Here is a 61,405-nt window from a genome sequence, read left to right on the forward strand (position 1 = left end):
TCTCTCGTTCACATTTAAAAAAATAAATTAGTATAAATTAATGAGGGAGGGGTGAGATTATATAACCCGCCCTTTTTTTTCACTAATAGTTAATTTAGGATCTAATTCAGATATCAGCATGATTACCGTATATAACACAAAATTTATCCGCCGAATCCTTCGAATCTAGCCTCCCGGTCTGTCATTATAATTACAATCCCCATCCGACCTAAAATTTAAAGAATTCGTTGATAGTTAGAATAGATTCGTAAATAAGGTTGACTATTCCGTTTTCATGAAAAGTTCTGTTAATACCTTTCTTTATACCCGTTTATCCATGGTTCTTTTTTATGATTCTTGTACATCATATATTTGAACTTATGAGGTTTTTGAGAATCTTTTCTTTTATGTGATTGACGTCCATATTCGAATTTTCATTTTTTAGGATTTCATCATCTTATTGACCAAGTGATAAACCAAAATCAATGATCCATTCTTAATTTCACTATACTAGACACCAAATACATCAACAATTTCATATCCATTAGAAAACCACCCGGTGAATAGTTGCCCTAATGCACAAATGTTGAAGCATATATTGGTTTATTGGTTTAACCAAGATTTCAATAGATTGGTATTGTGATGTTCAAGTAAAGAGATATTTTCAATATTTTGATTATAGTTTATGGTCACTTGATTCTATTGGAAATTTTAATCAAGTCTCAGTTTGGTATCTGGTGTATTGGTTTTTATTAATCTCAATCATCATTTTTGGTTATTGTTAGTTTCAACTAACACTGTGACTTGTAGGTCGCCGAAAAACACTTTTAACCGCAAAAGTCACATTTTTTGCTGGTAAACTCAACTTGAACACCACCATTACCAACTGAATCAACACCAACAAAGCACCACCACTTGAGCACCACCAATCAATTATGACGATGGTTCTAGGGTTCCGATGACCTCAATAATCGGGGATTTTACTATAAAAATGTTCATAAAGGTCCGATCTAAGATTACAAAGATATTTGGGACAAAATGTTGAGTTTTTCTGAAAATAATGTGAGTTTTCCGGCAAAAACGTTTTTCCGGCAAGCTGCTAATAACAACGTTAGAATTCTGTTAGTCGTGAACCGTTGGAACAAATATGACAGAACTTGGGATCGTTATCATCCATTTCATTAGTTGGGCCGGAATCGATCAAAGATGATAGTTGAGATTAATAAAACCAACACACACATTTGTATTTGTATTGTATTTTGTGTGTTTGTCATTTTATGGGTACGTGTATTCATTTTACATATCTCTACTAAAGTTTTGGTACACACAATATGGTTTTTTTTTAAATATGAACTTTATCTTTTATGTAACAATTTTATATTGTAAAGTTCACACATTATACACATGCGATTATGTAAGCGTACGACAAATTAGCTTGATTGATATTGGATGGTTTGTTTTATTCGTTCTTATATGTATCAAACTTTGGTGTCCTTTATTATTCATGTATTTTTGCAACTTTTATTAAGTGACTTCTAAAGTTTATATAAGTTATATAAAAAAATTTACAGATCTAAATCTTTTTTCATATAAAAAAAATGTATTCTTATAATTTGAGCATCGATAATATTTTGTAAACGTCGAGAAGGATGAAAGCTAGGTGACAGGGCTAAGAAAGTTATGAAGAAATGGGAAGAGTCGTTTGTAAATTACGATAAGAAAGATTCTTGTGAGAGAGAAGGTGTAGATGTTTTGGTGCAAAATATGCGGAGTCGGAACAATAAGTTACTAAATTTAAGGAGGAAGCTAGCAAGCATCGGGAAGGGAAGGCTCCTGAAGAAACATCTAATTATGTAAAAGAGACAATGGACCAATTTGAAGACAAAAGTTGTATGTCGGGAAGGGGCGATTTAGGAGCTCTTCAGTTTGTTTGATTTTAAGACGGTTTGTCTGTATTAGTCGCCTCATCTAATTTTCACATAGCCCGACTGAAAGCAAAGACAACACTGTCAATTTTTGACAGCTCGCTATTAACGTGGCAAAATTGGATTTTGAACTTATTACTTCGTTTTAGCCTTAAAAGATATGTTAAACTTTGCTTATTAACGTGGCAAAGGTCGGAGACAAGTAAGTCATTAGTGGAGTGATCATGTGTATATAACTAGTTGCTTGTCCTCGAACTTGGTCTATTGAGTTGTTTTGAGTTAAACTTTGAATTCTATTAAGAGTTATAAAATGTTTTAGGACTAGTCAACGTATTCATTGGCATTTATGTTGACTTATTTTTGAAATTGTTTTCTGGTAACCAATAATCAATCAATCAATCAATCATACCCAGTAAAATCCCACCGACAGCAGAGCTATAGGTAGGGTCTGGGGAGGGTGGGATGTAGGCACACCGTACCTCTATCCAAAGGAATAAAGAGGTGGCTTCCAGAGAGACCCTCGGCTCTAAGAACATGTGTATGAAGCAAAAAAAAGGAAATCAAAGTTTAACAGTTATATAAAAAAATACTACTAATTATAATAATATTAATAATAAGGTCACAGTTTAACCGCAATATAAAAGCTAATAATAATAATAATAAAATATGTAAGGGAAATATCATTATGATATGTGACCTAAATAAGTTAAATCTAAGCCCTAAGGTATTCAATTCTCTCTAAAAATCCTTAACTTTAATTCTACTTCTCCACGAATTCCTATCCTCAACCATGTCCTCGGAGAGGTTTAGGTCTATCAAATCATGCCTAATCCTCTCATCCCAAGTCAATTTCGGTCGTCCTCTACCCCTCCTCCCCTCTATAATAATGTTTTCTACGGATCTAACAGGATTCGTCGTCTGTCTTCTCTTTACATGTCCAAACCATCTCAATCTCCACTCTCTTATCTTGTCTGCTATGTTTGCCACCCCTAATCTCTCGCGAAGCACAACGTTTCTTATTCTGTCTAGCCTTGTGTGCCCACACATCCAACGTAGCATTCTCATTTCTGCTATCTCCATCTTCCGCACTTGTGCCTTCTTGATGGCCCAACAATCTGTTCCATATAGCATTGCAGGTCTAACTGCCACCCTATAGAATTTTCCCTTCAGATTAGTCGGGAAACTCTTGTCGCACAATATACCTGTGGCTGCTTTCCATCTACACCATCCTACCTGAACTCGGTGGGTCACATCACTGTCTAATTCCCCATCGCTCTGTACAAATGATCCTAAATACTTGAACTTCGTTACCTGCGGGACCACCTGCCCTTCAATTGTGATGTGTGCGTCTTCACTGTCGTTTATCTCACCAAAATCACAGTGTAGGTACTCCGTCTTAGATCGGCTAATCTTTAAACCTTTTGTCTCTAAGGTTGTTCGCCACTCCTCAAGCCTCATGTTTAGATCTTGTTTTTTCTCAGCAAGTAACACAATATCGTCTGCGAACATCATGCACCACGGGAGAGTCCCCTGAATCGACTTTGACAACTCATCCAAGACTACAATTTTGAAATTAAAAGATTTGAGATATAGTCGTTGGATGCCATTTAAAGGCTTAGATATTTTGAAATATTCATTGAAATATTCAAATTATGTTTTCTTTTAAAAACAAGAAATGTTTTGTAAACGATAGCAGGTGTTTAACTCTCGTGTTATATAAGATAATATCTTAATCAAATCGAATATTTTTCGATGCATAACATAATGTTTTGTTGAAGAAAAAGAGGAACCAAATGAATATTTCCGAACTTAAGGTCGTGGCGTGCCAAAAACCATAAGATTTACACAATACGTGTAAGTGTGTAACATAGAAAATAAAGTCTTGGATGTGCCCAAAAAGTTTCAAATCAAAATAATAAAAATGAATACAGGTGCAGGTCCCGATAATGCCGGCACCGTTACTAATGTTGTTCTGTCGGCACTAGTTTAATTCGTCACAATGTCCGTACGGTGTCGACACCATGTATAATTTAACTAATATAAGTATGTTTTATTTTGAATACAGCTTTACTTTTTAATTGAGTTAATATTAGAAAGTAGACGATAAAAATATCACACACACTTACTTGGTTTCTTTTAAATAACAAGTTTAAATTATTTGAGAAAATTTATATTAATAAAAAAGTTAAACTTGTATATTGTCAATATACTATAGTGACACACTTACAATTAAAAAAAATTGTAAAGGACACATGGCACTGATAGGAATGGTTACTGTTAATAAATTTTTATATGTTAATTATTTTGTAACAAATGTTACACCATAAAACGAGTATTTTATTTTCTTGAATATAAGTTGAACATAAGTGTATTATTGCTGTTTTCAACTAGAAAAAAATGATATGTTACGTATGAGTATTCACGGTTGGTTTTGATAGTCTTATGTTAAACTTATAAGCCCAATCGTTAGTAACAATTTTTGTCATCAAAACCAAAACTGAACCGTTACCAACAATCTGGTTCCGGTTAAGTTTAATGCGTTTCAATACCTAAACGTCAACACTCACAATTGTTATGTGATTATCAGAGTCTATGTTCAGATACTCGTATCATATAGGCACTCATTTAATTAATTATTAATTAATACTAATATAGAAACCAAGACTCTATTAAAAAAATTCACACACTTGAGTGACCTCCACAACCTTATATATACATGTCACATGCTACACAATTTCCTTGCAATTTCCTTCACTTCCTCAGAATCTTCACATCGGTCCCACAAATCTCACCACCGGTACCACCATCTTCCTCCGTCCACCCATGGCGGGAAAAGTCATCTCCAGTGGTTTTCACTACACCACTTTACCAGAAAGCTATGTCCGCCCGGTCAACGACAGGCCGAACTTATCTCATGTGTCCGAATGCGACAACGTTCCAGTTATTGACATCGGCGGGGAAGACAGACACCGGATAAGCCAACAAATTGGCGACGCGTGTCGCCACTATGGCTTTTTCCAGGTTTTTATTTAAAACGACTAAGCCTTTACACTTTATAGAGTTCGCTCACACGTTGACCACCTTATCATTCCACCAAAAATAAACTTAAGACTTTTTTACTTTATTATTTATTTATTTATTTTTGACATTATTTGTAAGTTTCATTGGTCGTTTAAAAAAAGTCAAAAGTCTTATCTAACTCTTTGATACCCGTAGCTAACATTTGACTATATGTTAATTATTATCATGTGGTAAATCAAGGTATAATACTATATTATTATTTAACTTCTTTTGACTTTTTTACTTTATTTATTTATTAATTTTTACATAAGTTATTCGTTAACCATTAAAAAAAATCAAAGTCTTATCTAACTCCTTGATATCAGTAGTTAATTTTTGACTTTATGTTAATTATTATCTGGTAATAAATCACGGTGTAATACTAAATTATTATCTAACTCTTTCTGACTTTTTTTCATTATTTATTTATTACATCACTTTTATAATTTGTTAACCGTTTGAAAAAAAAAGAGCCAAAGTCTTATCTAACTTCTTGATACCAGTATTAACTTTTAATTGTACGTTAATTATTATCAGGTAATAAACCACAGTGTCCCGGTTGAGTTAGTGAAGAAAATGGAACAAGTAGGAAGAGAATTCTTCCAGCTGCCAGTGGAAGAGAAGATGAAGCTGTATTCCGAGGATCCGACGAAGACGATGAGGCTTTCGACGAGTTTTAATGTCCAGAAAGAACAAGTTCATAACTGGAGAGATTATCTTAGGCTTCACTGTTATCCTTTGGAGAAGTACTCTCCTGAATGGCCTTCCAATCCTTCTAATTTTAAGTAATTACTCTTCTTACCCTCTCTACACATATATATATATATAAATATAAATAATATATACACACAATGTTAGTAACAGTTCAGTTTCAATTTTCAATGGGAATTAATGAAATGAACGTGAATTAATGAAATCTACTATTATGTCGTACTAAGAATGGGAAGTTTAGAGAAAAATGTTAAGATTGAAAATCGAGCTTCAAATGAAAGAATTTGAGTTCGAGAGTTAGAAAGACAAATTTTTGGTGACATTTGTCAACGTATCTTAGAGTCGATGTAACTTAAGAAAGAGAGAGAAAAAGTTACTCCCCGTTTAAAAAATATGACATTTTCTAATCTCTTGGACTTATCTAGTTGGTTTATTTATAAGTATGGTAACTTTTAGGTCAACTACGTGTCAATTCACATCTATATGTATGCATTGCGGTTTTAGAAGTATGTTACTAAAATAATGAGATTGATAATAACACATCATTAACACTCATACATGATTAGTTGAGAAGATAATGTTAGTAAGAAACAAAACTAGTAGTCATAGATTATAATAATAATAATTATTATTATTAATATTTTACTTGTTTATTGAACAATTAAATAAATTGGCATAGGTAAACATTAAAATCTATATGGCAAAGTGCAAGAAAGTGTGCATGTGATGGGTCCATGAAAATTGGACAAAACGAGGAACCAAAGAATATAGACCTTTTACGTAAAAGCTTGTCTATATGATTTGTATATTATTATATAATTAATTTATATTATGTATAACATTAACAACATAATGAATTCCACTTAATACATTTTGACAATATAATTATGCTAAAATTCATTTTTTAAAGATTTTTTTTTTTTTCATTTTCTTAGACTTGAACTAAGTATTTTTGAGTGTTTAACGGATTGTCTCTATCAAATGGCCACCAACTCTGGAACGGCAAAAAGCATGCATGCCGAACTAACTTGTACACTTATAATTTAAAATACGCGAAATAACTTCACAAATCTGGTGTACTATAGTTGTATATTTTAAGGCTTTTCACATTTTTATTAGTATATTGAAAAAAAAGGGTTGTATAATATATGTGTGTGTGATTTTTGTTATATTTTTTAATATTGTAAATTACTTTTTACCTTTTATTTGGTTGAATTAACATAGTAAAATTCTTAATAAAAACAAATATATATTTTCAAATTTGACCAAGTCTTCATCTTGCCTGATCTAAAGTTTGTGGCAAATTTTGACAGTTGGAGATCAAGATAAAGTTATATTTTTTTTCATTGGATATTTTTGGAGCATGTGACGTCAGAAGACGTTTTAGTTATGATGTCATAAAGCTTTAGTTTTTTAAATCTGTTTTAATATTATTATTATATGTTTATTATTAAAACTTTCAAATTCAAAGTACATCTAGTTTATATATTTATCTATTTCCTCCTGCTATATATTTCGTACACTACTTAAAACCTTTAGGGTTTAGAGCATTCAAGAAGTTAGTCCTCACCATTTTTATTGTCAAATAGAAGAGAAGGTTGTGACACCCTTGTGATTAAGAGGTAACATGTGAATCAGTTAACATGTTTATAATACTTACTTATTAATACTTCATGCATCATTATGAGGTGTTATAACTAAACCTGATACACTTCAAATCTGATCAATTCAGATTAAGAGGCTACCAAACAGCTCCAAAGAAGATGAGCGATGTGAAGGAGGTGACGTCCACACGCTAGTTGTGGTGAGCGGTGTCCATACTCGATAGTCTTAGATAAGAACTTCTAAACATATTATGTGAAGGGAGTTGAAAAAGAGAGAGATATGAGTTTTTCAGGTGTTTGAATATGTAAGAGAGAGAAGTCATCTGATAAATAGGTAAGTGTTTGGTAGAGAAACACGCACCTATTCTTAAAGCTCTTGTACAATTTTTTTAGGGGACTAAGCACTCATGGTTATTTATTGTATACCGAAAATGTCACTTTATTTCTATCATAAATAACTCATAAACCACAAAATCATTGGTAACGCATACCTATAAATACCCTAAAAGTTTTTGTTTTTTAATTAAAATTAAATTAAACACAATATGAACATATGATGATTAAGTGGCAAAGGTTTACCACGTATTTGAATACGTGTTTACCCACATATATAGATTGCGATGATGTTACCACATGAGGTTTGATGCTTGTCATGGGGTGCTAAGTCCCATCTAATATGTTATTTAAATTCACTTATATTATGTAAGTCAAAATTTAGTCCTTTTTATCTATAAGGTTGCCCGGGGCAACCTTGGGTTAGCCTCGTCTATTCCCCATACACCTTTTTTAATGACCTATAAAGTCTGATCACTCGGGTACACTTATTAACAAAAGACCATAACTTTGAACTACACAAATCTTGTCTTGTCTTTCTTTTCTTTTACTAGGATTTGAACCATAGACAAAAGCTAGGAGCCTTTATCACCCAACAAAGAAAGGACAATTTATGTGTTTCTAACTAATAATATAAGCGTGGCCAGGGCACCCGGAGCGAGCTAGAGTGGGTTGTTTCTAGCACGTGCATTGTAGTGAGATGAAATGGAAGATGGGGTGGTATGATGAGGTGAAGATAAATAATCTTGTTTAATAATAAAAAACCATCATCCCCTCACGCCCGTTGGGCGGTGTCGTTCACGACTTTGACTGCCACCTTAGCGACATAGCATAAGACCATGTGTAGTGGTGGCTTTGCAACCTGCGTTTTGAGCCATAACGCGGGGAGTACACCAACCCCCCCCCCCCCCCCCCCCCCGCGTTATGTTGAAGACAAGTTTCCAAGCGTTTTATATACAACGCTGAAAACACAAGGAAAACACAAGGGTATAACTCTGGAAACACCGCCTCCCTCCAAGTTATGCCAACTTTACGACTACACTTGTTTTTTATACAAAACCATAACTCTGACTGGGCGCCACGTGACGCATAACCCCTGGATGTGAAGCTTTACGACTACACATGGTCTAAGCCACACCAGATAACTTCATATGATTTAGTAGTAAAATCATTAATTATATAAAGTAAGGCATTTTCATCTCATATTTTATCTACAAACCTAAAATTATATTAAAAATTATTGTACTTTTTTTATTTCTAATTAAATAATACTTTTATACCTTACCTACATCATACATTTTATCTCTCATCCATTTACAAACACTTTTAAAAAGTATTAAAAATTTATATGATGTGAACAATATTTTTTCAAATATACGAAAAATCACTACATTTTATTTCTGTTTCACTCACAATACTCTAAATCACTCCCTACATTATAAAAACCTCACTCAAAAAACAATGGATAGGATAAGAATGCTCTAATAACAACCAAAAGAGTTTTATATAGATTTCATTATTAATTTTTATAAAAGAAAATAGTTCCACCATTAACTATACTTAAAAAATATTTTTGTATACTTTGTCAACTTACTAATTAAATATACTATAAAATAAAGAATTTTATCATCTTTTATTTTGGGCATAGTAGCGTCGATTTATTGTTGAGTATAATCGTGCATAATGTTACGTAATCATACATAATAGTCCCTATATGTCTGTGCGCACACAAGTGTGTATTACTTAGTTGAGATGCTATTTGTTAAGCTGAAACATCGTACTAATCACACGAGCTAAGCTCGTGTATGCTTTTTGCAAAGAAGCTAAAGCCGAGCTATGACTTACCCTTTAGCAAATAAGATCGAGCCAAGTTGAACTCAATCTCGAGCTTCAATGACTCTAACACGCCAAGCTCGAGTCGTGTCAAGCTCAGGCTCGCCTAGCCTCAACTTACCCACACCTCCGGTTATGATTATAAATTTATGATATGTATATTATATGAATGTAAGTATTCACGTCAAATTACACGTGTCACACCCGTATTAATATATATTATCATTACACGAGTAGCTAGGAGCCGACTCCATTCATCCACCACCGTCATTCCATATGAACGAACCACCAAAATCACTCATTTATTAGTCGGTCACCGCCTTTTGTGACACCTTTGATTACAACCGTTGGATTAGACAATTTGTGACCATATTATTCGTCGCAAAAAATACATTACTTTCAATCAATTTGGTCAACTTCGTTTATTTGACACACCCCACACGGTATGCCGACGTAAGACAACAAGACACGTTTTGACATTACCCTCATCATATTATTATATTATAAGTTATAATTTATATCTATATAAAATTATATATTTCTGTTTATTAAAATCTTTATTAAATCCTATTGGCTTCATTGCTTCAAAAGTCATGTTTGCTTCTAGTCACACTCCACAAAACCATACATTATTTATTCATCTCATATATTTAATATTTAGATTGAGAGTTATAGTTATGATTTGAATTTGGTATATGAATATTTTGTCAGTTGGCTAATCGTTGTCTTTGTTATAAATTAATTTATTTTTGTAGGGAATATGTTGGGGATTATTGTACGGTGGTACGTGAATTGGGAATGAGAATACTCGAGTTTATATCCGAAAGTTTAGGGTTAGAGAAGGAACGAATAAATATGATTTTAGGTGAGCAAGGACAACACATGGCCATCAACCATTATCCGGTGTGTCCTGAGCCTGAGTTGACATACGGGTTGCCTGGTCACACTGATCCTAATGCACTCACCATCCTCCTTCAAGACTCGCTTGTCTCGGGCCTACAAGTTCAAAAAGATGGCAAATGGGTAGCGGTTAAACCATGTCCTAATGCATTTGTCATCAACATTGGCGACCAACTAGAGGTGGTTTACATTTTTGTGATTTGTGTCGGGTTGAGTAAATTGAATGCTAACTAGCTTTTTCTTTTTTCCTTTTAGGCTATAAGTAATGGTGAATACAAGAGCGTGTGGCACCGAGCCGTAGTTAATTCAGACCAACCAAGAATGTCAATAGCTTCGTTTTTATGTCCATGTAATGACTCTATTCTCAGCGCTCCTAAAGAATTAATAAAAGATGGATCAAGGCGTGTTTTCAGAGACTATACGTACACGGACTACTACAAGAAGTTTTGGAGTCGAAATCTAGACCAACAACATTGTTTAGAATTCTTCAAGAACTAGCTATATTTTCTTCACACCATCCATCCCAATATGTTGTCAACCTCATGTCCTAATTTGTTAGTTTCTAATAAACTTGTTAGATTTATAAATACGTTGATCAATAATGCTTTCGATTATTTATGAAATGAGTGTTCCAATACTGTTTTTTACCTCCATACTATATGTACATAAATAACTAAAACATCATCAACCCAACATTTTATTTAATCTTGTTTCAGTAAATATATCACTTATGATAATATTGGAGTTGGACCATCGTTTTAAAACAAAAATTGAAAGCAATATGATTTAGTTGACACAAATTGAAAGTTAAGTGTCATAACAAAGAAAAAAAAAGTATGTGAATAACATAATTAGAAAAACTAAAAAAATTAATTACTATTTACAATGTTTTCTTTTATATTCACATGGTAATTAGAGAAAATAAAGGAATGGATTTTTTTTCGATCAGTGACTTTCACAATTAAATTATCTCACTGCGTGAACACGCCGCATCCCGCCACCCCACTCAGGCCAACTATGTTGACATGATCGGGATCCACGCTGGCATCCGAGTTTGGCTTGACGATCCCGGTAAAACCAGTTGGCACACCCCGACCGAAAAGAGTGGATTTAAGTTGAAAAGATTGACAAACGAAAGTTATTTTATCTATTTATTTATATAATTATTTATTATCATATTGTTACTATCACCATCTTTTTTTTCTTTTTGTTTGAACGGAAACCGAAAGTTTGATTTATGTTTTTGTTGGTTTGCAACCATGTCAACCTTCACCCTACATGAGTACATAAAGTTCAAAAAAGCCTAAATTAGATGACTCTGTCGGATGTCGCCTTAAGTATTATATATAAATCATCTAATAAGCTTAAATATATTATAAAAAGTTTGGCTTGTAGTAGAATAATGAATGGTAGATCAGAAAACCTTTTTAAAAAGGTTTATTACTTTTGGATATTCCAGTTTCATAGTGTCAAATATAAAAAGTTTTTTGAGTTAGGTAATATTTATCGTATAATAAAAATACAATGGAATAATAAAAAAACAATAATCACAAGAAATTAAAAAAATATATAATATAAATGCAATGACATTTACAAATTAAATAAAAAAAATGATTATTATATTAGCTACTTGGGTTAGGGTAAACAAATGAGAGGTAAAGGGTTTGAACCTAGTTATAAAGAAAAATTTTAACCACTTCATTAGATTATGTGTTGTGGAGGACTACAAAATAAAGCGATTTACGTAATGTGACGCTCAGTTAGCAATGAGTGAGTTTTTGTTATAGGGGTGTAACGGTGTTGTAACCCAATATATATATATATATATATATATATATATATATATATATATATATATATATATATATATATATATATATATATATATATATATATATATATATATAGGTATTGGATCATTTCAGAAGTTTTTTTTACAGCGAGAAGTGCGAGAAGTGAAGGTGTAACTCCATTAATCCCTAATTTCACTCCTTTCACTCCCTTTCTTATCGTATTTTTGTATATGTGTATGTATGTTTGTATGTGTGTAGGTAGGTTTGAATGTGTGTAGGTACATGTGTATATGTATGTAGGTAGATTTTAATGTGTGTAGCTAAGACAAAAAAAAACCAACCAACATACATGTAGGTAACATCATAAGAAATTGAGTGAAATTAGGGATTAATGGAGTTACACCTTTACTTCTCGCACTTCTCGCTGTAATATCACTTCTCGCAAGATCTATCCCCATATATATATATATATATATATATATATATATATATATATATCACACACACAAAACAATAAAACAATAATGCTTTACAAACTCAAGCAGACGTCAAATAACACCCCCCCTTACTCGCCCCTATTATCGCCTGGGTGGTGGTGAGGGGAGGGGTGTTCACTACAAAAATCATCCTAATTTTTTTGATTTCCCATTACAGGCAGCCTAACTTGTTCAATCTACTGAACTATTAAATTAATTCGTTGTATAGAAAAAGGTTCAATCCAGTTTTTCATATACGCTTCTAATAAAATTTCGAACTCGGGGTTCTAGTAAATCCACCCATGATATAGAATGATCCAGAAAAGAAATTAAAAATATTTTATTAGGGCAACAGGTGTGCTCTACTAAAGTACTTATTTTTTACCAATCTCATAATGACATGTTTTACCTTATACACGCTATCCTAAACAACTTAAAACCATAGACAACACCCCACTCAACTACCCCTCTCTCTTTGAACTACTAGTGAAGGCGGTAGTGTTACCTAATGAGCATGAGTACCCGATTTCACTTTACCAAGAATACACCACCCCCCCCCCCCACCCCAAATCAAGGAACTCTGTTAAAAAATATGATATAGTAGGTGACATCATAGTCAGTTTAGATATTAAAGTCGTAAATCCATCTAGATTATCAATCAGTTAAAACTTTTAAACTGTTTATTATATAAAAAAGATTCCTACGACGACAAATCCGACAAAGATCTTTTAACTTCGGCCTTTTACTTTATGTGAGGGTGGAAAGTTGACATGGTTGCAAACCAACAAAAACATAAATCATTTAACTTTTAGTTTAAAGTTGTTGGTGGCTCGTTGATAAAGATAAAACAGGTGATAAACCAAAAGGTTATGAGGTTTCAAGTTAAAGTCTTTAAGATGACAAAAATTTCACCGTTAAAGCTTAAATTAAATCATTTATTTACTTCAAATACCACATTAAAATATATAACTAATGTTTATAGATAACTAAAAACATCATAGGACATTACCAATGTTTTTGGTCAAGATTTTGATTCGAAACTTCTTGTAGTATTTTGTATATGTACACTCTCTGAAAACACATGTTGATCCGTCTTTTATTAGTTCGTTAGGAGCGTTGAGGTCATTACAACGACATAAAAATGAAGCTATTGACATTCTTGGTTGGTCAGAGTTGGTGAGGGCTCGGTGGAAGACACTTTTGAATTCATCATTACACGCCTCCTATTAAGAAAAAATAAGCTAGTTAGCATTCGGTTTTGCTAGGTGATCATAAGACTCACGGCCCTCATGGTTGTCGACTCATGGTTCACACTGACCACTACGTGGACGACTTTAACCAACGAGCACAACTGATAGCATGTTGTTAGGCATGGATTGGCTGGCAGTACTAGCTAAGCTTTGATACTTTCTCTGATCTCTTGGCTAATATACATTGCTATTTCTATCCCAACATTATAGCCTAACTAGTACTCCTTGTTTGGGCACCTTTAGCTATATCATTAATAATTTTAGTTGTTAGATGGACTTTAAACAAAGGATGACCTACATAATAAATGATATCAGTTATTATTTTTAGAGATGGGTGTGATGGGATCATCTAAAGTGTAGTGTGGATTAATAGGTGCAACATGTATCTTAACTCGTGATCGATTGGTTATGTTCAGCATGTGACATGAAATAGTATTAAATCACATGCAGGTTATGTTCAGCATGTGACATGAAATAGTATTAAATCACATGCATGAACATACCAAAGTATATTTAGATAACTTGATGCATAATGTGCAACTCATGATCATCAAAGTTTACTATCTTGACGCGTGTTATTTATTTATTAAGCATGTGACAAAATTGTATGAGCAAACATGTTTTAACTGTTGTTAATCTTCTTAATTCAGTATGTCATTGTTTTATTTTGAATCATGTAGTGTGAGGTTTATTAAAACGTTATATATTTCGATTATGTGAATATACTAGTTGGCGGTTACTTTTATGGTTTGGTATTGATTTTTTTTAAAGAAGATGCATTTGATTGGGGAGTTAGGCTATGTGTAATGGGATTACTAGTAAAAGCTTTTGGGCTAGCTATTGTGACATGTCATTGCCACGTCACGTAAGATAACTAGTCATCCATTAATTTAAGTGTTATGGGTTAACTAGCAATTACTCTCATTAAAATAATAATAATTAAACTATAGAAAATTAAAATTAAAATAAGAAGTAGTTTAGTAGGGTGATGTGGATTTTATTGATTGGTGCACATAATTAATTCGTAGACCAAAAAGCAGAGAGTGTCCATGGCGCTTTTATTGGGATAGCCCAACTTTGTGTGAAGAACGCTATCATTCCCGTATTGCATGAGTGACACCTCCACAACATACGTCCTTGTACAAGAGTTACTTGTATGTATACAATATAGATACTATATTTGTGTGTTTTCTACTTTGTTTTGAATCATTCTCATGTTTGATTCGTTGTTATATTATTTTATTAACTAATATACTCAAATGTGATAAAATTCTCATATTGTTAAGGCCAAAAATTATTTTCTTTTCATAACCTTTTTAGATAGTACATTATAAATTCATCACAATACATTTTGTTTGTTATTATAAAGTTACTTAACCCAACTTTATATATCATTCTGTGCATAGAGATTCAAGTACTAACTTTAACTACTCAAACATGGCATCTTAACATTTGCATAAAGATTTTTTTACATAAGATTCACAATTCTATTCATAGTAGTCGAATATGTTATATTATTATAACATGTTTTGATACAATTAGAAGAACAAGGCTTGCTCCCACTACATTAATAAAGTGTGCATTTACTTGAAAAATAACTTGGACGCGGTGAACCACATTCAAAACATTTCAACTCTCGAAGACAAGCATCCGATCAAGGAACAAAAACACAATATAGAGGTATCAAGCAGACGATCACATCCACTATCCGATGAAGAACTTGCATATGACTTATCGATATTCATGGGCTAGGAGAAGAACCAACAATAAGAAGGTGTTTAGGCGAGGAAGACTATGTTGAACTAAGAATTAAAAAAAATAATGTATTTTATATCGTAATTTCTTTTCTTATTTTGTGATCGTATATGTTATGGGAATTTTTAAAATTACTAATAAATAAATATATATTGTTATTATTTTTTTTTTATATTTATAAAATTCTGTTCTTTATAAAAATTAAAAATTAAGCAGTTGCAAATCGATTTCTATACGAACTGGTCTTGAACCAAACCTAACTGATTTCATAGGTTCCCGTTTCATGCCCCTTCAAACCGATTAACTGGTTCCATCCCAAACCAGTTTTGACTATGATCATCGAGAACTGGTTTAATTCCACTCGAACCAGTTTAGGGTTATAAACCAAAATGTGCACCTTGTAAAATTTGTAGTGACTAACGAATTTTACTGGATTATTTATTCCGTATAATAATAACTAAATAGATATCAAGTTTTAATTCAAACCCATATCGTCCACTAAAAAGAGGTATCCCTCGAAAAACATGTAACGTTTGAGAAGCGTATTTGGATATAAGATTAGTTTCAAATACTTAGTGTTTAAGATAAGTATGATATTAGGTGATAATATCTAAAAATATCACAATTATCCCCCGTATTACGGGGGTATTTCTTTTTCGGGTCTAATATTCATATTTTTTTGCATTTTAATTTTATGTATTATAAAAAAGTTAATAATATACTTAGGGTTGATGATGAAATAGTTTCACAAATAAATAACATGTTATAACCCGTTTAAAAACTATGAGTTTGGTGAGACCCATTACTCGCTTATTTTTGTTTTTACTATAAAATTGTTTCTTAATATAAATAATATATTTTTCTTAAAAAGTTGGATATTAATATTTAGTATATCCCTACTTTATAATATTTACATATAAAATAATTGGTGAGATTTATTTTTAAAATAATGAGAGGTTATAACTCATTTAAGGTTATCTAGTGTAACGATTCCGGCAACTCCAGGTATACCCTAGCCGGAATATACTATTTACGTGTTATTTAATATTGATTATATGAGTTATAGCACGTTTATACGAATATATATGGTTCACAGTATGAATCATACTCAATTATATAGTGAATCATATTGGAATTACAATTAACCAATGAACGATTATTGAAACCCGAACGAATCGGGAATTACATTATAGACGAAGTATATAATGTTTAGTGATATTTACGAAGTATTAATGCTTCGGGATAAGTAAATTATAGCACAGAAAAAGGATTTCGATTTAATGGTACGTCGGTACGCTAAACGAAGCCTTTAACACCAAACCAAGCAAGAGACGATCAATCAAGCCGAAAAAGATGCGTAATTATTAATAATATGATGTTTTAATGTCATGGGTTACGTTTTTAAAGTTTTTAAATCAGTTTTATATAAATTTTATTTTAACCCGAAAAACAACCATTTTAGGCTCGTTTCAAGCCGAATTACGAGTTTAAACGAGAAACGAACTGAACCAGATTATCCACAACATTATCCGGATTGCATAATCCAAATGTGTGGACAATATTTGAGATGTGGGCCCCCCCCACACCCCCACATATGGCCGGCCACCCCCCCCCATGTTCATATTATCTTTCATTTTCTTTTTTTTAACCCAAAAACACTCTCAAACTCTCTCAACTTTCAAGCATTCATCCAATCCCTTGATCTCCAACCAAAAACTTGAAGGTATAAGCATGTTTTGATACTTGAATCTTGTTTTTAATTGCATAAATTCTTGAGAAAAGGAAGTTTCATGTGAAAAAACGGGTGAAAACCCGAGATGAAACCGATTCTCGTGTGATCAAAGGATGTATACAAGTTATACAAAGGATCTTGATCCAAGTAATTAGTTAAAAGTGTTTAGAATGAATTTTTACGGTTGAAATCTTGTCAAATGAATTTTCCAAGTGAAAGACGGGTGAAAACCCGAGATGAAACCGACTCTTGCATGATCAAGAGATGTATACATGTTATACAAGGGATCATGGTCCAAGAAATGAGTAAAAAGAGTCGAGAATGGATTTTTACGGTCAAAATCGTTGTTTTGATGTTTTAACCGACACTAGGAAAGAAATGGCTTGATTGTGGGTATAACTTGCTTGGTGTGGTGTTGATGTGCTTGTAAGTGTTGTATCTAGCGGCTAGCAAAGGCTAGAAACCGAGATCTTTGCGATCTAAAGCTAGAAAACACAAGATAGTTCGGTTTTCGTGTGTTATGAAAAAATGGACAGATTTACGTGTGCTTAGAGTCGGGTCACGAAATTTCACAGAGATGATCTACACATGAAAATATGAGATCTGTGAATTTTTGGTAATTTTTGGATAAAAGATGAATATTTGGTGAATTTAATGCTCGGTTTTGGCCAAAAATAGTGAAAAATAGCAAAACATGATGAAAAATTCCGGAAAATTTAAGATAAGCTTTTTATAACATATAAAAGTCACCCACAAAATTTGAGCTCAGTTGGAAAAGTCTAAGTAGGCTTTTCGGTGAAACGAGTTCTAGGGCTTTCTAGCTCGGTTTTGGGTGAAAATGGCTTGAAAAATAAGTTTTAAATTCTGGAAAAATTCCAGGGAGTTATGAGGATGATAAAGATCATCCCAGAAAAATTTGGGATTTGTCTAAAGTGTTTTGGTATTTTTGATATATTTAGTGTTTTAACAAGATTTAAAAATAGATAAATAAATGTAAATGTAGGAAAATAAATCTGGGAAAATTCCAGAAAGTTATGAGGATGATAAAGATCATCTCAGAAAAATTTGGGATTTTTCTAAAGTGTTTTGGTATTTTTGATATATTTAGTGTTTTAACAAGATTTAAAAATAGATAAATAAATGTAAATGTAGGAAAATAAATCTGGGAAAATTCCAGAAAGTTATGAGGATGATAAAGATCATCTCAGAAAAATTTGGGATTTTTCTAAAGTGTTTTGGTATTTTTGATATATTTAGTGTTTTAACAAGATTTAAAAATAGATAAATAAATTTAAATGTAGGAAAATAAATCTGGGAAAATTCCAGAAAGTTATGAGGATGATAAAGATCATCCCAGAAAAATTTGGGATTTTTCTAAAGTGTTTTGGTATTTTTGATATATTTAGTGTTTTAACAAGATTTAAAAATAGATAAATAAATGTAAATGTAGGAAAATAAATCTGGGAAAATTCCAGAAAGTTATGAGGATGATAAAGATCATCCCAGAAAAACTTGGGATTTTTCTAAAGTGTTTTGGTATTTTTGATATATTTAGTATTTTAATAAGATTTAAAAATAGATAAATAAATATAAATATAAGAAAATAAATCTGGAAAATTTTTACAAAATTCCTTTCTGTCAAATTAAGTTTTGTGCAAAATTTCAAGACCCGAGACTAATCGGGTAATTATTTGTGCTAAAAAGAACATAAAAACAAGTTTTTAAAGCTTAAAACGTGTAAACCGGCAAAGTTCGCATAAGCGAGCTGACTGGTACATGAAAACTCTAAAAATAGACTATTTCATAAATCTAAGTAAATTAAGTAAAAATAAATCATCCGAAAATAATTCGGATGATTTGGGTAATTTTACCCGATTTTACCGTTTTCGGCACCGAAATACCGGAAATGGGCCCCACGGCCAAACGGGGTGTCAAACCGAGCTATAATTTCATCACCTTAACTAAATTGACTGTCAAACTCTAAGCAATGTCAATCTGAGTCCTTAGAAGTGTCACGGGGTTAACATTGTCCCCGAATCGAGTACAGTACTGGGTTAACAATGTTCTCAGATGTACCGATTGATATGTATTTAAGTTATGGGAATTATATAGTAACGACTAGATATTATATTACAGATCCAGGCACGTAGCTGTTCCTTATATTACTCACCGACTCACAACAAGGTGAGTTTTCACGAGCCCCTTTTAATGAATTGTTTTAATTATATTTTCCCGGGGCGGAAAACATGTCTTATTTAAAGTATTTAAGTACATACCGATCGTATGGAAATACTTGTACATTTATATATATATGGGCTGATGCATAGAATATATAAAATGTTTATAATGTGTTATTGTTCTGGGGTAACATAGTTCCCAGGGGTTATTATTGTTCTGGGGTAACATAGTTCCCAGGGGTTATTGTTGTTCTGGGGTAACATAGTTCCCAGGGGTTATTATTATTCTGGGGTAACATAGTTCCCAGGGGTTATTATTGTTCTGGGGTAACATAGTTCCCAGGGGTATTTATTGTTCTGGGGTAACATAGTTCCCAGGGGTTATTATTATTCTGGGGTAACATAGTTCCCAGGGGTTATTGTTGTTCTGGGGTAACATAGTTCCCAGGGGTTATTGTTGTTCTGGGGTAACATAGTTCCCAGGGGTTGTTATTGTTCTGGGGTAACATAGTTCCCAGGGGTATTTATTGTTCTGGGGTAACATAGTTCCCAGAAAGTTATTGGAAATGTTCTGGGGTAACAAAGTTCCCAGCATGATTATATTGTTAATAAATGATTATTAAAATGATTTGTCAGTGTTTATTTAAATTAGTGAAACTCACCAACTATTCGTAGTTGACCCGTTTTCTTTACATGTTTTCTAGGTATGCCCAAGTTGGATTGATTGATGTTTGCTTAACTATCTGTGCTACCTGTTGGAAGCTTGCTGCTCTTTGTTTTGTAATGAATTTATTAATGTCTTATCGGTAAAATATGTGTGTAACACCTAGACAGTAATGAAACTCGCAACAATGTAATATGTTATAAATTAATGTAGTGATATTTTCTTTATAAGCAATGCTGTTGATATCAGATGTGTCTGTTGCATCCCGTGTACGTTTCCGCTGCGGTTACGGGGTGTTACATCTAGGTATGGTGAGATCCATACCGTGAATTCGGATCAAATGCACTTGAAGTCTTCATTTACAAATAAAACAATATGGTGACTTAAATGTTTCGTTTATTTGCGAGGGTTGTTTTACATTATTTGTTCTAATATTTATTTATTTTTTGTATTTATATTTTTTTATTGTATGAAAGTTAATAATATACTTATGGTTTAATGATAAATTATTTGACAAATAAATGAGATGTTATAACTCGGTTTAAAAACGGTCAAGCAGGCAAAGGAGGAGGCCAAGATGTGGGCGGCCAGGTCAGTGCTGCAAGCAAGGATCAAGATGGCGATGGAGGCCGATGATCCCGCTTTTGATAAGACAACCTCGAACGTGAAGAAGTGGAAGACTACCTTGGCAGCTCTCGGTGGTGAGGAAGATGTGGAGATGTCTGAGGGGAATGAAGCTGGTACGAGCGGAGCTAAGGATGTGGCTGAAGGTTGTGTTTCTTTTTCGTGTCTAATATTTATATTTTTATGCATTTTAATATTATTTATTATAAAAAAATTAATAATATACTTAGGGTTTGATAATGCAATAGTTTCACAAATAACTAACATGTTATAACCCGTTTAAAAACTATGAGTTTGGTGAGACCCATGATCCGCTTATTTTTTTACTATAAAATTGTTTCTTATTATAAATAATATATTTTTCTTAAAAATTAAATATTAATATTTAGTATATCCTTATTTTATAGGATTTGCATATCAAATACTTTGTGAGATTTATTTTTAGAATAATGAGATGTTATAACTCGTTTAAGGTTATCTGTGTATGGTGAGACACATACCGTGAATTCGGATAAAATTTATAAGAAGTCTTCATTTACAAATAAAACAGTATGGTGGCTTGAGTAAACGTAAGAAACAACCATAGAGCTTTTAAATGTTTTGTTTATTTTAAGGGTGTTGTTTTATATTATTTGTTTCTAATATTTATTTATTTTTCGAATTTTTATTTTTTTATTGTATGAAAGTTAATAATATATATGATTTGATGATAAATTGTTTCACAAACAAATGAGATGTTATAACCCGGTTTAAAAGCTATATGAGTTTGATGAGACCCAAGACCCGTTTATTTTTCTTTACTATAAAATTGGTTTTTTAATTATAAATAATATATATCTTTTTTAAATAAATCATATATTAATTTTTAGTATATCCCTACTTTTTAGGATTTTTATATCAAATATTTGGTGATATTAGTTTTTAATTTAATGAGATGTTATAACTCGTTTAAGAAATATATGGGTTTGATTATACCCATACCCATGAATTCGGGTCAAATGCATGAGAAGCCTCCATTTAAAAATCAAGGAAATCTAGTGACTCCTAAAAAATGGGGAGCGATCACATCGCGATATTTTCGTTTATATATATTATAGACTTGATACAAAAAGTTAGTTTTTAACATCCAGTGGGTTACATTTAGCCACATAAGACTATAAACAGATATATCCGATAACGCGTACCTATGATAAGTATTAGGAAACATATATACATCACCTAGATGACCAAAATCCGGATCACTACCATCCTAGTCATGTGTCAATGTGCTAGTGGGATATCAAAACATCAATTGCCAACCATTACTTTGTTGCATATGTCCACTTATATTGTCGTTATTTCAACTTCTTTGACCCACTTATAGATTAATAAGCAGCCGGTCCTGATCCGCAGTCCCTTTAAACCTAAGACCATGAATGAATTGGCAAGTTAATCCACAATTTTCAAGCTTGTTGACATCAATTATGATCAATAACTTATGTGGGACACAATTTACATATAAAATATGTCAAGGATAATTAATTAATTTAGAGTAAACAATAAACTGATCGTAGTGCGGGTGGCGCCCCTATCACCTCACCAACAATTCATCCGTCAAACCATTTTGCCAAAGCTTTGTACAAATAATTGTTAGTGTAAATCTTGTGTAAGTACAGGGGGTTAATGTTGTGTTTACAAACCTAAGAATTTTTTGAATTAGTTTTTTCTCCTAGTTCGAGTCTAATAAAGGATTGTATATGTTAATGATTAGAAGGTTATAAAATAGAGGTTTTATGTAATCAAGTTAATCATAACAGTTAATAATACGGTCAAGATTCAGACTTGAAATCTGATTTACCTTTTACAATCAATTTCACCCATTCACATCTTTATCATGGCAAATTAGATTTTAATAATCTCATTTTTATGAAAAGTTGACTAACAATGATCCTCCTCAAAAATTTCTTCCCACTGGTCCCACCTTTCGTCATACATTTTTTTTTTCATTGGTTCCCCATTAAAAACATCTTAACTCCGTTAAGTTATTTTGAGTTTCAAATTGATGTTTTAAGGCTTTGATCAGAAGGAGAACATAAGTCGATTAATGTAAAACTTATCTCAAACAATGTTCTAAACAAATTGATTTTTGCTTATTAGAAGTTTAAACACCTTAATTGAAGCTTCGTGTAGTCATTTGAAGCACATTTTCGAGTTAAGGATTACATCTACCTGTATCTTCATTCCGATCAAAAACTTTAAAATATCATCTTGAATTTTTGAAATAACTTAACGGGTTAAATTTTTTTAAAGGGGTTCAATGAGAAAAAATAGGGCGGAATGTGAGATTGTTATAGGCTAACTGCAAAAATGTGAGATTGTTAAAATCTAATATGTCTTTTGTTTAAAAATTATTAAATAATAATTGTATTTTCAATTAAACTATTACACGTTTGCAGTGAAAAGTTAATGAGAGCCAACATGTATGCAAGGCATTGACGTGACGGAGCATATTTTTCACTTTTTAATAAACCACTACACATTATATTGCACAAAGTCTTTAAGCTTGTCGGACCACTGTTAGCGGTAGCCACCGGTTTATATTGCTCTAAATTGTGTGCCAACGAATTAGTCAATACCGACGTTCTGTTTTTCTTTGTTTGTTTGTGTAGTGTTTGGATCGGATGCTGATTTGTGTATACCGTAAGTATTTAGATTTTGAAGACATAATACGTCATACCTTTTTTGGGTAACATATGGTTTAGTTTGGTTTTTGAAGCATATTTTTATTTATTCTTTTTTTCTTAAAGTTGTATAATATTAAGAGTATGTGTAGCGGGTGACGTCATAGAGGATGCAAAGCGCCCGGAAGACCCCCCTTGAGGCGCTTTAAGCTTCAAATTATCTTCCATCGTTTTGAACAAAACACCCCAAACTAATCCGCAAACAAGAGTGTTTCTAACGTTTTTATAGAAGTAATCACCTATGTGATAATTAACAAATGGTTAAACTATTGTGTGTTATTTCTATTGGTGTGAGATGACAAATAGTAACTTCACACAGTAGAACTTGAACTTTACTTTTATATCACTCTTTACTTGCATTCACATTTATTCACACAAATTGAGCAATCATGTAAAGAATTTAATATTGATTTCACATACAAACGAGGGTAAAAATGTAAAATATGAACAACCGAGAAGTTCATTAGGTGAAATGAAATAAAGAGGTTAAAGATAAAAAAGATAAATTTTTAGAGTTTAAACTAAATGGTTACTTTTTTGTTAGAAAATAATCGTTAGTGTTAGAGAGACGGTTTGTTAACTAAGCACTTGAGTATTATTAAGAAATTGAGTTGGAGTAGAAAACACGTTAATGTTAGTAACAAAGATGCATGGTCATTGTATTTTGTGCGATTTTCATTATTTATAAAAATACTGAAAAGTGTTGAATAAGTTGTTCAAGTATTGCGTATTTTCTTTTTGAGTTTGAGGATTGATTTCCACAGGGGCGAAGTATAATGAGGCCCTCTGTTTTTTCGCGCGTTAGTGTAAATTTAGCCGTTTTTCGTCCGAAATTTGCGTAGTGTAAATTTGCATGTTTTCTGCCAAAAATTTGAGCCCGGCCTCCCTCGTTTATGAATTTTTTTATACATTTTGAGTTCGGCTCTCCCGGCATTCACGTCCAAGCTTCGCCACTGGATTTCAACATCATGCTATGAGTATACTGATATCGTGTATGCTTTAAATTAATTAATTTCTTGCCACTGTTCTATCACTTACAAGGACTTTGCATATTTTTGTAGGGTTTTGTCTTCGACCATGCTTTATTTATTTTATATTTTTTAAACGGAGACATACACTTATCTGCTTTATACTTCTAAATTACACTAAAAGAATTCGATCTTGCATAAATGGTTTGGCTAAAGAACAATATTTATCCGTAAATCAATATCACAAGTTAATCAAGATCATTATCTTTATGATTTAAATTATAGAATATCCTATCATCTAGTGATGGTTATAACACAATTTCACATAAAATTCTCTTCTCTTCTGTTTCAACCTTTGTCAAAAATCATCAAGAACACTTCTTGTAATTAAATAATTGATTTACATTATTATTATTATTATTATTATTATTATTATTATTATTATTATTATTATTATTATTATTATTATGTTTTAACTGGTCAACCCTAACTTTGCAACTATTGTTTGATTTTTTCAAAAGGGCTCCACCTTAAACAAGTCTTGACTTTTGTTAACCCAAAATGAAACCGATTCCAACCCGAACCCATGTGGAAGAAAGCCGAAAATGCACCACTCTAGCTAAACCTAGGTGTTTTCCTGCTAAATATCGTCTTCCTCTTGGTTTGTCCGTTTTACATACATAACACACAATTATATTCTAATTATATTTCATTAGCCTAAACCAGCATAGTAAAGAAGACAATTCCAAGGATCTAAATTTGACCAAAAGAGCAAGAATAGTCTCTTACTCCACTTATTTGGATGCTAGTCAAATTTGTAAAAGCACTAGATGCTAAACAATCACAAATGAAAATTATTATTACTTTAAAAGGAAAGTCACCCCACAATTTAAATATCAAGGACTTTGTCCGATATTTTAGAAGTCTTAAGACCCAAATCACGTTTCAAATGTGACAAATCGAAAGATAATTAGTACCAGACACACATATGACCGAGCATAGGAAGAAAATTGGAAGACACGTGACAAAGAAAGTATAGACAGCGAAGAAAAAAGTAATGAATAAAGGAAAATTCAGAACGCGTGTAGAAATAGTAAGAATGAGTGGCGTAAAAGGCTTTTAATTAAGAGGGTGACATGACATTCCAAGTTGCATGTGTTGCTCCAGAGATTCGTAAATGTACAAAACATATAAAAACTTCCTAGGACGAAAATGACATGTGTACTTACCTTCACGAATCGTGGGCCGATTCGGGTCACACTAGTGGCCCACCAAACAATGAAATAACAGCAATAATAAGATTACAATATTGTTTCTTGGTTAGTTTAAGGCTTTAAGCCCAATGTTAAACTTTATGCACTCACCTTGGAATAGTAGATTAGTGGGGCATGATGGTATATAAGTACCTCAAATATGGATTATAAGCCCAATAATCTTAAGAAAAGGGGAAAAAAGGAAAAAAAAACTCATATGAATGTTTCCCTAATGTACAAACAAACCAAGACACATCTGGACAATCCTTAAATGGTCGTTTGAGAATACGAGTTCGTGAATATTATCGTTAAATTCGGTGTTTGAGATCTGGTTTTCGAATATAGCTATTTTTCAATGTCTTGTTAACATTTTGCCACTTGTTAGTATATAGACGTTTAACATCAATAACTAAAAAAAGCGCTCTAATGTAACCAAATATTGAATGATGACACGATTCAAGAGAGTTTTTCCTCTCAAGTTGATGTGGGCCCAAGTGTAGAAGATTGGGTCATGATGTTTCTGGAGGCTTAAGATCGTGCTTCCAGATGCATTGCACGAAAATGGACATAGCTTGGGCTACGGGCCTCCATTTCAAGTGTGCTACCAGTCAAAACGACCGTTGGAACGTGGGCCATGCTGTGGTAACCAGTCATAGGCGAGTTGTCCCGTTTATTTTTCCTAAATAAGCATTCTAGATACACTTTTGAGCCACTTTTATGTTTTTTTGTCTAGTTTTTGGGTTTTCTTTTGGTCTGTTGTTTGGCCTGTGCTTGTTTTTGTTGGCCCAAGCTCATTTTGGATGCTTTATTAATATGTTAAGTTACTTGTGACTGGTCATTGATAAGATTTTAATAAAAAAATGAATTGCGTTTTCGAGTTCTAGCCTTTTGGGGTCGAATTTGGGGGTTGGGGGAAGGTTCATCACGGGTATTCACAGAATCAACGTGATTAGCCTTCGTTCACGATTTGTACGCTGCATCACAAGCACTTCGACAGCCATGCTTGACAAATCCTATATAAACCGTGTGTTATACAGTATACACATTCTTATGTTTGGATGGGTATGGGGAGGCATGCTTGCGTGGACCTTACTGGGGTGTCACCTCTTGTCGGGCTTAGGGACACCGAGTTTGTTGCTAGGCAGACTGTGTTAAAGGCAGAATCAGGAAAAATTGCTAAGCATGAGAAGGCGTGTGTTGAGAACCAACATGCCTTTATTCATCTTGCTTTGATACATTTGGGTTCCTTGCCTCCGATAATGCTACGTTTAAAAAAAAAGTTTAGCGGGTCATGTACATTAACTCAACGACACCGCAGAACGATAACTTTGTTTTCAATAGAATTTGTTTTGCCATTTAAAAGGGTGTGGCGACACAGCTTGTTGTCTGCTTACCTGCATCTCTGTTGTAATTAGATCATTTTTTAGTTAAATGAAATATTCTTTATCACTGCTCACATAGACAATAATGCAAATGACATTGCCACTCCGTTGCATCCACATCAAAGTGCGGCGAGATCTCCAAGCACAACCCTCGCCGTTTCCATCCTTCTTCTACCCGCTGAAATCCAGTGTGGCATCCACATTAGTCCCTGTGACGGTGAGGCGATGCCCATATCGCACAACCTTATCGCGAGTTTTCAAGTAACCAATTACTTAACTAAATCTTTTCAATATTTTCAAAATTTAACACCCTTAAAATGAGAAACTAAAAGTTTTCCAAAATAATATAAACACACTATAAACAAACTTAAGAATATTTTTTTTTTCTAAAATAAAATGTCTCGCATTCTCTCGTTATCATTCATGTCATGGCCCAGTTTCACTAGGCCCAATTCACAAAACATATTATTATTATTATTATTATTATTATTATTATTATTATTATTATTATTATTATTATTATTATTATTATTATTAAACGTTTCATCCTTTTTATTTTATTTTTATTTTTTGAATTTTGGAAAAACGACTTTCTTGTGTGTTACGCCACCGCACTCTACAAACTGGAGAGTCTCGTTGCCCACTTGCCCTCACTCGAACCAAACTATGTTCTCTTAACCAAGATCACGCTGGTTTTAGAGTTTGGCTGGAGCGTCCCCCCTAAGAAACCATATCGTTGGCCATCACCTGACAAATATTATACCGCCACAAAAGCAGAATTCTCTGACATGACACACGACGAAAAAAAAAAACTTGATTTCAAATTTCAGCATGCTTAAAGTAAGAAACCAATATTTTCCAAAATGAGAATAATATTCCATTATTTCATCTAAGCCCAATTCCACTAGGCCCAATTCACAAAACATTATTATTATCATTATATCATTTTATAATAATATTATTTAAAACGTTTCATCTGGTTTTCAAATTTGAAGCCGTTATTATTATTATTAGTCACTGTATTCACAAATCTTTTGCTTATTAGGGTTTCAATCAATCAATCAATTAATGGCGGATTCAATTCAAATCCTCTCAACACCGAAACGCAAACGCAAAACCTCACCAATTCAATGTTTATCTGATATCGATATCGATGACGATTCGCCGTTACGACCCATCTTCTGTTTAAAGCGTAAGTCCGCCATTAAAGAGTTTGACGACAAAGAAGACTGTTTCATTCTTGAATTTAACCCAGAAGAAGAAGAACAAGATACGTTGAAATGTGATCTGGGTTTTCAAGATTCTTCGCCGGATATTTGTATGGTGGCTGAAAAGGGTAAGGTGAGATTTATGATTTATATATAAAGTTTTAGGGTGGAAGACGGGTCGGGTCGGGTCGGTTGAAACGGGTCATGAGTCGAAGTGGGTTAGCGTCGAAGTGGGTTAATTAAAAAAGGGTTGTTTTGGTTCGGGTCGAAACGGGTCATGGGTTGAAATGGGTTAGGGTTGGAACGGGTTTCGGGTTGGTTGAAACGGGTCATGGGTCGAAATGGGTTAGCGTCAGAATGGGTTAATTAAAAAGGGGTTGTTTTGGTTCGGGTCGGAACGGGTCAGGGTCAATGGGTTCGGGTCTTTTTGTTATGAGGACAACGGAGGAAACATTTTAGTTTTTATATATTTTATTTTTGATTTATATTGAGTTATGATTTATATGATAAACTTTTGTTAACGGGTTTAGGGTTTGAAATGTGGGTTTTTGTTAACAGGTGGCGTGTAGAGATTACCCGCATTCAAGGCATTTGTGTGTGAAGCATCTGTTTGAGAAGACGTCACATGAGAGTTACTGTAAATTGGTAATTTGGTATTTTTTTTAGTTTTGATTGAAATGTGTTGGGTTTAGGTGGTGTTGTGGAACTCGCTAGTCAGGCGGTGGGGTATAGACTGGCGATTAATTCTCGTGATTAATCGGATAGGAATATTATATGTGACTTTTCAAAATTGTATGTATATAGGGTGGGCTTCGGTATGAATATATCAAACATGAGAAGGATACTAAATTACTAATAACTAAATTAATTATGCTAATGCTAGAGTTTATAAAGTATAGTAAAATAGTAATTACTCTAATGCTAAATAATGACTCTAGTTATTTGTGCGCTTATCATGTTAAGTTAAGAGCTATTTGTATTTGATCCTAACACTATATATACACACACAAAATTTTATACATAGTTTTTCAATTTTATTAATCATACTGGATTAATAAGTTTAGTTTTTCAAATACTTAAAATGATTTGCACCATAATTTGTTCGATTTTGACCAAAGTTTGACTGATTTTGACTGAAATTTAACAATCAAGTTTTGTCAAAGTTTGTTGAAATTAGGCCAAAAATGGATCAAAATCTAAGTATTGGAAAAACTATGCATATTAGTTATTAATCCAATCTGATTAAGAAGTTTGTAAAATTAAAAATAAAATTTTGAAAATTTTCGTGTATATATATAATCTTGAAAAGTTTCATATAAAATTTTAATCCGATTAATCTAATAATCTCTATCAGTTGCTAGTTAGTACCCCACCGTTTAGTTGCTGGTCGGTAGACCCTACCGCTTGACTAATGTTACTGATTGTTTGATAGCAGTGCTACTGTTTTGTGTGTGATGTTGCTGCACTTTGCAAATCATGGTCAGGGTATACTGGTCATTGTCATGCTATAGACAATGAAGGTTGGAAGGCTGCTAGGAAGTCGTTGCGTAAGGGTAGAACAAATTGAAGAACAAATGACACGGGTTTTTTTGAATCATACTTGTTCTTGTTTTGTGTTTATATGCTCTTAGTGACCCGGCAGAATCTCGGTTGCCCGGTTTTGGATAGTGAAAAAGTGATAAAATGGTTTATGCAAGGTTTACTTGTGGGCAATTTTCTTATCTTTGTTAACAACTTAATGAATGATGGTTAAGTAAGATTATTACAGATAAGAAAATGAGCTTTTGTCTTTCTTTTTGTCTTCAAAAGTGTATAAATAGTCTCTTGTTAATGTGACATGAAGCATGATAAGAACACGTTAAAAAATAATCAAGTTTAAAGGTTATGTAGTTAAAGTCGTTTTATGTATGAACTGTGTTTGATTGACTTGTCTAACTCGATTAATAAACAAAGCATAGCCTCATTTATCCAACCATTTTAATGGTTTAATTGTTACCTCTCAACCTATATTACAATATGGTTAGACCACAGATAAATATGCCTCTTTGGAAGGTGTCTACTATTGAATTTTTAACTAGTATCCAACAAGTCTCTTAATAACCATTTTATGATCATTTGGGTCAGGGATACATTAGGACCAAAAACCCACCAAGCAATGGACCTAAAGAAGTAAAGAGTAAAGCTGAGTTACTCGACACGTGATTTAACTCTCTCATGTTGTTTGTGACAATGGTTACCCAACTGTGACGTACACCATTTTCAAAGAGTAAGCCCTACATCTCTCTCTCACATTTTTTCTACTCAATTTTAACTTACACAACATAAACCTAGACTTTTACATCATTTAAATAATATTTAGCTTTGAAAATACCTGTCATATAATAATAAAAACACAAACACTCATAGATGGGCACTTTATTGACAAACAACGCATTTTTAAAAGTGATCAATACAATTATAGATCTAAAAGTAATAAAAAAACACAAAAAAACATTTTAAGAAACATTGACGACCATAAACGAACACATAATCGAACATTAATGAACAAGGCATCTTTTCATGTTTGCTCATTTAGTCAATCGAACAAAATTTCTTGTTTATGTTTGTTCTCTTATGAAACTAACGAACTTCCCGCCGAACAATTTACTAACATTTCGCCGATCGTACACACTAAGCCTCTTATTAATGGTTTTCTGTAGTGAACTTTTAACAAACTATAAACTCGAGGTGCACAAAATAACCTGGTCCGGACCCGACCTGACCCTACCCTACCCGCGGGTATGGACCAGGCTTTGGGTCCCCCCTAGAACTGTACCCGGAACTGACCCGGACCTGGTGAAACCGGTTCTACCAATACCCTATCAAAACCCGACCCTACCCTACCCGAAACCCGAAAAAAACCCGATGGAACCGGTCAAATACACGACTATACCCCGAACCGGTTCCTACATACACCCGGTTTTGACTTTGTTGACCATACCCGGTTCCGGTTCCTACCCGGTTAAGGGTATAAACACTTAACAGCCAACCAATCTCTTAAACCATCTGATGATAATATGGGCCAGGCCCAAACTCAAGCCCAACACCCAAAAGCCCACCAACCACAAAACCCTAAAGAGCAAAACCCGCATCTCTATATCACATTATCACCTCACACCATTTCGTTTCTGTCCAAGATTATTATTATTATTGTTATCCACACCCATCCTCTACACTCAAACACCATCAATTAAAGATGCCAGGACCAGTTGTTGAAGAAATCGAATCAGAGAAGCAAACCCAGGTAATTTCAAGATTCAAGATTCAATCTTTATGAATAAAGATTCAATTTTTATTGTTGTTGTGATTGCAGGAAGAGGTTCCAGTGGTTGAAGGTGTGGTTGAGGATGTTAAGGAAGAAGATGACCACAATGAAGATGATGATTCTGATGATGATGAGGATGATAAGGAAGATGGTGTTCAAGGTAGTTGTTTGTTATTATTATTATTATTATTATTTAGGGTTTTTTAAATTAAGTCTATTATTTTTTTTGGGTTTTGATTCAGGGTTTGAAAGGGTGTTTGGATTTGGGATTTAGGATTTGGAAATGATTGTGTCCAAACACTATTTTATGTATTTTTTGGATATTGAAGATTATATAATCAGTATTAAATCCTACATCCAAACACCCTGGATTCTTTTTTAAGGGTTTTATTAAATTAAGTCTAGTTTTTGTGGGTTTGGAATTGGATTTAGGGTTTGAAAGGGTGTTTAATTTTGGGATTTGGAAATGATTGTGTCTAAACATTTTTTTATTTTATTTTTGGATGATAAAGATTATATAAATAGTTTTAATTAGTTAAACACCCTAGGATTCTTTTTTAACATTTTTGAATATTGAATAATTGTTTAAAATTGTTATCTTTTGTAATATTTTGAGGTTTGCTGCTGATTATATCTACACACTTATTTATGTTTTTCTGAATATTAACATTAGGGGTGTAAGATTAAATTGTTTTGAGCTCTCTTTTTAAAGCTGAAGCTTAGCTCATATATTATTTATTAACTAAGTAACTATTTTATAGGTGTGTAAATATATTTTATGTATTTTGATACAAAAACCTTAAAAGTTAACAGAGCCAAAGCTTGGCTTGAGCTTGGTTGTGCGGTGTAAAATTAATACATAGAAGTCCAAAAGAGGTAGAACATAAAAATACACTAGTCTCATTATGGTTCGATGTGCCTAAATGAGCTTCCCATACAAGTTCAAGCTCGGTAACTTAACTAGCCTTATTTTGATGCTCAGGCTTGGCTCAAGCTCTAAAACTTTGGCTTGTTTTGACCATTTTATCGATTTGAGCTCGAGTAGGAAGTGAGCGGCTTGGCTCGTTTGTACCCTTGAATTTAACAATTGTTATTATCTTTCTAACACATTTTGATGTTATTTATTTCATTTTAACACTATTTTTATTATTCTCGGTATACCAACATGTATATATATATATTTTATATATACGTTTAAATTCTACATCCGAACACCCTTGTATTGTATTCATTTCTATTGTCTTGAAAGTTGAATCATTTAGTTTATAAAAGTTATAATCTTTTATCACATTTTAATATTCTTAATATCCAATTGAATAATATTCAGGTGGGAGTGAGAGTTCCAAGCAAAGCAGGAGTGAGAAGAAGAGCCGAAAGGCGATGTTGAAATTGGGAATGAAACCAATTCTTGGCGTTAGCAGGGTTACCATCAAAAGAGCCAAGAATGTAATATTCTTTGTATTTTATTTCAATAATAATAGTAATGAAAATAATAATAATCAGTTTTTTTTCCTTTTTTGTTATATGCGGTTAAAATGGGAAATTTTTTGTTTTAAAACAATGCAGATCATGTTTTTCATCTCGAAGCCTGATGTATTCAAAAGCCCGAATTCGGAAACCTATGTCATATTTGGTGAGGCAAAGATTGAGGACTTAAGCTCACAGTTGCAGACTCAAGCTGCCCAACAGTTCAGAATGCCTGACATGGGTTCGGTTATGAACAAGCCTGAGATTTCAGCTGCAGCAGCCGCAGCTCAGGCTGATGAGGAAGAAGAGGAGGTTGACGAGGCAGGTGTGGAGCCACGTGACATTGATCTTGTGATGACTCAAGCCGGTGTGACTAGGCCCAAGGCGGTTAAGGCCCTCAAGGCTCACAGTGGTGACATAGTCAGCGCTATCATGGAGCTCACCAATTAGGTAGAGAATCTTTTGGTTTGTGGTTTTTGAATGAGTTTGGTTATAATTGTTATTCAGTATTTTAATTGGAAGATTATATTATTAAAACTTCTAGCTATTTGATCTGAATTGTTATTGGTATGTGTTTTGCTTTTTTAATGTAAGCAAGTTTTGTTTTTTTGCATCTACTATAAAAGACTTGATTTGATCCAAGGATTAGATGATAAAGTCTATTACTTTTTAAGTTGTTATGTTTTCAACTTTTGACCCGGTCGGATTTTAGACATTTTGGTTCTAACATGTAGATAGTGTTCTAGTATCTTGAGTTTTTATCAAGGCTTGTTGGTTTGAATGAACCGAACGTTTTTTTTGTGCTTGTTGGTTTAACAAATGAACCAACATGCACAAAAGGTTCTGTTTCGTTGAGTAGTGTTCGTGAACGTTTGTTTAAATAATTAGTTAAAGTTCTCTACTTGATTTATGTTTTGGCTGGATATTTATTATGTTTTGAATTAATTTTCTTTTTTATTTTCAATTTTTATTTATGTTTATTTGTGTTCATTTATAGTTATGCTGGTTGTGTTTCAAATTTTTAACGAACGAACATTGACAAGAAACATCTTTAGATATGTGTTCGTAGACTGGTAGTTTTTTAACGAGTGAACACGAACAAGATCCCATTTTGATTTGTTTGATTTCAGCACTTGTTTTTATGAACACAATTCAACATTTTCTTGATTATTCTGCAAATTTATTTTACACTTAAAAGGAAAATTACAGTTTATCAGCATTATTCACACATACGGTCTCTCGGTCTTTTGTTTATTTATTTATTACTCTCGGTCTTTCGTCTATTTATTTATCACTCGACAGTTTAACCGAACCTTGCCTTGTTCACCCGTAATAACACCGATCTTTCCCATCTTCACCATTGCATCCGCAAACTTACTCTTCCAGCCCAACGGGTTCATGGCATGTTCGTGCACTTGGTTTGCTGTCGACGTGCTCGTGAGCAACGAATGGTCAGATGTGAATAATCCTCTATTATTCAAAACATCCACATAATAAGCCGTGTCACTTACGGTTGGTGAACTCGGGTTCATGGGTACCACCAAATTCCCATTACTGTTTTTCGGACATTCTTGTTTTAACTTGCTAGCGTATAGCGGGTTCAAACTCGGGTCGGTGTTTACTGTAGAGTTGAAATTGTATAGCCTGCTAGTAAAGGAGGTACAATGTGATCGGCCGATCGTATGCGCACCTGTATTAAATAAGTGATATTAGAGAGTGGGTCGAAACGGTTGAGGTTAAGATGTAGGATGTTTTACCGGATAGAGTAACCATTTCTTCTTGGGACAACCTGTAACACCCCAACCCGGAACAGGCTAACGTGTTACTATTACAGATATCAAATCAACGCCACAATCCAAAATACAACAAAAATTAATGCAACATACGTCATATTATTAAATAAAATGAATTAACTTTTAGAAGCTTGAACTTCATTTTTTTATCTCTCATCACTAAATTCCCAGAATCCCGGATTACCTGAAAACAAAATAAGAAAAACAAAACAAGAAAACACGGCTGAGCCAAAAATTGCCCAGTAACGGAAAGAGCAATAGTATAGGTAAGGACAGACGTAAGAGAATAAATATACGAACTTCAATTCAAACTCGAAACCAACCCTTTTTACCTAAACATATACTTAATAAAATTCGGATGTATGATCCGACACTTGGCCAGAACATGGTCAAACGCATGCGGAAATATATCAGAACTATAACAAAAACACCCAGAGCCAGAAACATATAACTTGTAGCATATAATGTGTGACGTGTAACATATAACGTGTAACATTTAACTGAACTATAATTAAATGCGAAACATAATCCGATACACGATCGGGACGTAATCTGAATATACTCAAATTTAACCAAATGCGTATACACATATCAAAACGGACCAGAAATATAGCGAAACAAAATATAATTACTAAAATACACGACGCTGATGTTAAAATAAATAGGTCGTGTAATACGGAAGCACCCAGAGCCTAAACAGAGGGGTACACAGCTAGCTAGTCCATGCACCAAGGAGACGGTGTGGGTGGCGTGCACACATTGTTCCATCTCAAACAGAAGTCAGGAGTCAGGAGTCGGAGCTAAGATCGATCTATACGCCTCTAAGTGGCCAAGGTACTACATGAGTACTTTCAGAGACGCCGTGAACTTTGATTACGCACTGTCATGATAAGTGCCATGTCAGGAGTCAGGAGTCAGGAGTCGGAGCTAAGATCGATCTATACGCCCCTAAGTGGCCCTAATACTTCAAAAGTACTAGTTAGAGACGCCGTGAACTTTAATTACGCACTGTCACGACAAGTGCCTTCCCGTTGACGCCCCAACGACAAGTCAGAAAATGCTCGGGTAACAGAGTACTAAAACTAGTAACATATAACTAAAATATATTATATAAAATAACTGAACTCAAAATATAACCGACGCGTAACGAAAATCCGTGCTACAAAGTAACGGAATAGATTCAATACTATTAGTAAACGAGAACAAAAGCCGCACTACGAAGTAACGGAATATAATTAATACTATTAGAGAAAGAAACCAGAAACCGTACTACGAAGTAACAAGAACCAGCATCCGTACCACTACGAGAACGGTGAAAACAATATAAAGCTAAAAGAAGAAAAACACGGAATCCGTACTACGAAGGAACAAAATATAATACTATGAGTAACAAAAACGGAAACCGTACTACCAAGTAACAGAATATAATTAATACTAAGAGTAACAAAAACAGAAACCGTACTACCAAGTAACAGAATATAATTAATACTAAGAGTAACAAAAACAGAAACCGTACTACCAAGTAACAGAATATAATTAATACTAAGAGTAACATAAACAGAAACCGTACCTTATAAACGAGTAGCAATAATCGTAAAATGACTTAAGCTTGATTAAACGTCAAGAGAACCTACAATTATTGTACTAATATTAAATCAATTTTCTTTAGAGTTCGTTTCGTTTCTGTATTCATGCACAATTTATTTAGTTATTTAATTGGTGATACGTTCGTTGTATATATATAGATATTTTAATAATATATCTTGAATCAGTTTACTATTATTATTACTATGTTACAAGGTTTAACCGGTATTCATCTGATAGCTATGAGGCTGTTAGATTTAAAACTCCATTTATGCATTCATACGACAAAACACCAACTAATACTTCAATTTCTCACAAGTGTTGTATGCTATTTTAACATGGATTTAACAGATTATCAATTTTTATAAATCTCATTCAACTTGGGTTTTGATATAAAAAAAACTACCAACCTTTTTAAAAGGTTTTATAACAGTTGTTAGGAAAACGATTTAGTATATAAAATATAGCAATTAAAACATGTGTAACTATAAGTGAATTTATGATGTAATAGAGACTTTGAACCCATGGTGTCTTTGGGTCTGGTAAGGCAACAGAGCCTTCCCAACATGTTTGTCAAAATCACTTTTGGTTTGGTTTTTGCAAAACGAGTGACCTTCACATAATTTAAACTCAAACCTCGTTCTTCTCTCTTTTATTATTATTATTATTATTATTATTATTATTATTATTATTATTATTACTACAGATTACCCATGGACTATGTTAACCCAGCCCTTTCGTTCAAATCAATAAAAACAAACAGATAACATTAGCTCGATATTGTATATGAGTGTTACCTTAGATCGTAGCTACAACGACGTAGGCGGTTTTTGACTTTCGGCAACAACAGGTTGCCGCGGTGGTGAAGACCTCACGTGTACGAGCAGGGAGCGGAAGTTAGCGTTGGTTGTCTGGCTACCACCGGCGACGGCGAGAACCCGTGTAGCGGTGGCTGTGATGTCAGCGGTTTCTCCGGCTAGTTGCAGGGCGGCGGCGGCGGTGTATACGGCAGAGAGAAAAGGCTAAGATTTAAGGTTTTTGGATCAATGAAAATCGTTGGAATGTTATCGTATATATATATATTAAACGAGTTTGAAACAAAATCAAATCCTGATATAATCGTATCGTTTGTTATTCACGTTTTCACCTGAAAGAATACGTAAGTGTGTATGCTTCAATTTGTGTTTTAGGAATTGTTAAAACTGGTCCTTGAACTTATCTCAACTAATTCAAACATTTACAATTTAACCCATTGTGTTTAACCATCTTGAACATCTTATTATTATTTGATATTAAATATAGCATTATTATGTAACTCATGATTTTTTGTTTATTAACAGTTTATCGGTTTATCAATTTTCTAACAATCGACATTTATTATTTTATTGTTTCGAATTTTAGTATATTACAATACTACCTCCCTTAAAAGAATTTCGTCCTCGAAATTGCATAATGGAAACAAGTAAATTCAAATATAACGAAGACCGAACCGAATGTAAACTTCATAAATTCAGATATGCGAATACAAGACACTAAAACTTCGGATTTCCTGAAACGACAGATAAACAGAGATTGAACTTGAGAAATCAAAATTTATACAAAATCAAACCGATTTAACCGGATTACGGGGTACTATGACGTAAACAATAAAAAAAATATTGGAACGGGGTCGCAAACATGAGTTTTGCATTCAAAGTGGTTTTATATTAATAAAGTCGTATAAACCTATAACTATATAATGGCAAACTTGTGACAAGGTCAGATTGGCGTATTCAAAGAAATATTAATATGCAAAATAAGATTGTAGTAGCACTCATGCGTACGTATAAATTCACGGTTACATTTGCGACGTGCAATCGTTAATTTACTTTACAGTGTCTTTACGGATTCAGAAAGACATTAATCTACATCATAGGAATTCAATAGCACACATATGTAACTGTAAATTCACCATTACGTTGATCAAGTGTAATCGTCAATTTACTTTACAGTAGTGTCATAATTGTCCACCCATAATGCATCTCAAAGTCCTAGCTATGATTACAAAGAAATAACGTTGCGATGACAAACAAATTATGAAAGATGTCGGTTACTTAAAGGTGTTTACTAACACCAAGTCTCATATTTATTTAGATTATAGGTCCTGCGGAATATGTCTCGAGGCATACGAGGTAGCAAGGTCTAAATCGAGTGTAAAGAGGGTTAGTCAAAGTCATGATCTCTTTGGTGGCTTCAAACAATGTCTTCGGAAGTCACTTCTTAAGTCATAGAGCGCAAGCGGTGGAGAAGACAGAATAACTTAACTCATTGTACTTGACTAATTTATAAGGTTGAAAAGACGCCTATTACTAACAACGACGGTTTTCTTACTGACATTGGGAAAATCACAGAATGATGAATAATGACAGGAAACATGAAACCCTAACCCAACGTCTACCCATTTCCTCACAGGTTTTACTTTTAGGTTTAAGTTTTCTACAGGAAAGAGCCTTTGCTCTGATACCATAACTGTAACACCCCAACCCGGAACAGGCTAACGTGTTACTATTACAGATATCAAATCAACGCCACAATCCAAAATACAACAAAAATTAATGCAACCTACGTCATATTATTAAACAAAATGAATTAACTTTTAGAAGCTTGAACTTCATTTTTTTATCTCTCATCACTAAATTCCCAGAATCCCGGATTACCTGAAAACAAAATAAGAAAAACAAAACAAGAAAACACGGCTGAGCCAAAAATTGCCCAGTAACGGAAAGAGCAATAGTATAGGTAAGGACAGACGTAAGAGAATAAATATACGAACTTCAATTCAAACTCGAAACCAACCCTTTTTACCTAAACATATACTTAATAAAATTCGGATGTATGATCCGACACTTGGCCAGAACATGGTCAAACGCATGCGGAAATATATCAGAACTATAACAAAAACACCCAGAGCCAGAAACATATAACTTGTAGCATATAATGTGTGACGTGTAACATATAACGTGTAACATTTAACTGAACTATAATTAAATGCGAAACATAATCCGATACACGATCGGGACGTAATCTGAATATACTCAAATTTAACCAAATGCGTATACACATATCAAAACGGACCAGAAATATAGCGAAACAAAATATAATTACTAAAATACACGACGCTGATGTTAAAATAAATAGGTCGTGTAATACGGAAGCACCCAGAGCCTAAACAGAGGGGTACACAGCTAGCTAGTCCATGCACCAAGGAGACGGTGTGGGTGGCGTGCACACATTGTTCCATCTCAAACAGAAGTCAGGAGTCAGGAGTCGGAGCTAAGATCGATCTATACGCCTCTAAGTGGCCAAGGTACTACATGAGTACTTTCAGAGACGCCGTGAACTTTGATTACGCACTGTCACGATAAGTGCCATGTCAGGAGTCAGGAGTCAGGAGTCGGAGCTAAGATCGATCTATACGCCCCTAAGTGGCCCTAATACTTCAAAAGTACTAGTTAGAGACGCCGTGAACTTTAATTACGCACTGTCACGACAAGTGCCTTCCCGTTGACGCCCCAACGACAAGTCAGAAAATGCTCGGGTAACAGAGTACTAAAACTAGTAACATATAACTAAAATATATTATATAAAATAACTGAACTCAAAATATAACCGACGCGTAACGAAAATCCGTGCTACAAAGTAACGGAATAGATTCAATACTATTAGTAAACGAGAACAAAAGCCGCACTACGAAGTAACGGAATATAATTAATACTATTAGAGAAAGAAACCAGAAACCGTACTACGAAGTAACAAGAACCAGCATCCGTACCACTACGAGAACGGTGAAAACAATATAAAGCTAAAAGAAGAAAAACACGGAATCCGTACTATGAAGGAACAAAATATAATACTATGAGTAACAAAAACGGAAACCGTACTACCAAGTAACAGAATATAATTAATACTAAGAGTAACAAAAACAGAAACCGTACTACCAAGTAACAGAATATAATTAATACTAAGAGTAACAAAAACAGAAACCGTACCTTATAAACGAGTAGCAATAATCGTAAAATGACTTAAGCTTGATTAAACGTCAAGAGAACCTACAATTATTGTACTAATATTAAATCAATTTTCTTTAGAGTTCGTTTCGTTTCTGTATTCATGCACAATTTATTTAGTTATTTAATTGGTGATACGTTCGTTGTATATATATAGATATTTTAATAATATATCTTGAATCAGTTTACTGTTATTATTACTATGTTACAAGGTTTAACCGGTATTCATCTGATAGCTATGAGGCTGTTAGATTTAAAACTCCATTTATGCATTCATACGACAAAACACCAACTAATACTTCAATTTCTCACAAGTGTTGTATGCTATTTTAACATGGATTTAACAGATTATCAATTTTTATAAATCTCATTCACCTTGGGTTTTGATATAAAAAAAACTACCAACCTTTTTAAAAGGTTTTATAACAGTTGTTAGGAAAACGATTGTAAGGCCCCGTTACCGGTAACCCTACTTTCGTGTTGGATTTACTCATAAACACAGTTCTAAATATCAGAGTTAATTAAAAACTTTACGCGGAATATAAAACTTTCATAAAACATTACATATCAATTCATAATCATGTCTTTAAACATTCCTCTTGTCTTTCAAAATCAAAACGTAACTTATAAAACATATCGGATCTTCAGATGCCAGGCTTTAGTCTTCTGCCATGTGTCCTCCACTCAAGCCAGCTGTCTCATCCTACTCACCTGCGTGCATACTAAAAGTCAGCTACGCTGAGTGAGTTCTAGTTAATCATACACTACCATACAATACCTTGTTACATACATACGTACTTAACCTCATAACTTTCTTTCATACACACATAAGTACTCATACCTTCATTCTTACTTACATACTTTCTTTCTTACTTACATACTTTCTTTCTTACTTACATACTTTCTTTACATTCATAATCATACGTTTTAAAGAGCCTTTCGCCCTATAACCTCACAGATATTATAAGGGTCTGGTCCCTAACATCACAGATATTATAAGGGTCTGGTCCCTAACATCACAGATATTATAAGGGTCTGGTCCCTATCATCACAGATATTATGAGGGTCTGGTCCCTAACATCACAGATATTATTAGGGTCTGGTCCCTAACATCACAGATATTATTAGGGTCTGGTCCCATGTTTTCGAATATTAGTAGGGTTCGATTCCCTCTTCGTTACCATACAACCATACATCATACCTCGAGTATTATTAGGGCTCGGTACCCCTTTCGTAACCATACAACCATACAACCGTCATTTCCTTCTTTTATTAACTTTCTTACGTTCATACACATAAACATACATATCATACTTGCCATATTTATAACGTTACAACCTGACAGTACGTGCAATATCCGAAGATCGTTCACGAACCATCAAGCAATCATTCATACATATCACATATATCACCTATGGCATACACTTATCACTTTGGATAAATGTATTAACAACACATCAAGTATGCACACAGCCCCGAAAACATAACAAGGAATGGGGCTAGAAACTCACCTGGATCCTGTTACGCTCGCCGTTGATCGTAATTCCTTTCTTTAACTGGGCTCGGCTAACTGTATAATATTTACACATATCAATTAACTACTGCTACTCGTTTGTATTTCTATCTATATATGACCCACAACGAACGGGGGTCCGGGGGCAGCGCCCCTGGCAGCGGGGTTCTAGGGGCGGCAGCCCCTAGCGGGGTCCAAGGGGCAGAGCCCCTGGCTGGGGTTAAGCTGCCAGGTCAGCTTGGAAAAATTTTATTTTCGATAACTGCCTTAACACATTTTCCATTAGGTTTTTAATTTATTTCATAAACGAACTTCACTTCAGGCGAATCTTGGAAACAACTTGGTTCTGGCTTGATTCGATCGAATAGGAACACGTTCGATCGAATACAACACGTTCGATCGAATAGGAACACGTTCGATCAAACAGGAACACGTTCGATCGAATAGGAACACGTTCGATCGAATACAACACTCATTCGATCGAATACAAAACTCATTCGATCGAATGAGTTGGAGACCATTCGGTTGCTTCCCTATTCGGTCGACTGGACTTGTTCGATCTACGCATTCGATCGAATGGACTGATTCGATCGACTGGTTCGATCGAATGAGTCTGATTCGACTCCTTCAAGCTGGGCGACGGAGAAACCCACGGGTTTTCCAGATTTTCCAGATTTTTGACCCAAAATCGAAGTTTTTGACATGGAAATGCTCGGGATTGAAAGGGCTATCGATTCCTAGTACTTTTAAACACAAAAGCTTGCATTTTGACACCAAAACAAGGCGGTTTTTGACCCGAAAACTCAAGTTACGTTTTTGCTCGATTTGAGGCCGAAATGGTTATGAAAACGGATGATTTTCGAGAGGGACTTACCAAAAACGATTAGGAACAAGATTGTGGACTCGGATTTGTGATTTGAGAACTTTCTCTCTCTAGCTTCTCTCTCTAGAAATGAGAGTGTTTGGGTGGGTGTAAGTGAAGGAAGATGGTGAAAATGGTGGAAGTGTCAAGAACTTTCGTTTATATACTACGGGTTTGGTTAGGCTCGGGTTGGCTTCCTACGGGTCGAGACAGGCCGAGTTCATAAAATGACTAAGCCCAAGACCCGTTCCTTACTCGACATTAAATAACTAAAACGTGAATTTACTAAACATAACTTTCTTTTATTTATCAATATAAAAATTTTAGGATGTTACAAGTCTTCCTCCCTTAAAGAGGTTTCGTCCCCGAAACCTAACTATTACATAAACAAACTAGGGTAAAACTTGCGCATCTCATCCTCGACTTCCCAAGTAGCATCAGATCCCTTGCGGTGTTTCCATATCACTTTGACCAAGGGTATAATCTTGTGACGAAGCTGCTTCTCCTTGCGATCAACGATCTTTATCGGTTGCTCGATGTAGTTCAATTGTTCATCAACCTCAATGTCCATTAATGGCACGTGAGACGTGTCATCAGCTAGACACTTCCTCAGATGAGAAACATGGAAGGTTGAATGAATTCCTTCTAACTCATCGGGTAAATCCAGTTTGTAAGCTACTTCACCCACACGTTTTACAATCTTGAACGGTCCAATGTACCTCGGACTCAACTTTCCTCTTTTCCTAAAACGGATAATCCCCTTCCAAGGCGAGACCTTAAGCATCACATAGTCGCCAACGTTAAACTCAATTGGTCGTCGCCGCTTATCCGCATAAGACTTTTGTCTGTCTTGAGCGGCTTTCATTCTTGCTTTGATCTGATCGAACTTTGAAGACGTTTCTTGAACCACTTCTATACTTCCCATTTCCTTCTGACCAATCTCACCCCAACACACCGGGGTTCTACATCGTCTACCGTACAGCATCTCAAACGGTGGCATACCAATACTCGAATGGTAACTGTTGTTATAGGAGAACTCTGCCAGATGCAGATGATCATCCCAACTTCCACCAAAATCTAAAACGCAAGCACGTAGCATATCCTCAAGGGTTTGGATCGTCCTTTCCGACTGTCCATCGGTTTGAGGATGATACGCCGTACTGATGTTCAACCTCGTCCCCATAGCTTCATGAAATTTCTTCCAGAACCTCGAAGTAAACCGTGTATCCCTATCAGACACGATCGATAACGGTACTCCATGCTTGGTTACAATTTCTTTAATGAACAAGCTTGCTAACGTTTCTGACGAGATGGCCTCTCGTATGGGCAGAAAATGAGCACTCTTGGTCAAACGGTCCACAATCACCCAGATGGTATCATGATGCTTAGCTGTACGAGGTAGCTTAGTTATGAAATCCATGGTGATGTGTTCCCATTTCCACTCAGGTATCTCTAGCGGTTGCATCTTCCCATAAGGCTTTTGGTGCTCGGCCTTGACTTGTAAGCAAGTTAAGCACTTACTAACATAATCCACTACATCACTCTTCATTCCTGGCCACCAGTAATCTCTTTTCAAGTCTTGGTACATCTTTGTAGCTCCAGGATGGATTGAGTACCTTGACTTATGAGCTTCATCTAAGATTCGACTTCTAAGATCACCATGGCGTGGAATCCACATACGGTCAAATCTAGTTTTAACTCCATGAGTGTTTTCCATCAACTCATCTTGCTGGCCATAAATCCTTTCTTTCTTTACTAACCCTTCGTCTACTAACACTTCTGACTGCACTTTGATGATTTCTTCAAAAAGACTTGAGTTCATGATCAACTTGTATGACTTCACTGTTGCAAGGACTTCCTCATTCTTCCGACTTAACGCATCAGCGACCACGTTAGCTTTACCGGGGTAATACTTAATCTCACAGTCGTAATCCTTTATCAATTCTAACCATCTTCTCTGCCTCATGTTCAGTTCTTTCTGCTCGAAGAAGTACTTTAAACTCTTATGATCTGTATAGATAGTACACTTAGTGCCGTACAGATAATGCCTCCATATCTTAAGAGCATGCACTACAGCTGCTAACTCCAAATCATGCGTCGGGTAAGTACTCTCATGGACCTTCAACTGTCTAGACGCGTAGGCTATCACCTTCCCTCGTTGCATCAACACGCAACCTAACCCTTGATGCGAGGCATCAGCACAAACAACAAAATCCTCATCACCATCGGGTAAAGTAAGGATTGGAGCTTGCGTGAGTCTCTTCTTCAATTCTTCAAAGGCTTCCTCCTGAAACTTTCCCCAATTGAATACTATCGTCTTACGGGTCATACCGGTCAGCGGTGCGGCTATCTTGGAGAAACCTTCGATGAATCTCCTATAGTAGCCAGCTAACCCTAGGAAGCTTCGTATATCAGTCGGATTCTGCGGAGTCTTCCAATTCGTTATCGCTTCAATCTTAGCTGGGTCCACGGTAATCCCCTCCGGATTAACCACATGACCTAAAAATTGCACTTCCCTTAACCAGAACGCGCACTTCGAAAACTTGGCGTACAACCTTTCTTTCTTCAGAACTTCCAATACCTCTCTCAGATGCTCGGCATGGTCAGACTCACTCTTTGAATAAATCAATATATCATCGATGAAGACGATAACCGACTTATCCAACATCGGTCGACACACCCTATTCATCATGTCCATAAATGCTGCAGGAGCATTTGTTAGACCGAATGACATTACAAGGAACTCGTAGTGTCCATACCGCGTTCGGAACGCTGTTTTAGGGATGTCTACCTCTTTCACCTTCAGCTGATGGTAGCCTGATCTGAGATCTATTCGTGAGAACCAACTCGAACCTTGCAGTTGGTCAAACAGATCGTCAATCCTAGGCAAGGGGTATCTATTCTTTACCGTAAGCTTATTCAACTCACGATAGTCTATGCACATTCTCATACTTCCATCCTTTTTCTTCACAAACAAAACCGGTGCGCCCCACGGAGAAACACTCGGTCTGATAAAACCCTTGTCGAGGAGTTCTTGCAGTTGGGACATCAATTCCTTCATCTCGGACGGTGCTAGACGGTAAGGCGCCTTCGCGACGGGCTGGGCTCCTGGTACTAGATCTATCTGAAATTCTATCTCTCGCTCAGGTGGCAACCCCGGAAGATCCTCAGGGAATACTTCTGGGTAGTCGCGCACAATAGGAACATTCTTCATTTCTTTCGTCTCGGCCGTAGCGTTGACAACATACGCCAGGTAGGCACCGCACCCTCGCCTTAACAAACCCTCGGCTTTTATCATCGAAATGACATTAAGCCCATAACTCTCCTTATCACCATAAACCGTCACCGCACTACCATCCAATGACTTTAACCTTATCATCTTACTTTTACATACTATCTGAGCCTCAAACTCAGACAACCAATCCATACCCAAGACTACATCGAACCCTCCTAAGGCCATAACATACAAAGTAACAGGGAACTCATGTCCCTCTAACTCTATCTTACAATTCTTCACCATTTTTGTTATTTTCACCGAAGTGTCACTTGCGGTTTCTACTACAAAAGTTTCAGACACTCGGCAGCCTTTCATTTTAGCTAGTTTACTAAACGTCGTAGCTACAAAACTTCTATTCGCACCAGAATCAAATAATACAGAAGCGGAAACATCGTTCACTAGAAACGTACCTGTGACGACATCCGGAATCTGCCTGGCTTGTTCCTGGGTCAGCATGTAGGCTCTAGTTCTGGGCCTAGCTTGATCGGCATCCTTCTTTCCACTACCTCCAGCTACACCTTCAGTGCACTCCCTTGACATATGGCCTGTCTTGCCACATTTGTAACATGTTGGCTTCGCACTGCACTCATTGGCATAATGCCCTACCTTCCCGCAGTTATAACAGGCATTCGACCCCATTCTGCATTCTCCACCATGAGCCTTTCCACATTTGAGACAAACATTAGAACTTTTACCCCACTTGCATTCACCACCATGCCTCTTTCCGCAGGTCTTACACGATCTCTTCTCCCACACTTTCTGTTTCTTATCCCTGGAGTTCCATAACTGAGTACCGGGTCGTTTAGCAGGAGTGACCCCTTTCTTCTCTTTCTCTTCGTCCCTTTCCACCCTATCATCCGCGGCCACGTCAGCATAGACCATTTCCGCGAGTCCAACAGCCGAATCAAAAGTAGCAGGTTGAATCGCCCTGACTAACATGCGGACCTTTTGTGGCAACCCCCTCACATAACACTTGATTCTCTTGACCTCAGTGTCAACCATGTCAGGCACCAACCTAGATAGTCGGTTGAACTCCGTGGTATACTCACGATGCGTCATCATACCGGCTTTTAAATTCTGGAACTTCATCTCCGTTCTTTCAACCTCGGCATCTGCACAGAACTTCTTCATTACCAACTCTTTCAAATCTTCCCACTTCATCTCTTTGATCTCTTCACGGGTCTTCCTCTGCTCCACACTCTCCCACCAAAACATAGCCTCATCTACGAATGACTGAGTAGCATAGCCCACAGCTTGGTCGGGACGGCATTCGCTAATGCGGATAACCTTGTCCATAGCGGTTATCCACTGGAGAGTAGCGACTGCGTCTCCTAAACCAGTCAGCTTAGGCGGGTCACAACCTTTGAAGGACTTATAGCTGCACCCACCTTGTCCTCCTCTCCTATCATCGACTTTCACAGACTTATCCCCACTCGAGGCCCCTCTTTCACCTTCCCCATCCTTTCTACCATCACCACCCGCCCCGTCAGCAGTTCGTTCACGGCTTCCAGCAGATCCTTCGGGATTCAGGTTCTTCACAGCAGCAACTACAGCCTGAACAATGGCTGCTTGAACTGCAGGACTAAGTTGAACTTCCTCGTTGTTGTTCTGGTCTCCTCCAGCTGCGCTTCCTTCATCTTCGGTGTGGGAAGCTTCTTCTACCGAGGGTTGCCGGACAAGACGAGGCCTGCCACGACGTCCAGTGCGACCCCCAGCTTCAACAAATTCTCCAGCTCCAGCCATCAGTATCCTATATGAGAAAACACAAACATCATCACTCAAGGAACTATCTAGTACAAGGATAGTAAGGCTAACAGGTAATAACAGTGGCCAGTTGCGATTAGCTGATCACGTTACTTTCCGTGTCATATACACTTCCCTTTATGAGTCTATTTGTGCTGGTTCTACTTAAGCAGTTTGTCAATTCAAACAGTCAATTATTCCTATCCCTATCGTTCACATATCTTTTCTCTCTCATTAACATATATCATTTAATCATACACTTTACCTTCACTGATCTTGCTTGAGCGACACATGGCATTCTTGAACTGGCATCTTCTTTCCTTTCTTACTTAAATCCCATTCTCTGTTCGAGTCTAAGCATGTAGGATGCTTAAATCTCTCGAACTTTGCTCTGATACCAACTTGTAAGGCCCCGTTACCGGTAACCCTACTTTCGTGTTGGATTTACTCATAAACACAGTTCTAAATATCAGAGTTAATTAAAAACTTTACGCGGAATATAAAACTTTCATAAAACATTACATATCAATTCATAATCATGTCTTTAAACATTCCTCTTGTCTTTCAAAATCAAAACGTAACTTATAAAACATATCGGATCTTCAGATGCCAGGCTTTAGTCTTCTGCCATGTGTCCTCCACTCAAGCCAGCTGTCTCATCCTACTCACCTGCGTGCATACTAAAAGTCAGCTACGCTGAGTGAGTTCTAGTTAATCATACACTACCATACAATACCTTGTTACATACATACGTACTTAACCTCATAACTTTCTTTCATACACACATAAGTACTCATACCTTCATTCTTACTTACATACTTTCTTTCTTACTTACATACTTTCTTTCTTACTTACATACTTTCTTTACATTCATAATCATACGTTTTAAAGAGCCTTTCGCCCTATAACCTCACAGATATTATAAGGGTCTGGTCCCTAACATCACAGATATTATAAGGGTCTGGTCCCTAACATCACAGATATTATAAGGGTCTGGTCCCTATCATCACAGATATTATGAGGGTCTGGTCCCTAACATCACAGATATTATTAGGGTCTGGTCCCTAACATCACAGATATTATTAGGGTCTGGTCCCATGTTTTCGAATATTAGTAGGGTTCGATTCCCTCTTCGTTACCATACAACCATACATCATACCTCGAGTATTATTAGGGCTCGGTACCCCTTTCGTAACCATACAACCATACAACCGTCATTTCCTTCTTTTATTAACTTTCTTACGTTCATACACATAAACATACATATCATACTTGCCATATTTATAACGTTACAACCTGACAGTACGTGCAATATCCGAAGATCGTTCACGAACCATCAAGCAATCATTCATACATATCACATATATCACCTATGGCATACACTTATCACTTTGGATAAATGTATTAACAACACATCAAGTATGCACACAGCCCCGAAAACATAACAAGGAATGGGGCTAGAAACTCACCTGGATCCTGTTACGCTCGCCGTTGATCGTAATTCCTTTCTTTAACTGGGCTCGGCTAACTGTATAATATTTACACATATCAATTAACTACTGCTACTCGTTTGTATTTCTATCTATATATGACCCACAACGAACGGGGGTCCGGGGGCAGCGCCCCTGGCAGCGGGGTTCTAGGGGCGGCAGCCCCTAGCGGGGTCCAAGGGGCAGAGCCCCTGGCTGGGGTTAAGCTGCCAGGTCAGCTTGGAAAAATTTTATTTTCGATAACTGCCTTAACACATTTTCCATTAGGTTTTTAATTTATTTCATAAACGAACTTCACTTCAGGCGAATCTTGGAAACAACTTGGTTCTGGCTTGATTCGATCGAATAGGAACACGTTCGATCGAATACAACACGTTCGATCGAATAGGAACACGTTCGATCAAACAGGAACACGTTCGATCGAATAGGAACACGTTCGATCGAATACAACACTCATTCGATCGAATACAAAACTCATTCGATCGAATGAGTTGGAGACCATTCGGTTGCTTCCCTATTCGGTCGACTGGACTTGTTCGATCTACGCATTCGATCGAATGGACTGATTCGATCGACTGGTTCGATCGAATGAGTCTGATTCGACTCCTTCAAGCTGGGCGACGGAGAAACCCACGGGTTTTCCAGATTTTCCAGATTTTTGACCCAAAATCGAAGTTTTTGACATGGAAATGCTCGGGATTGAAAGGGCTATCGATTCCTAGTACTTTTAAACACAAAAGCTTGCATTTTGACACCAAAACAAGGCGGTTTTTGACCCGAAAACTCAAGTTACGTTTTTGCTCGATTTGAGGCCGAAATGGTTATGAAAACGGATGATTTTCGAGAGGGACTTACCAAAAACGATTAGGAACAAGATTGTGGACTCGGATTTGTGATTTGAGAACTTTCTCTCTCTAGCTTCTCTCTCTAGAAATGAGAGTGTTTGGGTGGGTGTAAGTGAAGGAAGATGGTGAAAATGGTGGAAGTGTCAAGAACTTTCGTTTATATACTACGGGTTTGGTTAGGCTCGGGTTGGCTTCCTACGGGTCGAGACAGGCCGAGTTCATAAAATGACTAAGCCCAAGACCCGTTCCTTACTCGACATTAAATAACTAAAACGTGAATTTACTAAACATAACTTTCTTTTATTTATCAATATAAAAATTTTAGGATGTTACAACGATTTAGTATATAAAATATAGCAATTAAAACATGTGTAACTATAAGTGAATTTATGATGTAATAGAGACTTTGAACCCATGGTGTCTTTGGGTCTGGTAAGGCAACAGAGCCTTCCCAACATGTTTGTCAAAATCACTTTTGGTTTGGTTTTTGCAAAACGAGTGACCTTCACATAATTTAAACTCAAACCTCGTTCTTCTCTCTTTTATTATTATTATTATTATTATTATTATTATTATTATTATTATTATTATTATTATTATTATTATTATTATTACTACAGATTACCCATGGACTATGTTAACCCAGCCCTTTCGTTCAAATCAATAAAAACAAACAGATAACATTAGCTCGATATTGTATATGAGTGTTACCTTAGATCGTAGCTACAACGACGTAGGCGGTTTTTGACTTTCGGCAACAACAGGTTGCCGCGGTGGTGAAGACCTCACGTGTACGAGCAGGGAGTGGAAGTTAGCGTTGGTTGTCTGGCTACCACCGGCGACGGCGAGAACCCGTGTAGCGGTGGCTGTGATGTCAGCGGTTTCTCCAGCTAGTTGATTTAAGGTTTTTGGATCAATGAAAATCGTTGGAATGTTATCGTATTGAAGAAACACTAAGTGAACCCTGGACAGATTATAGATAATCTGGGGGTTAAGTAATGTTTCCCACGGATGAGATCTAACTGAGAAGGTTGTTCTTCAGGAGACCTGCAAAACAGACACCGTAAGCTCGTCACTGAGAAGGGGGGGGGTTCCTCCTTGTGACCACCCTCCGGCGTGAGAATCAGACTAGATTGCTCTGAATATAAGTGTATATTAAGAGATTGCTAGATAACAGGATAGCAGATGATCTTACCATTCCAAGATGTTGGAGTATTTATAGCCGAAGGTAGGTTTCCTAGAAGGTACAACCGGCTGAATAGTATTCCTGTTCTACCAACAGTGGACTGTGCACAGGCCATACTGGTTGGTGGATAGGTTACGGCCAACAGTAACAAAGTCGGCTGTACTATTCCACCAACTGTAGATTATGCACGTCCCACCTACTGTGGATTATACACAGGCCATGCTGGTTGGTGAATAGGTTACGGCCAATAGTAACACTATTTCACCAACTGTAGGCTGCGCACGCCCCTTAGTAAGAGTTGGTGAGTAGGCAGCGGCTAATAGTGACAAACAGTACTAGAGGGTGTTCCTCCTCGTACTGTTGTCGGTGAGCTGTCACCCTGTGATTGGCTCATGGGTTGTTCTGGTCAGATTGTCTGTCCTATCCATACCTTGGTAGGTATAGTACAAAAGATCTTTCAGAATCATACGGACTGGCTCACTTTGGCGGGATTGTTCCCGCCTTGCTCATTCCTTCATGTGACTACTGAAGTATCTATTGTCTTGTGCGTGTAGCCCTGCTGTCTGCGGGTAGCCTTCCCTGATGGCTTGTACCCGCAACTGCGGGAACAGGCGGGGTACTTCACCATTGGGAGGCTTTCCCTGCGTGTACAGCTTGCGTACTGCGCGTAAGGTTCTCTGAGCATGGTGGGTCCTGCGGGAGCAGATGGCCTTTGCGCAGACGTCCCTGTTCAAGGTGAGTCTTGCGGGACCAACTGGGCTCTGCTGGGACCTACCTCTTCAAGTCCCCCCAGTCCAATGTTCTTCTCATGAATGTTCAATAAAGTGAGGTGAACTTTTGGACTTTAAGCAAGGGGTTTTGAAAAGGTTTTTAGTTTTAAGGTTCTCCGTGGGGATTCTTCCCGCGGGTTTCCTAATGTCACTTGCAAAAATTCCCGATTTTTTTTGCTTGATCTTTGGGTATGATGCGGGTAGGTATGTAACCTTCTCGCGAGTCAGGAGCGTTGAGTCTTACTTGTATATAGTCTCCATGGGGTCTTGGTGGTTTTCAACATAGTGATCAATTATGCTAAGACCACCAATTCCATGATGGAGTTTCAAACAATATAACTCTCGACGTTCCCATTATGCGGGGATGTTACTCCTCTATCCGCAAGCATTGCCCAGAAGATCCTTCTTGGTTTCAATTTTCTGCGGGGCGCTAGGTATGTGAAGGGTTTTGCCTTAACATTACCCGCGCTCGTCTTACGGTTACTTTACTTCCAAGGTATTCTTGGCTTCAATTCCCTGCGGGTGCTAGGTTTGTGAAGGATTTTGCCTTAACACTGTACCCGCACCCGGCTTATGGTTACTTGGTTGCCAAGGTATTCTTGGCTTCAATTCCCTGCGGGTGCTAGGTATGTGAAGGGTTTTGCCTTAACACTGTACCCGCATCCGTCTTACAGTTATTTGTTTGCCAAGGTAAGGGGTGTTTTCCCGCTTACTTTTGAATCTTTTTCGAATTTTGAATTTCGAAATTCGAAGAGTTGGTGGAAAGATAGGAACAGTCCAAACATCTGAAACGTCGTGCGACGGTTTCTTCTGACTGTGTCAGGACGTGCAGGAAGTTATGGTGACGTGACAGTACATGGTCATTCCAGACGCTTTTTCAGGCGCGTGGGCGCTGTTTTTCGGGCGCGTGGCCGCGAAATTAATGGTACGCGTCCTGTCAACAGCTGTTGCCAGCCTGCTTTTTGCCACGTGTCATAGTTTCATTGCACCTTCGATTTCTCTCTCCTCCGCATTAAATTCATCGCATTAATTGCGATTAGTATATAAAGGGGGAGAGGGTTCTTTGTAATTCACATCTTCACTTCCTCTCTTCATCTCTAAGGCGATTTCTGGTGAATACTCTCTTATTTAATTGAGCATTTCTCCGAAATCGTTTCTTCTTCTGCAATGTCTTCTCATGATGCTGAAGCTGTAGTCGACGATAGGAGCACTGCTGGCGAGTGCCAGTGTGCTCTACCTATCGATCTGTACCAGTATGTTGTCAGGAAATTCATGCTTGAGTCTCTTGAGCCTGAGTTTCCTGAACCTCATCAGACTGTGTACGATGCCCCCAGTGGCAAGATCGGGGTATATGCTGCATTCTTTGTTTATGGGAACCTTAGGTTCCCATTGACAAAGTTTGTGTACCGTGTCCTGGAGAGGCACGGTGTGCACCTGACCGAGGTGCATCCGATGGCGATTGCCAAGGTTCGGCACTTTGAGTGGGTGTGCCGAATTCTGGGCATTGAGCCCTATGTGGACCGCCTGATGACCTTCTATACTTGGAGGTGCATCCAGGGGTGGTACACCCTGACAACCCGGATTAAGGGTTTGAAGATTTGCGCGACCGAGCGCAGTCTCCGATCGTGGAAGCGGGAGTTCTTCTACATTTCTGCCCGCGCCATCCCCATTGCCATGAAGTTTAAGAAGGGGCAAGCGCTTCCGAGCCTTCACGCTTCCAGCTATCAGGAGGCGGAATGGTTCGCGAAGATATCTCTTGTCCAATCTCCGGTTTACCGGTTTCCGGAGTCCGGGATGGTAATGCTGGGGATGAGCCGGGTATGGAAGGAGGCGTCTCGGTTCCCCATCCTTCTCGAATACGGTTTGAATTCTATTCCTTATGGTGTCTTGTCTTTTTTGCTGATTTGAGTTTTGTCTTCTAACTGTTTCTTTTCTTTCAGAGGGGAACAATTTGGAGTCGCTCCTGTACCCGCGGGAAGCTGACGGTCCCGTGCGGGTGGGTACTCGTGCTCTAGACGAGAACGAGTTGCCCATCCTGGAGCAAACAGCGGATCGGTTTGTGGAGGTCTATCCGCTGGGCCCGAAGATCCTGAGCCACCGGCGGCCAGGTAAGGCGTTATTCTATCCTCCCCCTCTCAATGCTGTACCCGCTGCTGGAATTCCTGACATCCTGTCTTCTTCTGAGGAATCCGCAGATGGTCCTCCGTTGGTGCGGAAGAAGAGGGCTGCCGATGGGAAAGGGAAGGAGAAGGTGGCCTCCACAGCCGATCCAGTGGTCCTATCTGACAGTGAGTCAGATAATGAAGAGGTGGCGGGGAACCCCGGTGGCGAGAAGACCACTGTTCCGGAGGCTACGACTGCTACCTCCGGAGTACCAATGGCGACGACGGTGGCCGGCGTCAAGAGACCGGCTCCATCGGATTCGTCCTCGCCCGTCCGTACGTTCAAGCTCAAGAAAACCCGTAAGTACAAACATCCTTCTTATCTTTGTAGATTTCACTTTATAAATTTATTTGACACTTATCTTCTTGTGCAGGCGTGGATGTTGACGCATTCCAGGGTGGAGCGCAGAGGAGTACCTCTCCGCCGATGATGGTAGGCTCGGTCAGCCTACCTGAGGCGACGACCCAGGCGCCTGCGCCTGCTTCTGCTGGATCAGTTGCTCACTCCTTTGAGCCGACTGTTCCAGCCGAGATGACGTCACCGCCGGTGGTAAGTGCGATTTTTACAGCATCTTTCACCGAGCCGGCGGTTACGATTGCTGCGGATTCTGCGGCGGCGACCCCGACGGCGACCACGGCGGCCACTACTATGCCTCCGCCATCGGCAACGACGGCCGGCCCATCAGGTACGCGCAGGGCTTCTCGCCAATCTTTGCCACCTTCCCATCTGCCCGACCTTTTGGATGGATTTCCCTTAGGTTCAGGCGATGGGTTCGGTGGCTATCGGCCTGTGATCGACCCTACAGGTGCGTAGGGTTCTTTTTTTTTTTTTTTTTTTTTTTTTTCTAACTGCTTTGTTTCTTTTGCAGTGTCGGATTCCAATGAAGTGTATGTTCCGCGATGGAACATCCGCCGAGGAACAACCCTTCGTACCCCTGTGGAGTGCGTGGAATGGGCTCGCCACGCTGCTCCCCATGGTGCGTTGGGGGAAGCCATGGCTAGCTACCAGGAGGGTAGGCTAACCAATGAGCTTCGGGTTCTACAGGCCCGGATGCAGCCGCTCGTCGAGCTGCTTTGTCGTGAAAACGACAAGTTGAAAGCAGCTCGCGCCAAGGACGTATCTCAAGCGCGGGCTCTTCGGGAGGAGAACCAACAACTGTCCGCAGCTGCTGCGGAGAAGGAGAAGGCCTTCAAGGCCCTTGAGGTCGAGGTTCAAGCGCGACTCGAGGCCCGCTCCAAGGCTGCCCAAGCTGTTAACGAACAGCTTCGGCTAGCTAAGGAGACTGCGAGGAACGCGACCGAGAGGGCCACCAAGGCTGAAGCCGTTGCTGAGCCTTTACGCATGGAGAACGAGGAGCTCAAGGCCAAATTAGAGGCTCTCCAACGTGCTCATGATGCCTTGGCAATGGAAGATGCCAAGAAGCTCCAGGAGATCTTGGACCAGAGGGGTGTGCTTGACCATACTGAGCGGAAGCTTAAGGGCGTCGAAGAGGCTGCCGCAAAGGAAGTGCTACTTGCCAACCTTAACAAAAGCGAAGCCGAACGCGCCTGCACCCAAGCTCAAGCCGCCCTTAAAGAAGCTCTGGTTGCCAAGGAATGGCTTCTTCGAGAAGCGTTGTCTCATGTATGTTTATCTTTACGTCTTCACGCTTTCCTTTGTTCATAGAAAAGGTGTTTTGACACTTGTATCTTTTTTTTGTAGGTTGTGCGTCGGGTCTTCTCAGAGACTACCTACGATGATGCCATGAGCGCAGCCCTCAACGCTTCTCATGAGGATGGGGAAAAGGCCGGCTTCCTGCTTGGTCTAGGGTTCGTTGAGAGAGGCTTCCCGCCTTCCAACTTCCCTTTGTTCGATGTGGACACCGAAGCTGCATATGACCAAGCGGTGAACCAATATGCCGCCTTTCCGCATCCGGTGGTGGAGAAGGTGAAGGAAGTCGCTGCTGATGATGGACTTGCTATCCTCAAGGCTTTCCTTGAACCGCCACGCTCTACTGATGGGGCGGGTCCAAGTGGAAGTGGTCCTGAAGCTTGATTCTGAAGATCCCTTCCCGCTGCTAGGATAGACTGTATAGATTCTTTGTAGGCGGGTAGTTACCCGGCCATTCTTGTAACGAACAATTATGAAATATAAATCTTTGTGCGGCTAAGACCGCTTCTTTCATTGGATTCCTTGCTTTATATGACTTGCATACTTTAAATTAGCAATTTTCCAAGTGTTTTAGAATAAGTTAACCTTTGAACGTGGTAGATGATAGGTTGAAGTTTTGCTTCCTTGTTCGTGATTGTGCGGGTAAGACCGTCACTTGCACTTACAAGGATGGCTAAACTTTACTTACATCTGACCTGCGTGTAGGTTTTCCTTATCCTTTTTTAGTATAAGTTAACCTTTGAACGTGGTAGATGATAAGTTGAAGTTTTGCTTCCTTGTTCGTGATTGTGCGGGTAAGACCGTCACTTGCACTTACAAGGATGGCTAAACTTTACTTACATCTGACCTGCGTGTAGGTTTTCCTTATCCTTTTTTAGTATAAGTTAACCTTTGAACGTGGTAGATGATAGGTTGAAGTTTTGCTTCCTTGTTCGTGATTGTGCGGGTAAGACCGTCACTTGCACTTACAAGGATGGCTAAACTTTACTTACATCTGACCTGCGTGTAGGTTTTCCTTATTTTTAGCGTTGTTTATGCGGGTTTTGCCGCCTTCCACACGCAACTACTTCACACATTGATGCGGTGAATACCGGCACATGGGAAGTTCATAAGGTAAGGCTATCAATACATTGTGAAAGGAGAATCATTTCCATTAGAAGTGGCTCTAGGCCTTTTCTTTACAAGTTTGGAATTGATCTATATATATTAAACGAGTTTGAAACAAAATCAAATCCTGATATAATCGTATCGTTTGTTGTTCACGTTTTCACCTGAAAGAATACGTAAGTGTGTATGCTTCAATTTGTGTTTTAGGAATTGTTAAAACTGGTCCTTGAACTTATCTCAACTAATTCAAACATTTACAATTTAACCCATTGTGTTTAACCATCTTGAACATCTTATTATTATTTGATATTAAATATAGCATTATTATGTAACTCATGATTTTTCGTTTATTAACAGTTTATCGGTTTATCAATTTTCTAACAATCGACATTTATTATTTTATTGTTTCGAATTTTAGTATATTACACAACCCGTGGGTTGAAAACAATTGTGTGAGTTGGGCTAGGTTAGATGTTGCAGGTGGCAATGCTTGCGTGTCGGCTATTTGTGACACTCTACCGTCCCTTCTTCCCGCAGGGACATCATACCCGAGCCCGCCAGTCTGCAATAACATTTATAAGTAAGATTAGGGGTGTGCATGAGTCGTTTTGGGATCGACTAAACCAAAAACCAAATCCCAGTATTTGTGTTTTTTAAACCCGTTAACTTTTGGATTTTAGTTTCTATCATGGGTTTGGTTTTCTCGGTTTTACTAATTGGGCTTGAAAGTTGTGGGCTGAAAATGGCCCAAAATAGTGAATTTGAGCTATTAACTAATTAATTTTTTGGATCACTTAATCGGTTTTTTCGGTTCAATTTGGTTTTTTCGATTCTTTTGTTGAAAGCGAAACCGTAATCGCGCTAAAAAACAGTTTTTTTTTAAAAAAAAAAACTTTAAACCAAACTTTTGGTTTTAAATTTTGTCACATTTTTTTATTCGGTTAATAAATCATGGTTTGGTTACCGCTCGGTTATTTCAGTTTCATGCACACTGTTTTGGCCCGGTTGAGGCTAGAAGTTCCATATTGGTTTTGGTATTGGACCAAACTACGGGGTTGGGCTCAACCGGGCCCAGGTCTAATAAAGTCCTTCAGGACCGGGCTTTCGGGCCCTGAAGTTTTCAGTTTCCTTACTATTTGGAAGCTATCTCTAGCCGCGAATGCAATTATATCAGCACACGAAACAACCCCGGGACATAATGCTTCGAGTCTAGCTTTTGCATTATCAATAACATTAAATCCTCGTAGACTCGGGTTATTTGCGGGTGAATCTTTTTCCGCTTGGTTTGAAGGAGTCGAATCTATCAACACCGATCCATCACAACCCTGTTAACAAAAAGCATACCCATATTAATAAAAAGTATTTGCATCAACCTGACTCGACCCATTTTGACTTCAGCCCGTTTTAACTTGTTACACAACGGGCTCGAACCAGACTTACCCTCACAAAACAATCGTGAAAATGCATTCTAACGAGGCCCGCAGCCAGACCCTTGTCTTGCAAAGTAGGCTTTACTCACTTCTTCTTTGACGATATACTCAACCGCGGAGCATGAGCCCGAATAGAACCCGATATGAAGTTGGGCTTCTGAGTGAATAAAGCATCCTAATGAAACCAATATTATTATTAATATTATGAAAGTCATGTTTAGTATGATAGTCTATTATTAGTATTGAGTTTTGAGCTTATTTATAATGCAATATTAGTGTTATTGTAATATTTGTTTTAAGAGCATGCTATAATGCATCAGCAAAATGCTTAAAGGATGGGCTTTGACTTGGTCAACAAGCATATAATGGCAGAGGTTGAGAGTTAGTAGTAGTAGATAGTGTCTTGTTAATTGATTGAATGTGACATTTTGCATTAAATCCAAGAGAAGTTGTTAGCCATGAGATTGACATTGTGTCTAACCTAAGGCAGCTAACGAACGAGTTGGATAACATGTCAAAATGGGTCCGGGTCAACTGAGTTTGGATCAAAACAAGTTCTTGACCAAAATGAACTTGTGATGGAATGAGTCGTTTTAGTGGTAAAAAGTACTAAAACGGGTTGGCAAGCCATTTTTTTTCCAGCTAGTGGTGACGGGTGTAGGTGGCAGTAAGCCAGTAACGCATTGGTGGGATAACGAGGTGGCGCTTATGGTGGGCCCAAATTATATGTTAGGTCAATTTGGGCCCACCATAAGAACCACCTCCTCGTTATCGTCACCGATGTGTTAGTGGCTTACCGGCATCTACACCTGTTACCACTAGCTGGAAAAACATGCTGGCGAACCTGTTTTAGTACTTTTGCACTGAAACGACTTGTTACAACCCAAGTTCATTTTGGTCAATAACTTGTTTTGATCCAAACTCAGTTGACCCGGACCCATTTGTATAATTTGAATGGATCCAAATGAGCCGACTTTTCGATTAAAACCTTTCGATCAGTTTAACAACTCGCGTTTGACAAATCTCGTCACAAGAATCTTTTCAACCGCATGATTGTCATGTAAGTCGAACAAGAAATACACGACTAAGAATTAACAACGGGGTTGTCAGTCCCACTTACCACGCAATAAGTAGCTTACGAAGATCTACAAACAATGTTAATACGACTAAACTCCAAATATCGATGACGAAGATCTCGCTTAAAAATGTAAATCTCTATTTTTTTAATGGTTTCAAAAATAAAAATTACCGATTTTTCATCCGGTTTCAATTCAACCGATTAAAACCAATCCGTTTTGACTCAAAATCTGGTTTAATACACGTCTACATTGGGCCGGACCGGTTCAAGATCCTCTATAAATAGCACTATTAGAGTTGAAGAGTAGAAGACAAAGATGGGTCAGCATGTCACCATATTAAGTATCAGTTTACATAGATTCATGTCACTTCACATTTTTATACATTATCAGCTTATGTTATTGCCTTCACCTGGACACCTTCAAACATGTTTTTGTTTGCTTCAAATTGAAACATCACTTGTGCACATGTATTCTGTAGTTTCAAATCATCTTTAATTATTACTACTAAACAAAAATGAAATCCATTAATAATCACCAAATAGTTAATATACCAAGGGAAAAAAATAAAAAAATAAAAACCTTTTTACATCCATCACACATCATAAGACTAATTTAAGTACATTAAAAAATATTTTAAAAAAAATCATCTTTCACATCGATTTTCGTTAACACGTTGACGACTTTTTGACGAATCAGCGATTGTTTTCCAGGATTAGATTTCATATAAGGCTGAGGGGTGTGGGGCGCTAACCGGGGCGCTAGAGCCCCTCCGCTCGCGCCCCGGGGCGCTAACACCACACCACCGGGGCGCGAGCGGGGCGCTAGCGCGGAAATCCAGGCAGGCGTGAGGCTGGTCGCGGGAGAAGAGAGAGAAAGGAGCCGTTAAAGAGCCGTTGGAGCCTGCAATAATTTAATTAATAATAATAAAATTAGGGTTTAGTTTAGTTGACTTACTCGTCCGACTTCATCAGCATTGATTAAAACAAACTCGTTACGGTTATGAGAGCCTGCAATAAGTCGTCCTTTGGTATCCATTGAATCATCAAAAAGAAGAAGAAGATAGAGTGAGGTGTAAGAGGTGTAATTATAATTACTGTGTGTGTGTGGTGTTAGAAGAAGATGTAGAAGAGAAGAAGACAACGACAGACAGCTAGTGGGTGTTAAATTCTAGAGAGAGAGTGTGAATAATAATAATAAAAGTAGAGAGAGAGAGAGTTGAACGAGTATGTAAAAAAATAAAAAAAAAATTCGCTGGAGCCCATGCTAGAGCCCCTCCACACCAGGGCCAGGGGCTCCAACGGGGGCTCCAACACCCCCCTTATCCAGTTTCTCTCTCTGCCACACGTTATAATATTATTGGCTGGAGCCCCCACTGGAGCCCCCATTAGAGCCCCCAACACCCCTTAGCCTAAGATTTCATTCAAGGCTTTTCAGACTTGTCAGTGAGTTTATTATATCTGTGACAGATTTGCCATCAGTGATATGTCAGGAATCTTAAAGGTGCGATTTTGGACGTGTCTGTGACGACTGACGAGTTATTGAAGAGCATTTGATGTTTAGTGTATAATATATCCCAACATTATGAAAAATAATATTACAACCATACCCAGTATAATCTCATCTACAGCCAGGCTAAAACAAAAAATAATACGAAGAAAAAAGATATTATTTATTGCTCGGAAGTAAACCGCTCTTCATGCTTACATAGAGTCATTTACTCATTTACATAATGTTGATACGAACCAACTT

At 36.8% G+C, this 61,405-nt stretch overlaps 3 protein-coding genes and 1 pseudogene across 4 annotated transcripts; 3 read left to right on the forward strand and 1 right to left on the reverse strand.

Moving 5' to 3' along the window:
- The first annotated feature begins 4,635 nt into the window (after nucleotides 1-4,635).
- Nucleotides 4,636-10,982, forward strand: LOC143628462 (protein DOWNY MILDEW RESISTANCE 6-like). Its single transcript, XM_077098057.1, has 4 exons — nucleotides 4,636-4,925; nucleotides 5,502-5,749; nucleotides 10,201-10,525; nucleotides 10,601-10,982. Exons 1-4 carry the CDS (start codon nucleotides 4,728-4,730, stop codon nucleotides 10,841-10,843), a joined length of 1,014 nt encoding a protein of 337 aa, XP_076954172.1. The 5' UTR covers nucleotides 4,636-4,727; the 3' UTR covers nucleotides 10,844-10,982.
- A 17,208-nt stretch (nucleotides 10,983-28,190) lies between these two features.
- Nucleotides 28,191-29,914, forward strand: LOC143625649 (RPM1 interacting protein 13-like). Its single transcript, XM_077095936.1, has 3 exons — nucleotides 28,191-28,480; nucleotides 28,906-28,992; nucleotides 29,783-29,914. Exons 1-3 carry the CDS (start codon nucleotides 28,208-28,210, stop codon nucleotides 29,912-29,914), a joined length of 492 nt encoding a protein of 163 aa, XP_076952051.1. The 5' UTR covers nucleotides 28,191-28,207.
- Nucleotides 29,915-31,545: 1,631 nt separating this feature from the next.
- On the forward strand, nucleotides 31,546-33,675 carry LOC143626857 (nascent polypeptide-associated complex subunit alpha-like protein 2). The gene is made up of 4 exons (XM_077096807.1): nucleotides 31,546-31,630; nucleotides 31,700-31,811; nucleotides 32,979-33,097; nucleotides 33,218-33,675. Exons 1-4 carry the CDS (start codon nucleotides 31,583-31,585, stop codon nucleotides 33,566-33,568), a joined length of 630 nt encoding a protein of 209 aa, XP_076952922.1. The 5' UTR covers nucleotides 31,546-31,582; the 3' UTR covers nucleotides 33,569-33,675.
- A 723-nt stretch (nucleotides 33,676-34,398) lies between these two features.
- On the reverse strand, nucleotides 34,399-58,885 carry LOC143626865 (peroxidase 5-like; annotated as a pseudogene). The gene is made up of 5 exons (XR_013152503.1): nucleotides 58,588-58,885; nucleotides 58,281-58,472; nucleotides 57,579-57,709; nucleotides 34,876-34,907; nucleotides 34,399-34,808 (listed from the first exon to the last, which is right to left on the reverse strand). The product of XR_013152503.1 is annotated as a peroxidase 5-like (transcript).
- Nucleotides 58,886-61,405: the final 2,520 nt, after the last annotated feature.

The sequence above is a fragment of the Bidens hawaiensis genome, unplaced genomic scaffold (assembly GCF_021521415.1).
Source record: "Bidens hawaiensis isolate Kalapana, Puna unplaced genomic scaffold, B.hawaiensis_p1.1 tig00000458_1, whole genome shotgun sequence".
NCBI lineage: Eukaryota > Viridiplantae > Streptophyta > Magnoliopsida > Asterales > Asteraceae > Bidens > Bidens hawaiensis.

Coding starts and splice junctions, on each gene's coding strand:
- LOC143628462 (XM_077098057.1), top strand. CDS start 4,728: ATGGCGGGAAAAGTCATCTCCAGTGGTTTTCACTACACCACTTTACCA. Junction 4,926..5,501: donor GCCACTATGGCTTTTTCCAG/GTTTTTATTTAA, acceptor AATTATTATCAG/GTAATAAACCACAGTGTCCC. Junction 10,526..10,600: donor ACATTGGCGACCAACTAGAG/GTGGTTTACATT, acceptor TTTTCCTTTTAG/GCTATAAGTAATGGTGAATA.
- LOC143625649 (XM_077095936.1), top strand. CDS start 28,208: ATGGCGGATTCAATTCAAATCCTCTCAACACCGAAACGCAAACGCAAA. Junction 28,481..28,905: donor TGGTGGCTGAAAAGGGTAAG/GTGAGATTTATG, acceptor TTTTGTTAACAG/GTGGCGTGTAGAGATTACCC. Junction 28,993..29,782: donor ATGAGAGTTACTGTAAATTG/GTAATTTGGTAT, acceptor GTTTGATAGCAG/TGCTACTGTTTTGTGTGTGA.
- LOC143626857 (XM_077096807.1), top strand. CDS start 31,583: ATGCCAGGACCAGTTGTTGAAGAAATCGAATCAGAGAAGCAAACCCAG. Junction 31,812..32,978: donor TAAGGAAGATGGTGTTCAAG/GTAGTTGTTTGT, acceptor AATAATATTCAG/GTGGGAGTGAGAGTTCCAAG. Junction 33,098..33,217: donor CCATCAAAAGAGCCAAGAAT/GTAATATTCTTT, acceptor AAAACAATGCAG/ATCATGTTTTTCATCTCGAA.